At 35.3% G+C, this 72089-nt stretch overlaps 1 protein-coding gene and 1 long non-coding RNA gene across 3 annotated transcripts; one reads left to right on the forward strand and one right to left on the reverse strand.

Annotated features, from left to right (window-relative positions):
- Positions 1 to 28991: 28991 nt before the first annotated feature.
- On the reverse strand, positions 28992 to 38764 carry RRM2 (ribonucleotide reductase regulatory subunit M2). Of its 2 annotated transcripts, none has more exons than XM_012540723.2 (10): positions 38529 to 38764; positions 38126 to 38200; positions 37627 to 37779; positions 36862 to 36978; positions 36137 to 36270; positions 33924 to 34018; positions 33239 to 33372; positions 30019 to 30123; positions 29804 to 29917; positions 28992 to 29709 (listed from the first exon to the last, which is right to left on the reverse strand). In XM_012540723.2, exons 1-10 carry the CDS (start codon positions 38658 to 38660, stop codon positions 29557 to 29559), a joined length of 1212 nt encoding a protein of 403 aa, XP_012396177.1. In that variant the 5' UTR covers positions 38661 to 38764; the 3' UTR covers positions 28992 to 29556. The 2 variants fall into 2 exon arrangements, with proteins under 2 accessions (XP_012396177.1, XP_012396178.1); XM_012540724.2 differs by having other exon boundaries at positions 38553 to 38763.
- A 91-nt stretch (positions 38765 to 38855) lies between these two features.
- Positions 38856 to 40016, forward strand: LOC111718814. The gene is made up of 2 exons (XR_002769246.2): positions 38856 to 39445; positions 39631 to 40016. It is a non-coding gene; the product is annotated as an uncharacterized LOC111718814 (long non-coding RNA).
- Positions 40017 to 72089: the final 32073 nt, after the last annotated feature.

A 72089-nucleotide genomic window follows, 5' to 3' on the forward strand; every position in this document is an offset into this window, starting at 1 on the left:
CTATTCCCCAGAGGTAAATGATTAAAGAATATGAGCAAATGATTTTCAAAAGGTGAAATGTAAGCTATTGCAATCACATGAAAAATGTGCTTTAAATCACTAATAGTTAAAAAAATGCAAATTAAAGCAATTTGGAAGCTTCTTATTTAAAAAAAGACATTTTTTTTTTTTTTTAAAACTAAGTCCCCCTAACTCCTCAGGCTGAAAGAATAGCAGTCATTCACAGGGTCAGAAACTTTGACCTTGCTTCACTTATGACTTGGGTTGGTTTAGTTCATTGCAGCTCAAAACTTCCAAGTGTAAATGACTCACCAGCCTCAGCCTCTCCAATAGCAGGGATTAGAGTCCTGGACCACCATGCTCCTCTGAGGGTATTGAGATTCTGTATCATACTTGGTCCTATTATTTCAATGGTGTAATAGATGATAGGCAGCTAGGTGGCACTGGGGATAGAGTATCAGACTAAGAGTCAGGAAGACTCCTCTTGCTGAGTTCAAATATGGCATCAGATACTAGCTAGGTGACTCTGGGCAAGATACTTCACCCTGTTGGCCTCAGTTTTCTCATTTGTAGAATGAGTTGGAGAAGAAAATGGTAAACCATTTGAATATCTTTACCAGGAAAAACCAAATGAGACATGAAGAGTTGGACATGCTTGAAAAGTGATTGAACAACAAAAACTTTTAAAAGTGCTAGTCTATAGGAAAAGGGAAAATAGCCTTTCTCTAAAAGCCTTCCAGGAAGCTTTTCCTGATGTTCCCAGTAGTTAATGATCTTTACCATTGGACCTCCCATAGCATTTTGGTTTGTATTTCTCTAATGTACTTATCATATAGTATAAGTTACTTGTGTTTGTGTTATATCCCCCACTAAACAGGGAACTTTACATGAGAAGGAGCTGTGTCTTATCTAAATTTTGTATTTCTCCCTAGTGCCTAACATAGTGCTTTTCATGAAGTTGTTTAATAAATGTTTGTTGTTGGTGATTAGATATAGGCTATTAGATACACATTCAATCAATGAATATCAAATGCCTATTATAGCAAGGCTCTGTGGATAGAAAAACAAAAATGAAATAGTCCTTGACCTCAAGGTGCTTAAATTCTATTTGGAGGATACATACACAAATAAGTAAATGAAAAGCAATTTGAGGGGGATAGTAGTACAAATTAGAGCAGGAAAGGTTTCAAGTAGCAGGTGAAAGGTAAGTAGAACTCTAGACGATTCTACAAAGATACAGGTGAAAGTGGAGTTATCTAGTGAACTGTTGGTAATGCTAATTTGGAGTTCAATAGAAAAGGGCTGTATGGACACATATAAATGTACGCATGTATGTTTGATTGGGATCTATATTTTATTAGGGCTGAGGAACTCCCAGTAAGCTTTCTCCATGAATGTTAGTAATTTATCTGTAATTCCTAGTCTGAGACGGTTCTCTGTGACAAGCACCAAGAGAGCAAGTGACTGTTCCTTGGTCATATGTGATTCTGCTCCATTTCTATTCACTTGGATTCAAGCTCTTGGGTTTAAGTTCTCTCCCTTCCAACATATACTGACTCTATGTCCTTATTAGACAAAGTATTTTAACTTGTTGATATTATGAAAAATTCTCTGTGACTATTGAAAAATAATTTCTGGTCTGCACTAATGGGGATGGATTTTCTCCACTTGGGAATTTACTGTGCTAATGAAATCATAGGAATGGACAGGTGAATAGATGTATAGATGAATGGATGGATGGATGGATGATAGAGATAGAGGAAAAGCAAAAGGATATAGAAGTAATAGAAATAGATGATGGGCAGAGAAGTGGATAGTAGATGACAGTGATGAAGGAATAGAAAAAGATAGAAAGATAGATAGGTAGGTAGATAAACAGATAGATAGATAGCAATGATAAATGGACAAATTCCCCTTTACTTTATCTTCTCAAAGTTCAGCTACCCAGCTAGGGATAAATCCTCCTCTCCCAGTCAGCCTTGATGCAATCTTAAGTAAAGTTCACTAATGAACAGCCTCTGATTGCTTTCTTGCTTGCCTGCCTGCCTGCCTCCCTTCTTCATCTCAAGTGGAATAACTCAAACAGCAGGTTCCTGGATGATTTCCAAATAAGAGATTTTCATCTTCTAAACTGACAAAAAAAAAGAAACAATACATATTTGAGGTGAAGATGCAATTAGAGGAAGCTTTTCTTAACTTGTTAAATCATCCAAACTAAAATCTCAACTAACTTTCCCTACCCTAAACCCCTGACACTTCCAACTTTCTTTTTCTAAAGTTGTCTCCTTAGGGTGTTAGCAAAAATTAACATCTCATTGTTTGGTTCACTCTCTTCTTTGGCTGGTATATCAGTAATAGAGAAATATCAAAAGGGATAGAAAAAAAAGAAAATTAAGTACTCTTCTCCCTTTATTTCTATCTTATGTTCCCGAAGTTGGAAACTTTAGGTTTCCAGGAAAGCTTGACATGGAGAGAACAGAGATAGATTTAGGTTTAGATTTAGGAGAAAAATCTTAGCATAGCAAGTCTTTTTGTTCCTTTAAGTACAAAATTCAGTCCAAGGAAAGTAATCTCACCATTGATAGAACTTTGTACTTCTCCTCTGTACCACCTTCAGTCAAATGTAAGTTTTTTGGTTTTTCCTCTTTATAAAGGTTTGTGCCAACTGATTACTTCTGTTCTCTTTGGAACTAAAACCCTAGATAGATATAGATATCCCCCATATCCTTGTTTGTCAAGTTATTTAACTTATCCGTGCTCTATGAAACTTTCTGAGACTCCATAACTGCTGATCTCCACTGATGGAAGGAATTTCTTCTTTTGGGAGCTCTCTGTACTAATGAAATCACAAAGATGGAGGGAGAAAGAGACAGAGAAAGAAAGAAAGAAAGAAAGAAACTGGTCAAGATGATAGAGATAGAGGGAGAAAACCATGTGTGATTTTGAAATGTGAATCACTTTTAAGCATGGGAAGTATTGAAAAGCATTGAAAGTCCAATATATACAAAAATATACATAGTAGATATTTTTGTGATAGCAAATAACTAGAAAATAAGGAAGTACACATCAGTTGGGGAATGGCTGAATAAATTATGGTTAAAGATTATAATGGAATACTACTGTGCTATATAAGAAATGATGAAGGAGATTTGATACTGAGTAAAGTGAGCCAAACCAGGAGATCAATTTGTCTCCATTGCAAAAAAAACAACAACATTGACATACTTAAGAACTCTGATCTTACACAATGATCAACTGGAATACCAGAAGAATGCTAACCACCTCTTGGCAAAGAAGTAATGAAGTAAATATAGAGAATAAGACTCATTTTGGGCCTTGGCAAATATGGAAATTTATTTTACTTAGCTATGTATATTTGTTATAAGGATTTTGGCTGGTAGTTGTTGATTTTTCCTCAATAGAAGAAGGTAGGAAGAAAAGAAAATCAATTCTAATTAATTTTTTTAAAAGAAAGTACTGAAGAAAATCTCATGAAGGATTGTACTTGAGAAGAACAGAACTCTTTCTTTACTCCAGTGTATTCTATATTCATTTATCGATTATTCTAAAGTTTAACTCTCACCATGTTACTCTCTTTTCAATGAATTCCTATAATTCTCTTGTGCCTTTAGAATCAAAATTAATTCTCCATAGCTTTTAAAGTTTTTCATAACCAGTCCCCTTTCTACTTGTCTTTTTTTTTTTTAATGCATCAGTACTATGATTCAATGATTCTGACAACCTTATACAAAATATTCCATCTCTCTACTTTTTCTCTGGCTGTCCTCATGACTGGAATTCTCTTCTTTCTTGTCTTTACCTTCTGGTTTTCTCAACTTTCTTTGAGGCTCAGTTAAAATCTTACTTTCTTCAATAAGACTTTCCCAGGCTTCCTTAATTGTGGTTCCTTCCTTCTGAAATTACCTCCATTTTATCCTGTATATATCTCATTGGTGCATAGTTGTATACAAATTGTCTTTTTCTATTAAACTGTAGTTCCCTGAGAGCAACTGTGTTTGTTTCTGTATCCTCAGTGTTTAGTACAATGTCTGGCACATAGTAAATACTTAATAAATTCTTATTTAGCTTGCTTTGATTTGAAAACTATGTTCTTGGCCTTCATGTTTCCTTTGGAACTTGATCTGAAGATGATAATGATGGCATGGAACTTTATCAGTCATTTGGTTCCTGTGCTAAGAAATCAACATTCTCCAGTTAAGGTTTTAGGGCTGAGAAGCCTAATAGTCCCTACAACTGTAGCAACTTTCCCTAGCAACTTTCTGTGAATGAATGGTGTTTTTTCTTTTTGCCAGATGGGAGAGACAAAATGATTAATTGGGAGCTAAGACTAGGGCTTCCAAGGAGATGGTGGGGCAGCAGCTACTTGGGAAAGGGTAATAAGAGCATTTAATGCCTGATTCAGTTCCCTGTTATTGCCCTGTTCTGTTTTTATGTTAGAACTAAGAAACTTGGGTTCTAATTAAATTGAATTGAATTTGTTTAAGAGATTATTGTACTACATATATGTCAGTCATATTAATCAATATTATTTTAGACTATTTAAAATAAGTAGGCAATATGAGGTTGGAATATTACTGTGGTATAGGAAATAATAAATGGATGGAGTTAGAAAAATATGGAAAGACTTAAACCTAAGAAAAATGATGTTATCTACCTTCAGAAAAACAGAGGACAAACAAGCATAGTACAGTCTTAGATGTATATGAATGTACATGTGTATATATGTTTATGATTATAGATATCTGTATATATGTGTGAAAATATATATGCATACATATCTATACAAATATTACACTCATGTTTATGTATGTATGTATATATACACATCTACATTATATATATATATACATACATATATACGTATGTGTCTATGTGTTTTGTATGTGTTTGTGTGTGTATCCACAATTAATTATAGCTTTCTTGATGGGGAAAAGGGGAGGGGAAAAATAAAGAATAAAGTAAAACAATATACAGCAGAGAACAAAAGAAAGCCTATAAAGAAGCAAAAAAAAAAAAAAAAAAGATAGTTCTTAGCACAATGTGTAGTATTTTTATATAGGCTTTCTTGAAATAGAAATTTTTTGTTTTAAATTTCAAGTCCTCTTTTATGTTCTACAATGTTTTTTTTTCTTTCTCTATTTTGTCTTAAATAAAATTTTAGATAAGTATATATATTTTTAAAAATAAAATTATGGAAAATATGGGGGGAAAGAAATTATTGTGACAGACCCAGTGGATGCAATAGTCAAAGAGATGTTAGTCTAAATCATGTAATTTAAAGTGATTGAAGACTGTATATATGAAGTGTTATGGAAAGAGCATTGAATTAGAACCTAACTTTGAATATTGACTTTCTTATTTATTACCTGTATCCTTGGAAAAATCACTTCTCCAGACAATTACTTATCCTGATTACCCTCTCTAGGGCTCAGTTTCTTTATTTATAAAGAGAGTAATCCTCTTTTTTAGAGAAGATTATTTCCAAAATCTATCCCAGCTGAAATCTTATGATCACAGGAAAGAAGGTTCATCACTCGAATTCAAACCTCAGAACCACTACTACCTATTGTTCAGTTCTCTTTACCGGTTCTCTAATGGCTCTCCATCTCAGAGTTGTGGGAGACTCTTCCCCCACCTCTCTTTCTCTCCTCCTTCTTCCCTCCCTTCCTCCTCTTTCTCCCCCCTTTCTCTTTCTTTCTCTCACCTTCTGATCCCCACATGTAAAGGAACTTACCTAGAGACAAACCAAGAGCTGTAGCTGTTCCCTTTAATCCCTGTCATTCAGAGTTGTAGTTTGTTGAGGTGAAAATCCTTTCTCCTTGATAATTTTTCCTGATTTCTTTATCCCCCATTCACCTCATCCCTGTCCCTCTCATTCATATAGTCTTCTATTCTAGTACAGTGGAAATATAGTACAGTAGAAAGATTATGGATTTGGAGTTTGAATTCCTAGTTTTAAAATGCCAGCTCTGCAATTTAAAACTTATGTGATTTTGGTGAGATCATTTAATCACTCTCGGCTTCAGTTTCCAAATTTATAAAATTAGGGGATTGGTCTAGATGAGTTCTAAAGTCCTTTCCAGTTCCAAATCTTTGATCCATTGGTTCTTTTTGAATCCCTGTTCTATGAGTAACAGATTCCTTTTCATCATACAGTCTTGCTATCTTTTGGTACTTATGAAAACTTGTTTGTTTGTTTTTAATAGGCATCCCTCTTTTAACACCTCACATCTATCAGGTTGATTAATATGATGGAAAAGGAAAATGTCAAATTTTGAAGAGGATGTAGAACAATTGGGACACTAATGAACTGTTGTTGATGGCGTTCTGAACTGATCCAACCATTGTAAAGAGCAATTTGGAATTATGGCCAAAAGACAATCAAATTGTGCATGCCCTTAATCCAGCAATACCATTACTAGGTTTGAAATCTAAAGAGATCATAAAAAAGGGGAAAGGACCTACATATACAAAAATATAGCAGCTCTTTTTGTGGTGCAAATTGATGGTATGCCCATCAATTGAGAAATCACTGAAGTTGTGGTATATGGATGTAATGAATACTATTATTCTATAAGAAATGATGGATGAGCACATAGATTTCAGAAAAACCTGAACTTACACAAATTGATATAAAGTAAAGTAAGAAGAACCAGGAGAACATTGTACATAATAATAGCAACACTGTGTGATGATCAACTATAATTAACTTAGCTCTTCCAGAAATATAATGTTCCAAGATAATTCCAAAAGACACATGATGGGAAATGCTACCCACATTCAAAGAAAGAACTAATGGAATCTGAATGCAGATTGAAGATTATTATTTTCACTTCATTTTTTTCCTTTTGTACTGTTTCTTTTTTTACAACATAACAAATATGGAAATATATTTTACATGATTGCACATGTATAAAGTATCAAATTACTTATCATCTTAAGAAGATGATGAGAGGGAAGGAAAATTTTTATAACCTAAAATTTTATTTAAAAATAAATGTTAAAAATTTACATGTAATTGGAAAAAAAAAAACACTAAGTTTTAAAAAAAAAAATGTTATCTTCTCAGTATCCCAAAGAGATCATAAAAGAAAGGAAAGGACCCACATATTGCAAAAATGTTTATAGCAGCTCTTTTTGGAAATTGAATGGATGATTATCAGTTGGGAAATGGCTAAATGAGTTATGGTATATGAATGTAATGGAATATTGTGGTTCTATAAGAAATGATGAGCAGGCTGATTTCTGAAAAGTCTGAAAAGATTTATATGAACCGACGTTGAGTGAATAAAGCAGAATCAAGAGAACATTTTACACAGTAACAAGATTATATGATGGACTTGGGTCTTCCCAACAGGTGGTAGTTTAATACAATTCCAATAGATTTGGGATGTAAAATGCCAGTTGCATCCAGAGAAAAAAACTATGGACACTGAATGTAGATCAAAGCATAATATTTTCATTTTTTATTGTTTGTTTGTTTTTTTTTGGTCATGGTTTTTCTTTCCCTTTTGGTCTAATTTTTCTTGCACAATATGACAAATATGGAAATTTGTTTAAAAGGACTGCACATATTTAACCTATATCAGATAGCTTGCTATCCTGGGAAGGGGGGAAGGTAAGGGATAGAGGGAGAAAAATTTGAAACACAAAGTCTTTCAAAAAATGAAGGCTGTATACTATATTTACATGTGTTTGGAAAAATAAAATGCAATTGAGGGGGGGAAATGGTATCTTTTCTAGTGTAGGTTGTAACTTTTTTCTTGCTCCTTTCAACTTCATCTCTACACAAATAAGATCAAGAGGAGATCTTTACTTCCATATCTAGACCTCTCTCTCTTCCTCTCTTCCCCCTCCTTTTGTTCTCCCTTTTCCCCTTTTTCTTCTTCTCTCTCCCCCCTCTCTTTGTCTATCTCTCTATCTCTGTCTCTTTCCCTTGCTCTCTGTCTCTATCTCTTTTTACCTTTATCTCTTTGCCTCTGTCTCTACATCTGTTTCTCACTGTCTCAAACTCTCTCTTTCCCTCCTCTCTGTCTCTGTAGTATCTGTCCCTATCTCTTTCTATTGCTACATCTCTGTTTTGCTCCTGCTATCACTATGCAATCTCTCTTCCTTTTAAGATTCACTCTATTGAGAGTCTTGTCTACTTCTCATCCCTCTGCTTCTTTCCCAAAGGAGTTTAATACTTACTTGGCTCATGATATTCTTTTCAATCCTGCATCTGCTTCACTTCCAGATATGAGGGCAACTGATAGTCATTTGTTGAAGTTAGAACTGGTCTAATCATTCTGCAAAAAACAAAATAAGTTTCTATATATGATGAAGTTCAAGAAAGTAACTGAGTAGAAAATGTCTTTCTGTCTATAAAAATGGAGATAATAATAGCTGTCCTACTCATAGTGTTGTTGTGAGGTTCAATGAGGAAATGTACATGAAAACTGTTAAATACTACATAGATATGTTATTATTATTTGGCTATTCAGTTTTTTTTTTTCCTATGGAACTACAGAAACTCAAGGGTCAATCTCCTATAAATTCTAGATACCAAGGACCAAAGGTTTTTCATCAAGTAAAGAAACAGCACTATCCAGGATTTTAATACATTGAAAAGAAAATACATTTTCCTTCTCTACATTGCAGAATCCCAAGATATCAAACCCCAGAAAACACCAAATATCCAGATTGTGATTCCAACTATAGTACAATGAATCATTCAGGGCCTTAGAGTTCTGAGAAATAATTTCTTTAATAAAAACATTCAATAGTCTCAGTTTAAGGAAATCCCCCAAAGTGATTAAAAAGTGATCAGGAAAGTAAAAACGGTGAAGAGGATAAGGATTTATATTCCAGGTACTTGCTAAATGCTTTAACAAAGATCTCATTTGATCTTCACAACTATCCTGAGAGATATTGTTATGATCCCTATTTTACAATTGAGGAAACTGAAGCAGAGCTTGTGGCTTGCTCAGAATCAAACACTTAGATTTGAATTCAGGTCTTCCTGATTTCAGGCCCGGTGTCATATCCACTGTATCAACTAGGTGTCTTGATAAAATACCAAAAATGGTCAGGAGATGAAGGTTATTGACCAGGGAGATCTCTAGGGGTCATCTGCCTAAGTCCTAAAACTTTGACCCTCCCAAAGCTGCATCCAATATCAATCTACCTCCAGACAAAATGAACTCAACCTGCCTCAGATCAGTTTCAAAAAACCTTGACTTCCAATGGTCTAGACCAGTGGTTCTCAAACTTTTGTTATCAGTGTCTATATATTATTAAAAATGACTGAGGATCTGTCCAAAAAGTTTTTGTTTATGTAGATTATATTTACTACATTAGAAATAAAAACTAATTTTGAATTTGTAGATCCTCCAAAAGGATTTCAGAGATTCCCAGAATTCTTTGAATCACATTTTGAGAACCACTGGTCTAGACAATCTCACTCTCCTTATTGCTCTGGTGCTCTGGTTCACACTACCACTCAGGGAAGGAGACAAGTGGCACTGTTGTGATAATGGGATGGTGAAAGGATACTAGGATCTTTCAAGTATGAAGACTGTCATTTGTCATCAGCATCATTATCAATCGCTGATTTTTTTGAGAGGAGAATCTATGATTAATAAGAATTGAGTTTGTCAAAGAGAAAGTCTTCCCAAATCATCTATTTTTATTCCCTGTGGTATTTGCTCCTTTTATGCCACCCCTCGAGAGGCAGTACAATGGAAAGGGAGTGAGGATTACAAAGTTTTAGTCTCAGTTCAAATACTAATTTACTATGCAACTTTAAGTAACTCACTTCACTTGATGGGGGAAGGGGAAGATCTCATATATTGTCTTAATGTATTTGAAGCTTTATAATATTAAAGAGGGATAAAAACTGTTCTGCTTGGCCACAAAGGAACATACTAGAAGCAATGGGAGATTAGGAAAGAAATTATTACATAATGAAAAGAGACCTAAATTGTAGTCAAGAGACTTTGGAGACTGGTTACAATTCAGGCTGTAGCACTTATTAAGTTTATGACCTCAGAGGAACTTTTGAACCTCTCTGGACCTTAGTTTCATAATCTGTAAAATGGGAATAATAATACTTGAACTCTCTGTTTCACAGGGTTGTTTGGGGGGAAAGTGCTTGTTTTATAAGCCTCAGAGAAATGTAAGTTATTATAGAAATTCAGGGAAGGGAGAGATCAGTGGGGACTGAATGAGTCAGCAAAAGCTTCACAGAGGAAATGAATATTGAGGCTGATGTTGAAGCAGCATTAAGTTCTCTTTTTAGGGTCATGAGTCACCATACTAATCAGGGAGGATCCACAACCTTCCACAGAAATCTTTAGACATTGATGTTTCATCAAGGATGGCGTAGGAGCTATTAGCCATGGAGGCAAAGGAATGAATAAGCTGACCTAAGGAGCTTTCTCCCAAATTCAATATTTGGGTTCCAGATAAGTCACTTAGCAAATGAGAGGTAAAGCTGGCTAGAATGCTAAATTGATAGCTTGGGTTCAAATTCTACCTTTTACCATCAGTGTGACTATATCTAAGGCATTTAACCTCTCTGAGCCTCAGTTTCCCTATGTGTAAAATGGCAATCATAACATTCATGACACCAACCTCTCAGTGTTGTAAAAGGTTTAATCATTTTGTCAACAAACTTTTACTAAGTGCCTAAGAACCAGATATTATGTTAGAAGGTGGAGACACAAATACAAAAATGTCTCATGGAACTTACATTTTATGGGAGAAGGGGAAGAGATGAGGAGTACAAAATGTACACATATATGTACAAAAACTATTCAAAAGAAAATGAACAAATGTATTCTTCAAAGAAAGTGTTCTCTCTGTATATCTACACACACACACACACACACACACACACACACACACATACACACAAGCAACTATTATGATTGCTGGCTCTCATTTCCTCCTCTATGAAAAGATGTTAATAGCCCTACCTGGCAGGAATGCTAGGCAGATATGTAACTGTTACAGGCTTTGAAAGAAATGTCAAGGAATGAAGGGAATTATCACAATGATCATCCTCTCTTTCCTAGGGCTGCCTTTGATGCCCTGTGACTGGTCTGGCTTCCAGGACAATGCAGGCCATTTTGAATAATGACAACATGGAGTCTAGTCCAAAGAATTCAGACCCTAACCTGGCAAGGAAAAATTGTCAAGATCACTGCCATTATTCAGGGTGAAGTCCTCTGTCAAAACCCAACTTGGAGTTTACCTTAAAAGGCTTTTCTGGCCAGCAATTTCCTTTTACCTTATATGATGCTATTCTTATTCAGAAGGCTTTCTCCAAGTTCAGTGCTAGATTTGGAGGGGTGGGCAGGGAAAGGAAGGTTATAGTTGTTATTGCTGTTGTTTTACCCATAGATTCTTTATTGTTGTTGCACAAAACATTTAATTAAATAACTCAGATCCTCTAGCAACAGGATGGCAGTCGAGTTGCAAAACCACAGTGCTTGAACCCAGAAACCACAATCACTGCTAAAAAGTAAAAAACAACAACAAAAAAAGAAATTTAAAAAAAATAAAAAAGGACCATCTTCGAAGCAAATGAGATCTGAATGACATTTGAAAAGGAAATGCCAAATCGGCATAATCTCTGGGGTTATGGATACAGCATAAGGAGCTGATTCACTTTTATAATTAAACTTCCTCTCAGAAATACTGAAGACCTCTTCCTGATGACGCTAAGAATGGTCCCTGGCTCCCAAGGAACAGAGGTGAATTCTTCCTTAGTCCTCCAGTTGACCCATCATCAACCTCCCAAGATGACTGCTTGGTTGCTCAAGAGACAAAGCTATAAATATTTAAAGAAACCTTTCATTTGGAAGGAAGTACTGGCCCTAATATTTCCAAGCTATTCTGCTGTAACTAAAATAGAATGATTTTGTAAGAAAAAAAAAGAATGATTTGTTTGTTATGGGCAACTTGGGGGCCAGCATCTTAAAAGGATTTGCATTTTTGTAAGATAAGAAGCATGCAGAGCTGGGGGTTTGAGGTCATGAAGAAGAAAAAAGAAACATTACCTAGGGGAGAATCTCAAAATGTTTTGGAGAATAGGATATACTAAATTTGACTTCTGACAACAGCTGCCTCAAACCTTATTTCACCATAACACCATGTGAACATCTGGACTCAAACAGGTTCCAGAAAGTAAATCAAATAAAAACATCCTCTCTGGCAAAGAGAATTGGAACTTGATCTCTGGTCTTGTCATGCCAAGGAAATGACACCAAGTTTTCAGTAGGTTCAGAGTGTCCCTTCCTCACCTCAGATCAAAGTCAGAGTTTGTTCCTACCTGCTAGTCACAGTGAGCTCCCACTGGCAACTTTCAAGAGAGAAACCTACCATTCCCTTGGGAAGCCTGTAAGGACACCTACACTTCTAACATTGGGTAATGGAGGAGAGTGTGACTAGAAAAATGTAGTTTTACCATTGAATACTTAAGTGACTGTAATCATAACGTCTGAAATTAACACAGTCACTCCTATGGAGTGAAATATTGTCTTTTAAAGATTCCTAATCCCTGTTAAGATATGAATATCTTGCCTGAGAACATAACCTATTATTCTATTATTAATGAACTGACATATTAGCAAAGTGAGAGGTAGAGGAGAGAAGAGGGAGTGCTAGAAAGAGGAGAAAGCAGGTAAAAAGAGAAATTTTAAACGAGAGAGTCTTATAGGGACTAACAAAGGAAAAAAGAGAGAAATGCAGAGGAAGAATCAGTAGAAAATGGAAATGAAGAGGGAGGGAAAGTGGAGGAAACAGAAGAGAAAAGCAAAGAGACAGAATGGCAGAAACAGAGACAAAAAGAGAAACAGAAACAGAGAGAGAGAGAAAGGGAAGGGGAGGGAGAGAAAGAAAGAGGGAGAGATGAAAAAGAAAGGAAAAGGGGAAAGGAAAAGGAAGAAGCAGAGGCATGCAAGCAATCAGACATGTAAGTAGGTAATGAGTTAAGCATAGGACGTGAGCATATACCACAGAAATCAATGGAAACGTGTCAAATCTCTCTGAATGTGAGAGATTCAAAGATTTTAAACATACTCTTGAGGAGGGTAGGCCACTGATAGTCTTTCTCAGAGTCCCAAATGCAAATCACTGCCAAATGTTCTTGCAAAGCAGAAGACAAATAATATGGATTTCTAATCCCTGCTCTTTCAGACGCAAAAAGACTTCTCATTCTGATCATAAAAAAGGTATTGGGAGAAAAAAGAAAATTAAACAGGGATCTTTAAAAGAGACTTTTCAGAGATGAACAGAATTCCTAAGTTGACTCTGTACCCAAAAATATGGTGACCAAAAAAATGCTAAGTTCATGACTAGATATGTGACCATGGATGGATACAGAGGAATGGAGATGTGAAGTTGTCATTTCTACATACACAATTCTCTGTAGGAGGTAAAGTTGCATCACAGTCCCCCTCTCTGGGACCCCATACTTTCTTAGGGCTATTGGGGCGAGGTGAGTATAATTTCCCCAAAGGATCTTCTTGTTGGTAAAGAGATGAGGGCTTTTCAAGTGATTCTGTCCTATTGTTTTTACCCATGTAGGTTATATATGTTCACATGGGTTTGTCTAGATGGGTTCATAGAGAGGCAAGAAGAGAAATCTTCTCTTCTACTGAAGGGAAGCAGGAGATTGGGACCAAAGATTGGCCACATTCTGCTTTCCTGGGGTAGAATGAAATCAACTTGCCCTCTAAAATATTATTAGATTAGGGGAAATAGTTTTAAGTCCAAGCTCTATGCTGATAAGTGTTCCTTAATGGAAAAGGAGGGCACCAAGCTTTATATTTAAGACTTGAATCCCTTCCCACCCAGCAGTTCCACAATGAACACACATAACAAAGAGCAAACAAACTTATTTATCTAAGTCGATAGAAAAACAGAAATCAGGGAAAGTATATATGTGTAAATAGGTACATACAAGTACCTATATAAATAGGTACACATGTATATTTGTGTATATATGGGTATACCTATACATATACACATGCATACATACACTCATACATACATAAAGATATACATACTAATTAAAGTAGGTCTTCCTTTGGGCATTGTGTAATCAAACTCTACTAATGAGGAAAGTGTTCCATGCAAATGACTTTTTGGACCAAGGATTACACTAGAGTTGGCTGCTCCTTGGATATGAGGTAACAAGCTAGTTCAAATTTTACTTCTACCACTGACTAGCTTCATGATCTTGGTCAAGCCCTTTCCCTTCCTCTGAGCCTCAGTTTCCTCATTTGTAAAATAAGGGGGTTGAATTAGGTAATCCCTAAGGTCTCCTACAGCTCTAAATCTCTTGACATCACAGTAAACTCATTGTTTGTCCTTTGTTATCAAAGAGGACTGTGACATGCAAGTGAATTAGATTTAAGTAAGAGAAGATTGTGCAAGGTCACCTGCCTCACTTTCCCCTCCAGAGCTTTCTGAATCTGGTAGCAAGATATAAATCAAGATAACTGGATATGGAGCTAGATGAAATGGGAGAACTTGCACCAGACAATGATGGGCTTGGGTTTTCTCATCTGTAAAATGGGAATAAAAATAATATCTATTGTTGTGAAGATCAACTATGATAATGCTTGAAAAGTGCTTTGCAGAATTTAAAGGGCTATATATAAATGCTGGTTATCATTATCAGCATCATAATTTATTATTGTTACCACCCTCTTTTCTATTCAGTAGATATCCTCACTCTACTCAAATCTGCATTGATGTCCCTCCATTTCCTCACAGGATAGCAGAAAAAGAGGCTTGATTTCTATCTGAGATACCTGGACTGGTTGTCTCTCCAATCCTTTATTTCTCAACCAAAAATAACCTCAATTTGCCTTCATCTCAAAAATCTCCCCTTGCCTGTATCCCAAAGCAATCACAATAAAGGGAAAAGGATCAACATTTGCAAAAATGTTGTAGCAGCCCTTTTTTGTAGTATGAAGGAACTGGAAACTGAGTGGATGCCCATCAGTTGGAGAATGGCTGATAAGTTATGTTATATGAATGTAATGAAATATTATTGTTTTATAAGAAATGATTGGCAGGATGATTTCAGAAAGGCCTGGAGGGACTCAGATGAACTTATGCTAAGTGAAGTGAGTAGGAACAAGAGAACATTGCACAGCAACAATAAGATTATATGATGATCAGTTCTGATGGATGTGACTCTTTTCAACAATGAGGTGATTTGGGCCAATTACAATAGACATGATGGAGAGAGCCATGTGCATTCAGAGAGAGGACTGTTTGGACTGAATGTGGATCAGAAAATAGTATTTTCATCTTTTTTGTTGTTTGCTTGTTTTTTTCCTCATTTTTTTCCCTTTTTGATCTGATTTTTCTTGTGCAGCATAATTGTGAAAATATGTATAGAAGAATTGCACATGTTTAACATATATTTCATTGCTTGCCTTTGGGCATAGTTCCAAATTGTTCTCCAGAATGATTGGATCATTTCACAACTCTACCAATAATGCATTAGTATCCCAGTTTTCCCCACATCTTCTCCAACATTTGTTATTATCTTTTTCTGTCATCTTAGGCAATCTGAGAAGTGTGAGGTGGCACCTCAGAGTTGTTTTAATTTGCATTTCTTTAATCAATAATGATTTAGAGCATTTTTTCATATGACTATAGACGACTTTAATTTCATCATTTGAAAATTGTCTGTTCATATCCTTTGACAATCAATTAGGGAATGACTTGTAGTCTTATAAATTTGTCACAGTTATCTATATATTTTAGAAATAAGACCTTTAACAGAAACACTGGCTATAAAAAGTTCCCCCCCCCCAGCTTTGTACTTCTCTTTTAATCTTGTTTATGTTGGTTTTGTTTGTGCAAAACATTTTTAATTTAATGCAATCAAAGTTGTCCCTTTTGCCTTTCATAATGTTCTTTAGTTGTTCCTTGGTCATAAATTTCTCCCTTCTCCAAAGATCTGGTAGGTAAATTATCCCTTGCTCTACTAATTTGCTTATGATATTGCCCTTTATGCCCAAATCATGTATCCATTTTGACTTTATTTTGGGGTGAGATGTGAGATGTAGGCCCATGCCTATTTTCTGACACATTATTTTCCAGTTTTCCCAGCAATTTTCTTAAGTAGTGACTTTTTAGCCCAGAAGCTGAAATTTGAGTTTATAAAATACTAGATTACTATAGACCTTCATTATTATGCTGTGTGTATCTAACCTATTCTATTGATTCACCACTCCATTTCTTAGTCAATACCAACTGATTTTGATGACTACTGCTTTATAATATAGTTTTAGGTCTGTTGCTACTAAACTACCATCCTTTGTATTTTTTTTTTCATTAATTCCTTTGATTTTCTTGATCTTTTGTTCTTCCAGATTAATTTTGTTATTATTGTTTCTAATTCTATAAAATATTTTTGGCAGTATGATTGGTATGACACTGAACAAGTAGAACAATTTAGGCAGGATTGTCTACCCATGAGCAATTCATATTTTACCAGTTGTTTTCATCTGACTTTATTTGTGTGAAAAGTTTTTTGTAATGGTGTTCATATAGTTCTTGAGTTTTTCTTGGCAGATAGACCCCCAAATATTTTATTTTGTCTATAGTATTTAAAATGGAAATTTTCTTTCTATCTCTTGCTGATGAGCTTTGTCAATAATATATAGAAATGTTTTCTGTGCATTTATTTTATATCCTGAAACTTTGTTAAAGCTGTTAATTGTTTCCAGTCATAGAAAATCCAACATGATTTTCTTTTGCTTTTCTTATTGCTAAAGACAACATTTCTATTACAATGTGGAATGATAGTAGTGATAATGGGCATTCTTGTTTCACCTCTGATTTTATTGGGAATGCATCTAGTTTCTCTCCATTACAAATAATGCTTGTTGTTGGTTTTATATAGACACTGCTTTTTATTTTAAAGAAAGCTCCCTTTATCCCCATATTCTCTAGCATTTTTTATAGGAACAGATACTATATTTTGTCAAAAGCTTTTTATGCATCTATTGAGATTAACATATGATTTCTGTTGGTTCTGTTATTGATGTGGTCAATTATGGTAATAGTTTTCCTGTTATTGAATCAGTCTTGAATTCCTGGTATAAATCCCACTTGGTCATAGTGTATTATCCTACTGATAAGTGGCATAATATTTTTGCTCATATTTTATTTAAAAATTTTGCTTCAATATCCATTAGGGAGATTCATCTATAATTTTCTTTCTCTGTTTTGGTGCTTCCTGGTTTAGGTATCAGTACCATACTTATGTCTTTGAAGGAATTTGGCAGGACTCCTTCTTTACCTATTTTTTCTAAATAGTTTACGTAGTATTGGAATTAATTATTCTTTAAATGTTTGGTAGCATTCACTTGTGAATCCATCTGGCCCTGGAGATTTTTCCTTAGGGAGTTCATTAATGGTTTGTTCAATTTCTTTTTCTAAAATAGGACTATTTCAATAATTTATTTCCTCTTCTGATAATCTGGGAAATTTATATTTTTATAAATATTGATCCATTTAGGTAAGAATGTCAGATTGGTGCATACAGTTGGGCAAAATAACTCTTAATTATTGTTTTAATTTCTTTTTCATTGATGGTAAATTCACCTTTTTTTTTTTTTTTATGCTGGTGATTTGTTTTTTTCCTTTCCTTTTTTAAATCAAATTAATCAAAGGTTTATCTATTTTGTTGTTGTTGTTGTTGTTGTTTTTTCATAAAAGCAACTCTTAGTTTTATGAATTAGTTCCATAGTTTATTTTTTTAATTTCCATTTTATTAATCTCTCCTTTGAATTTCAGAATTTTTAATTTGGTTTTTAATTGAGTTTTTTAAATTTTTTCTTTTTCTAGCCATTTTAGTTGCATACCCAAATCATTTATCTCCTTTTTCCATTCATTTAGCTATTTAGAGATATAAAATTTCCCATAAGAACTGCTTTGGTCCCATCCCATAAGTTTTGATAGGTTGTCTCATTACTGTCATTTTCTTGAAATTATAGGGTTGTTGGGGCAGCTAGATGGCTAGATGGCACAGTGGATAGAGGACTGGCCTTGAAGTCAGGAGGAACTGAGTTCAAATCTGGCCTCAGACACTTACTACTTCCTAGATGTGTGACCTAGGCAAGTCACATAACCCCAATTGCCTCAGCAAAAAAAAAAAAAAAAAAAGTAAAAAAGAAAGAAAGAAATTAGGGTTCTTTCACTGATTTGTTGTTTTACCCACTCATTTTAAAGAATTAGATTATTTAATTTCCATTTGGTTTTTAGTCTATCTTTCCCTGGCCCTTTATTAAATTTAATTTTTTTTTGCATTGTGGTCTGAAAAGGAAGCATTTACTATTTCTGCCTTTCTGCATATGTGAGGTTTTTATGCCTAATACATGGTCAGTTTTTGTGTAGGTGCCATGTACTGCCAAGAAAATGATATATTCCTTTTTGTCCCTCTTCAATTTTCTCCAGAAATCCATCCCATTTAGGTTTTCTAAGATCCTATTAACCTCCTTAGTTTCTTTCTTGTTTAATTTGTGGTTAAATTTGTCTGATTCTGAGAGGGGAAGGTTGAGGTCCCCTGCCAGAATAGTTTTGCTGCCTATTTCTTCCTATAATTGGCTTACTATCTTCTCTAGAAATTTGTATGCCCTACCACTTGGTATATATACATTTAATATAGTTGTTTAAAGTACCTTTTATCAAGATGTACTTTCCTTATCTCTTTTAATTATATTTTATTTTTTACTTTTGCTTTATCTGAGATCAGAATTGCTAACCCCCCCCTTTTTTTTTTTACTTCATCTGATACATAATAAATTCTGCTCCAGCCTTTTACCTTTACTCTGTATGTGTCTCTCTGTGTCAAATGTGTTTCTTGTAAATAACATATTGTAGGATTCTGTTTTTAATTCCCTCTGCTATTCACTTTCTTTTTATCAGAAAGTTCTTTCCATTCATATTCATAATTATGATTATCAGTTCTGTATTTCCCTCCATCCTATTTTCTTCCCTGTATATACTTTTGTTCAGTCTTTCTACCCTGTCCTTAGTAGTGTTTTGGTTTTGTTTTGTTTTTTTTACCCACCCCCTCCCACTACCTTATCTTCTATCACCCTCTTTCCTTCTCTTACCTTTTTTTCCCTAGTGTTTCTATTTTCCTTTCTATCCAGTCTCTCCCTTTTCTTTCTTCTTTCTCGTCTTACTTCTTTTAGTGGATTCTTTCAATGAATATTTGCCCCTCTGTTTCTAGAATATCAGATTAGTTTTCCTTGATGATCTCTTGAAATATGCAATCCACGCTTTTTTTTTTTTTTTGGCCATGGCCTTCATGTGGATCAATCATGTTTAAATTGTCTCTTCTGGATCTATTTTCCAGGTCAGTTGTTTTTCTAATGACAAATTTCACATTTTCTCCCATTTTTTTTTTTTCATTCTTTTTAGTTTCTTTGATTCTTCATGTCTCATAGAGTCATTAGTTTCCATTTGCCCCATTCTAGTTTTTAATGTATGATTTTCTTCAGTTAGCTTTTGTATCTCTTTTTCCAGTTGAGTAATTCTACTTTTAAATGTGTAGTTTTCTTCAGTGGATTTTTTTTTTTGGGGGGGGGGGGGCATTTGATCACTTGTATTTTTTAAGGAATTGCCTTCCTTTTCCAAACTGTTAATTCTTTCTTGCATACCTCTCATTTACTTTCTCATTTTTTCTACCTTTTTTATTTGCATTTTAAAATCTTTTATGATTATTTCTAAGAAGTCTCTTTGGGCTTGAGACAAATTCATATGACTTTTAAAGATTCCTCTGTGAACATTTCGTCCTCATCTGAGTTGGCAATTTGGTCTTCCCTGTCACTATAGTAGCTTGCTATGGACAAGGTTCTTTTCTGTTTCTTGCTCCTTTTCTTTCCTTTTCTTTTAGTATTTCCTCTTTTTTTTTTTTACTTTTAGGGTTGAGCTCTGCTTCTGGGATAAAAGGGGGTGTTGACCCAAGCTTCCTGTGCAACTCTGAGCCCTGGCTTTGAGCACAGGGGCACCTTGTGTTCGCAGCAGGTAGCTTTGGCCTGCTCTTTCCAGAAAAGAGCCTGCTTTTCCAGAGTTTGTCTTCTGAGCTGGGACTAGAGCCTGCACCAGTGATCTGCTACACTACCAAGCCAGGACTAAGGGTCTCAGTTGCTGATTTGCTGTGATTGCGATCTTCTCACCAGTTTTCCTAGACTCTATCTATATGAACATCCTTTTCACCCCAATGAGACTGACCTTTCTTGAAGTTTTTCCAATCTTGGAGAGTAGCTTCATTCTGTCAGACTTTGTTCAGAGGCTTGTTTTCATGTGGTTTTTGAGGGAATTTGGGAGACCTCAAGCAGCTTCCTGGTTTCACTTTGCCATCTTGGCTCCACCCCCAGAACTTTTTCACAGATGCCATTTTTCCTCCTAAGTCTATTGGAATTGTTTTGAATCATCACACTGCTAAGAAGAACCAAGTCTATCACAAGTTAATCATCACATAATGTTGCTGTTACTGTGTACAATATTCTCCTCATTTTGCTCACGTCACTCAGCATCAGTTCATTAGCCCATAAATATCAAGAAGGCAGGGCTCATGGTTTGTGTTCCTTTCAGGACTTAATAGGCCAGGCTCATAGTTACTCTTAGCAAATGTGTGCACTGAATTGTCACTAAAGGAGCACCAGGCCTAGATAGGAAGATCTGAGTTCAAATGTGACCTAAGACACTTATTAGCTGTATGACCTTGGGCAAGTCACTTAATTGAAATTGTCTCAAAAAAAAAAAAATACAGAGTTGACACTCTATTAAACTAATTAAATTTTCCCGATATCATAATATCTCACACAAATCTATTGTCTCACTTTCTCTGAATGCAGCAGGAAAAATCAATAATTTTTCTGGGTTTTGAATCTAGATCACCTCAATCATAAAAGGAAGATTTTGGAGAGGGGCACTGGAGGAACTGAAAATAAAAGCTTGACTTTGTCTTTTGACATGTTTAACATGCCTAAAAGTCTTCCATTTCCATAACAGTTCCCTTAACAACTGGCCAAGAAGGTGGAAATAGATGTGACTACATACATGGCAACAAAACCAAAGGTGTAATTTTCAATAACAGCAATTGAAACCGAAAATAATGATTAGTTCCCCGGCTAGCCTGCTGACTGCTTTGCTTCACTCCCAGTGCTTGGCATAATATATCAGTGCCCTTCCAAAGGGAAATTACCTTTTGTTTTGATTCTGGCTGAGAATTTCTTTAATAGAATTGCAGGGATCCCTGTTGAGAGAGAGAGGCAGAATAGACATTTAGAAGAAGAGCATCCTTCCCAATACACTGCTGTCCTGGTATAAGGCTAGTGATGAAAGGAGACCTTAGCAGCAGCAGCTTGTTGGGAGCTCAGTTTTATTATAACATCAGTGACTGCTTGTTTCAATTCAATTAAGGGAAGACTCACTTTCTTGGCCAATGTCTACAAATCAATTCCTGTTTACTCATTTCTGGGTTGTTTTGGGCACATTGTTTTTCTAATTTCTTTAAATCAAAGCCCTTGAATTAATGAGACAAAGCAAACACCAGCCTTAGATTTTCTCCCACATATCATAAATCCTGTGGTTTAGGGTGGAATTGGGTTGAATGGGGAAAAGGTTGTTGATTTTTTTCATTTATTCTAGGTGGTTTTTGAAGTGACTTTTCAGCTTACCCATCTAGCCTCAATATATCAACACAAACAGAGACTTTCTAACTAGAGTCCTGGGCAGTAGAAAGTACACTTAGAATCAGAAGTCCTGATGAAGTCCCAGCTCCAGGACTTACTCGCTGCTGGACCTGGTCCAGTTAAATATCCTGAAGAAGTCTCTAGTAAAAGAACTATTTCCAGTTAGTTGTCTCTACAAAAAAGGGCTAGTTTCTGCCATGCTAATTTCCCAGCAGTTTTTGTCAAATAGTGAGTTCTTTTCCCAAAAGCTGAGGTCTTTGGGTTTGTCAAACACTAGATTACTATAATATTTGACTATTTTGTCCTGTGACTCTTACCTATTGCATTATCAACTATTCTATTTCTCAGCCAGTACCAAATGGTTTCAATGACTGTTGCTTTATTATGGTTTTGGGTCTGGCACAGCTAAGCTACCTTCATTGGCCTTTTTTTTTTTTTCATCAATTCCCTTGAAATTCTTGATCTTTTGTTCTTCCAGATGAGCTGTTATTTTTTCTAGATCTGTAAAATAATTTCTTGAGAGTTTGATTGGTATGGCACTAAGTAGACGAATTAAGGTAGTGTCATCATATTTATTATATTCGTTCGGCCTACCCATGAGCACTTGATATTTTTCCAACTGATTAGATCTGATTTTATTTGTGTGGAAAGTGTTTTGTAGTTGTGTTCATATAGTTCCTGACTTTCCCTTGGCAGATAGATTCCTAGATATTTTATACTATCGACAGTTTTTTGAATGGAATTTCTTTTTATATCTCTAACTGCTGGACTTTGTTGGTAATATATAAAAATGCTGATGATTTATATTGATTTATTTTGTATCCTGCAACTTTGCTAATGTTGTGAATTATTTCTAGTAGTTTTTAGTTGATTCCCTAGGATTCTCTAAGAATACCATCATATTATCTGCAAAGAGTGATTATTTGGTTTCCTCATTACCTACTCAAATTCCTTGAATCTCCTTTTCTCATTTTCACTCATGCTACCTATCCAAATAATTGCCAAATCTTATTGCTTTAATCTCTACAAAATCTTTTGCATGTCCCTTTCTCCCTACTCACATACTACCCTTGCTCAAATCCTTTTTTCACTTCTTAGGCTATTGTGAAATTGTAATTGGTGTGCCTGACTCAAGTCTTTCCCCAGTTCAATGGGATGGTTTCTACACAGTTACCAAAGTGATTTTCCTAAAGTGGAGGTTAATCATATCACCCTCCACTGTTTTTCATCTTAAAATCTAATGGTTCCTTATTACTTATAGGATCAAATATAAAGTCCTCTGTGTGTCATTTAAAGCTCTTCACAATCTGACCCCTTCCTATTTTTCCAGTTTTCTTGCCCATTATTTCCATCCAGATATTTAAAGATATTTGTTTCTCATACACATTCTCCTTGCCTTTGTATTGACTGCCCCCATAACTTGGAAAGCTCTCCCTCCCTTACCTCTGCCTCTTAGAACTCCAGGCTTCCTCAAGACTCAACTCAAGGGGCAGCTAGGTGATGCATGATCCCTGAAGTCAGGAGTAATCGAGTTCAAATTCTATTTCAGACAATTACTAGATGTGTGATTCTGAGCAAGTCACTTTACTCCAATTGACTCCCCCTAAAAAGTCAAATCAAACATTCCCTTTCACAGGAAGTCTTTCCTGGTAGTGTTTTACACACTTTAAACTACTTTGCATCTATCTTGCATATCCCTACCCCATCCCCATTAAAATATAAGATTCTTGAAGAAAGAGCCTCTTTTCACATTAGTCTTTGTATCTCCCACACTTATCCCAGTTCCTGGCATATGTGAAAACTCCTGAGTACAAATTACAACATTGACTTTGTTTCCTCATTGGTAAAAATGGAATAAAAATTCCTGTCCTAACTACTGCACAAGACAGATTCTTGTGAGGATCAAAACTGACAGTGAATATAATTTATTAGGTATTGGCTATATCAACTGGATAGAAGTCAACAAACAGAACAGTCCATACAGTGGCCAAAGTATTGACCTGTAATCCAAGGAGGGGGAAAAAAGGCTTCCCCCGGGGAGCCCTTTGGCAAAAGCAAATAACAAGAATTCTAAAGCCTGGTGCCATGGAATATTTTATCCAGTTTGAAGATGACAAAGAAAGCAAATATGAATGCTCCAGAGTTAGACTTGTATAGAATTCAGTTTTTCAAGGTGGCTTGCATAGGGGCCATGTCACTGGGGAATCAAAAACAGCCCCCTGCTTTGGGAATCAGACAGGATGAGCAGCCAACACTACCCAACTTTGGTGTCAAAACTTTGTGAGTCCTGCCAGAATAGTCAGGCAACCCAGGATACTTTATAAAAAAGAAAAAAAGACTACAAGGCTTCGTGACCCTCTGAACTGACACTGTACATTATTCATACTCCCCAGCGAGGAGGTAGCCAATAACAAGACACACAATTTCTTGACAGGCCCCACTGACAGAGCAAAGAGGCTATATTAGCAACTAGAATTCAGGTTGGGTCAACAGAAATGTTAGCAAAGAACTCGGTTTTTAAGGATAAGTCTACAAATTGTGGGGAAAAAAATACAGCAATTACTCACATTTCTAAAGTGATTTCAAGTTTATAAAGCATCTTATTAAACCATGGTGCATGTAGTAAACTACATCGATTATCAGCTCCATTTTGGTGAGATCTTTTGATCCCAATTTCTCATTAATTTAGGGAGTTGTGATGGCCCATAAAATCCCAATCCTTAGACATTCACAATTATCTAGCTAGTAAGTGATTTTTGCTAATACTAGAACTCAGCCCTTCTGAAAACTAACTTAGGAACTTTTGTACCTTCCAGACACTTAACAGCCTCTTTTTTCACCAATAAAAACTAAATAAACTAAATAAAGTTCTCTATTCCTCAATTCTTGGCCCTGAAGGTTTATATATATTTAACAAATAATACTTTTTTTAAAATTAGGATAATCAAGTTCATTAATTTGGCAACCTATTATCATACAACCCAAATAATATTGCTAAGGGAACAGAAATCAATTACCACTCACTACTTAATATTCTAAAGATTCTCTTCATAAACATGTTAACATTAAAAATTGTGTTGATAGGTAACAGCAGCCTAAACAGCAGCCAGAAGGCTTTGATTAAAAAGCCAGGCTCCTCTAGATACTGATTGAAGATTTGGAGAGAATGTGACTTAGTGAAGAGTGTGTTAGAATAAGACTTCCATCTTTGATATTACCTATGTGTCCACAGGAAAGTCAGTGTTTCATTTGTAAAATAGATGAGCCGGACTACATGGCCTTTAAGGTCCCTTCAGTTCTAAATCTATTATCCTAAACTATGTACAATTAATCATTACTTCAGGAATCTTGAGCAAACCCCAAGGATCCTGAAAAAAAATTGTTTTTCCTTTTCTACTTTTTGATTTTGTGATACTGAAGGGGGAGGGAAACTGTTCCCTTTAAATCTCTTGATCTCGGGCCCTCCTGGGAAAGCATATCTTCCCAGATAAGTTATCTTTGGGGGATACCAGACTTTTTGATTCAATTAGAAATCTTGGTCAAAAAGCACTCCTTTGAAATGTCATTAATTCCAATTGGAAATCTGGGCCAGATACTGATAAGCATCTAAGCCTGGGAACTTTGGCTTTCTTCACAACCTGAAATCTGAAGCCTCAAGACTCCTTTTTAAAGGACAATTTCTGAACTCGCTCTTTGCAGAAGGTCCAAAGCAGCTTGCTAGGACCCTGCTTGCTGAGAAGGTATTCTCTTCTCAACGTCAGCCTCCATTTCCCTAATAGGACTTTGCTACTAAAGAAGTCTCTTAGCAAAACTGGCTTCCTTTCCAACAATAAACAATATCCAAAACTAAAATAAAATGTTGCCAATTAATATTTCGTGTTCATGAATTCTTTTATGAAGAACCTGTGTGCTGATCATAAGGGAATTTTAACAACTTTCTCACTAACCTCATCACCACAAATCTCATCAATACCAACTGCTAATAATCAAAAAACAGGCTCCCTTTTTTCTTCATGAGGCAAAATACTCAAAAGATTTTTAAAAGCCTGGAAGTAATTACATTGTTTCTACCTAGGGCTTCTCTTCCAACAGGCTTCTTTGTCCCTCCAATTGAATCTAGTGCAAGACCTCATTTCAAATCAGGAATGTTCTCCCCCACAGCCACAGGGATCTGGATCTTTTGCTTTCCAATTTGTATGCTAAAAAAGTTCAAATATAGTGAAATCTCATAGCTGAATTGACTTTTCAAGGTGTCTTCAATCTTCAGGAAGAGAATCGCTTTTTGCTCTGACCCCATTCCTTTAGAGAACTCTTCACAAAATGACCTAACTTCAGGGCCTATGCAAAGTTGGAAACACCAATCTACCTTCAAGGAATAATTTGCTGCCTTAATGTTGGAATCTTTACAAAGTGTAAAGTCATTAGAAATTGATAGAGACAATAAATTACCTAATTTAGCATGGTTCAGTATGATTGATCTGATCCAAGATGTTATGGACCAAAACTTGAAACAAGGTACTAAGTGGAATTGAGGAGACGATGTTTAAATCTAGTTTAGCATTGACTTAATCCTACAATAATGGTTTCCCAGGGATATGATTGGTGTGTATTTGGTGAACAGCATATAAGCAAGAAGCTCTTGGGGCCAGACACAGAGCACTCTTGGGAGATTTGAGAGCCAGAAGCCCTCTCTCAGAGGCAAGACAGATTCATTCCAGCTTTCACCTTGGTGCTGGCTGGAGACATTCGGACTTGAGCTAGAGGCAAAAGACTAGCAAGGAGAGCTCTCGGAACCAAGGAAAGCTGAGGCCTCTAAGAAAGCTACCCGGGCCCAAGGAAAGGAGAAAATAAACATTTGGATTTTATCAGCTGGCTGCATTTGGGATTATTATTACTTTGAACTGAAACTAAGGCTGCCTCCAGGAAACCTGCTCCCAGAGAGAACTATTATATTATAGGAAAAGAAGAACACCACACCTTAACTTTGTAAACAGTTAAAAATTCTATAGAAATGGAACTTTGCACTAAAATGAAAAGCCCAGGACTCCAATCAAGGAAGCACCCTAAATTTTTCAGGGTTACAGGCTTGGGGTATACAACAGGAATAAGATAATTCCAGCTTTCCAGGGACTTTTCCAAGCACAAAAACAAATGTGTAGAATACTGAATTTGGAGGCAAAAGATCTGGGTTCTAATTCTAGTTGTAACATACTATGTGACCTTGGAACAAATTACTTTTCCTTCTCTGGGGTTGCTTTTAGCTTGTGATTGTTCTAAGGTCCTTTACAATTCCAAATCCAATGGATGGTAATTTAAACTTAGTGGGATAGAATGAAAGTACCAGGTTTGTGTACAAGCGCTATAGGTTCGCAAGTTTTAAATGTAGATTTTTGTTTAGTTGTCTCCAACTGTTCATGATCCCATTTTCTTGTCAAAGATACTCAAATAATTTGCTATTTTCTTCTCCAGCTCATTTTATCAATTGAGAAACTGAGGCAGACTGGGTTAAGCAATTCACCTAGCTACTAAGAGTCTTAAGGCCAAATTTGAACTCTTATTTTTCTGACTCTGGGGCTAGTGGTATACCCACTTCCACCAGCTGGCTACCCCATTAAATGTTGACAGGGCTCAAACTATTTTCATTTACAGGTATTTCTGATGGAATAAGACACAGCATGTTTAAGGTTTGAAGAGGACCAAATTAGGAAATAGTATTTGAGCTCAGAAGCATTAAAACATATCCAGGACCACATAAAGGCTGATTCCTAGCACAGTATATCTGGCATGAAATTGGGAAACACAGAATTTCCAACCTGTCTTCATGCTTTCATTTGTTTGCATCACTGTTTCCTCCCTCCTTACCTTACCTAAAACAACTCAAGTACCAGTGCAAATACTGGAAGAATTTGAAGACTAGGAATGTCTAGAAGCTAAAAAGGATGGCCAAGGCTCTAGCATTTCAGATTTAATCAAGTTAACTAGCATTTTATTAGCCAGGTTTCAGTACCTATAAAGGTTTCTTCAAAAATAGAGAAAACCAATATAGATTACTGATATACCTAGATGTTATTTCCTTAAATCTTGCATCTTTTGTACAAACCATGCAAATATTCTTACTAATTACTACTTATGTTTATAGATGTGACTAGTCAACATTGCCAAGACCTGGGCAGGATCATTTGATAAAGAATATTGGTTTTAAGGCAAAATCTCTTAATGTAAAATAGGGATAACAGTATTTACTTTTCAGGATAGACAATGTAAAACAAAGAAATGCCAGTTATTGCTATTACTCTAGCTATTTCCAATAAATATGTAGCTCAACAGTGGTTAGCATTTGGGGAGGATTCTAATCCAGGTTCCCTTTGTTCTCGGGATAGTTGCTCAGTTCTCATCACTTGCAAGGTTACTGCCCTCTCCTTGAAGATGAGGGGGGAGATACTGTTCTTTCAGACCATTACAACCCTTTTATCCTTGGCAGAGTACACTAAGGATTTCTTCTCTGATCAACAGACTTTTATCTCCAATGTCCACTCCAATTACTTGGCCAAAGGAATGATTTACTAGAAACATTGATATAATTCATCTGCTTGAGGCTGACATTGCCAGACACTTTATCATACCATCTCTTAATCATTCCTTATATAACACTTATCCTTCTCATTCCCTGGAAAACACTTAGAAGAGCAGTCATCTACTATTCAGTCCTGTGCATTAAATACATTTAAAAATGTTACAAAGACCCTAATTTTTTCATCCCCACAAATTTAATACTACTGAAATTCTTAGTGTGTATAACTGGTCCAATTTAGCTACAAGATTTTAGCTTCCTGAAATCTTAGTTACACAACACCTCTTTAGTCTAAAACTGACTTTTCTGCATCTTACATAATTGATAACTAACTAGGCAATTCTAACATTAAAATAAAGAGAAAGTGTCAGGACATGCATCAGTTTCCAGGAGAGAATTTCCTTATTTTCACCAACAAAATTACAGATCTCCTTCTATTTTTCTCCTATTAGGAGTGACATCCTCTAATAAAGTCCTCTTCAGATGCCTAATATAGTAGCAGAATTGTAGCATAATGCTACAAAGTTAGGAAGACATACAAATAATCATCTATTTCCCAAGAACCTGGATAAGTTCTGAAAGGTCCTTCATTTCATTGACCATAGGGCAATGATTTCTATAGCCAGAGTGACTCCCATAGAGAGGCTACAATCTTGCATTATGGAGAACAGCACAAGTAAAATCACAATCCTTTATGTAGAAGTAGCATGAAACAATGACAATCTAGTAACTCAGATTTTCACCTTTCAATAGTACAATTTTTTAATTTTTATGTAAAGTGCCAGCTTTATGTACAAACTATTTAAAAAATAATAAAGTAAACTTTTAAAACCTGCTTTGTAGCAAGCAGTGAGGCTGCCATTTTTCCAACTATGGATGTATCTGCCTAGAAACCAAGGGTTTTATCTGTTGCATTAAACTAGCTTAAAGGATCTCCCCATTCTAAAGGCCAAAATGGCTAAGACATTTGAGCTACAGAAAACCATCTAAGATCAGTCTTCTTGCAAAAGCATTAATACTTTCATTTTCATCTTCAGATCTTTTACAAAAATCTGAGTAGCTTGTGTCAAGAACCACCACACCACACCCTGAAAATGTTAATTTCCGAGGTAGCTACACAACAGTCTCAAAGGCCAATAATGGCTATTTTTCTTAGTACAGTCATTTCACTGTGTAGCATTAAAAGCAACTGATTTTCCTGGTGGGGGGAAAAAACCAGCTAATAGCATGTTTTCAATTCATCTAGAAGTCTGCATCCAAGGTAAAAGAATTCCCAGTTGAACTTGACATCACTCCCATTCTCTGGTATTCTCCTACTCTCTTCTCAAAGAAGTTAGTTTTTCCTTCCAATGAGATATTCTCCATAAAATCAAATGGATTTTCTGCCCTAAAAATCTGAAAGACAAAGTTCAAATCAATACGAATTTAAACCAACCTTTTTTGTATACCATATTTAACACTACAACAAAAACTATTTAAAATATCTTACCTTGCTAAAACCTAGTTCCAACATGAGTCTGTCTGCTACAAATTCAATATACTGTTTCATTAAAGTGCAATTCATTCCAATCAATTTTACAGGCAAAGCTTCAGTCAAGAACTCCTATAAAGAAAAAAGAAAAAATACATATTGTTTTAAAAAGTTATAACCTAAAAATGATTTACATTTTGAAAGAAAAGTGAGAAAATGGTTAGATTACCTACCTGTTCTATCCTAACAGCATTGATGATAATTTCTTTTACTCTTTCTTCTGAAGGCTTATGTACCAGGTGTTTGAACATTAAGCAAGCAAAATCACAGTGTAAACCCTAAAAGAATATTTAAAGAGATATTCATAAAATAATCATCAAGTCAATAAATGTTCTGTCAAATACTTAAAACCTATTTTGCTATCTCTCCAAAGTTTGGACTTGCCTGTGTGGATTCTCTGATAATGTCAGTATAGTAAATGTTTTAGAAAAACTACACTGGAAAAGTTGAGTACAGATCTTGTGGCAGACTGTCTACTTTCTGATAATTTGACTCAATATCCCCATGATCCCCCTTCCACTTTTGCAAAAGCTATAGTAAAATGGAAAAATAGAGCAGAGGTTGCCAAGAACCAGCTTTTAGGGTATGTATAAATATCAACTATAAACAAAAAATAAATATATAATTATAAATTTATAAATAATAAATATTAAATAAGGTAGACACCCTTACGTGGACTTCTAGTTTACTGAGCAGTTAGACATACCATAGGGAGAAATGAATTAGTCTCACTTTAAGTGAATTAAGATAGGGAATTGCAATTTATTAAAAGTATTCCTTTTGGAGAGACAAAGGAGTTGATGGAATTGATTTCATGGACTATTTGGTCAACTAATTACAATACTCAGGATGCCCCTAAAAAAATCTCCATGGAAATAACTGCTTATGTACCCATAATTCGGTACAACTTTATTAAAAGTCACTATAAAACAATAGTGCAAGAGAATGGTGAAAGTTGGCTCAGGATCAAGATACCAAGACATGATAGGACCATCAAACCTATATTTACTTTAGGAAAATTAGCAAACACTCACTGGACATGTCCACATTCAAATTTATTCTTTCACTAACAATGAAATTTTTCTTTATAGAAAAGAACTAGCTACTAATTTTAAATTGCCTTTTCTTTTTCCAATTTACTATTTGGATTAAAAATTTAAAAAAAAATCAATATCAAATTAGTATACAATTTGTAATCAAAATAAGTTTAAATTGACTTTGAACTTTTAAACTTTAAACAGAGAAAGGAAATGGATAAAGGAAATTATCATTTCCTAAGATTTAACCAGTGTAAATAACATTTTTATAAAGCCTAAAGAAAACTAGAAATTACCTCAATCAACAAATACTTCATCTTTTCAAACAGAGCATTAGCAGTTAAGGGGAACACAAATTAAAAACAGTAGTTTAAAACTGATTTTCAGTTTATGTGTATAAAGAATGATTGTCACCTAATGACATATATTTGAATAGACAGGCTATAGGGTTAGAGCATAATAAGCACATATCCTGGACAAAGGTTTAAAGATAATAAACTAAATCAAGAACTGAAGAAAAACCTGCATTTAGGAAATTGTGATGACCTCAATTTTTTTCTGGAAATAGAATCTCACTTTTTGGTCTTTCAGCTATGGAGATGCAGATCTTAAAATACCATAATTTCAGAATAATAAAAATTACAGGTCACAGGTTTATAGAATCATGTCATAAATTTAAAAGGTTTAGAGAACATAATAAGCCAATTCTCTCTTAGACTGTAAGCTCCTTAATAATAATAAATAACATCCTTTGTGCACTTCTATGTGCACAAAATAGGTACTTGTTTTCTATTAGGGGACTGAGGCAGAGGGGTGAAATAATTTATTTGAGGTCCTAAGTTACAAGTTTTTCCACTTTTACCTGTTGCCTCTAGTTTAAGAGGAAAATGATTGTAATTTGCTGAAGATAATTTTTGTGGCAGATTTGGGATGGGCCCAGGCCCTCTGATTTCAAATTGTTGCTTTCACTAAAACATTAAATTGATGACTATAAAATGAAGGGGGAAGAGTCTTATACTTGGAATAAAATAGAGGAATAGTGTGTGCATGTACATGTACATGCGCTATCACTTTTTATTTTGGACCCAAATTTATTAGTACAGAAAACTCCCTCTACTATTGCAGAACTGTAATTCTCCTAGTTTTTGTGGTTGTCTAGGGACATTGAGAAATTTGATTTTCCCAGTAATAACATGGTATCTATCTTATTACAGATCCTCCAATGATAAGAAATATTCTGTGGTTATTAATAAATATCAATTCCAGAAATGTTATTTTAACTGCCCATAGTAGGTGAACAACTATCACTAAGAAGCTTAAATTGATCTTCAAAGTCTAGATCTAAAAGGCTTCATGACTTAATGCTTCACTTAATTACCAATTATGAAGATTGCACTTTTAAGGAGAGTAAGGTTTGCCACATTTCTTACATACTAATCAAGATGAAAACCTATCAGTTCCAGAGCTCTATCCATGACTGTCTGAACTATCCAATTTTAAGAGCTGTTTCAAAACACACCTTGACCTTACTCAAAGTTTATATAGAGAATCAATTTCTCATGGACTTAGCTCAGTTAGGTTGCCATAGAAAAACTACTCAAAACATATAATCTTATTTCATATTCTATCATTCAATTCAAGCATCCTACCACTATCAAATCAACCTAAATGCACTCACTAGAGACACCAGAACCAATCAAAGGCTCTTTAAAAATTTCAAAGACACTGAATATCAGGAATTTATAGAATATTAGGAATTAAGTTTAAATGCCTATTATGTGTACAGCATTTTTTATTGTGCATTATAACTAATATGAATTTAAGCAGCTGCATTATTCAGGCCAATGGCTTCTAACCTTTAATAATGATGTCTGCTTTATAATGTAACAACCAATAAAACACCTAACCTTTTCTCTTTTCCCACCAACAATATATATTATACTATTAGTGTCAGTATAGAACAATGAATGTTTCTGTATAGATTCTATGATCCACCAGATTGGGTAGTTATTTTAAAAAGTCTGAACTTATATATTACATTAACATTCACTCACACAGAGTAAAGGAATCAAAATATTTCTGAAGGGAGACAGTGGTGTAGTAGAAAAAGAATTGACTATAGAAATTCGAGAATCTGCCTTCAAATTCCACATCTAATGCTTTCTACTTATATGATCTTGAGCAAGCCACAATCTGTTAGCCTTACAGAATGAGCGGAGTTGGAGTGGACAGTTCCTTGAAGCTCTAACTCTATGACCCTTCCAAAATAAGTTACATGAATAATTTTCATTTGGTTAACTCCAAAACAATTATAGAGATACATGTTGTAACGCCCACAATTTGTTCATATATTTACCTCATCTCTACTAATTAGTTCATTAGAAAAAGTTAATCCAGGCATTAAACCTCGTTTCTTGAGCCAGAATATGGATGCAAAAGAACCAGAAAAGAAGATTCCTTCAACAGCTGCAAAAGCTACAACACGTTCACCTGTTGACCAAAAAGACCCATTTGTTCATTTTATGCAAGATTTTAAGAATCACAAGAAATCTCTATGTCATTTAAATAGGAAGCACTACCTTGTCAAGATAACCATTCAACATAAACTAGCACTTTAAAATTAGTATCAATAAAAGCTTTCTTGTAAACCTAGAGTGATAACTAACAGAGGCCTCCTTTCATTTCCCATAGCTATAAACATGTCATATTTTCATGCAGCTAAGAATGGGAAGTCTAGCCTCCAAAGGATAAGACACCTGCTACAACAATGGCTGTTTCATCTCTGGAGACAAACCACTAACATGACTTTGCATAGTAAAATGGGCACTGTGCTTGATAGTTAAGAAATGCTAGTTCAAAATGTTGTTCAGTATGACCTGCTAAATCATTTTGTGTCTTTAATATTTTACTTGTAAGAAGGTATTAGAATTATGACAAATATTGAGTAAGAGTATTGTTTAAAGAAAAAGTTTGCTTTGATGTAATTCCTGTTATTATCTTAGCAATATATTATACTTAGCGAGTTCCCCAAATATATTTACCATATGTTGCTTCTTTGTCCCCAATCCATCTCAAGGCCCAGTCAGCTTTCTTTTTAACACAAGGTAGTGTTTCAATGGCATTGAAGAGAAATTCCCTAGGAAATTTGCATAACATTAGGAACCAGTCACTTATCCTTCAATGAAGGATAACAAATGATATCAATCTCAGAAATGATAATGTAGAACCTTAATATGCAGCATTTATAATCTTTAAAGCTTGCAAAGGCTCACAAATACTTTATTTTGTCCTTCCAACAATCCTCTAATATTTATAAAATGCTTAGCAGCTTGTCATAATAGTACCTATTATATAGAAGGAAACTGATATAAACAGAGGTTAAGTGACTTGCCTATACAGTCATATAGCTAGTCTCTGAAGATGGATTTGAATTCTAGCCTTCCTGATTCCAGTCTAGTTGTCTCCAACTATAATTGAGAGACAAGAGAAAAGTATATTATAGTGGGTGATGAGCTATCTACTTGAGGCACAAGGCCTGCCTACATGACCCTAAGTAAAGTTACTTAATAGGCTCCAGGCAACTCTCTTAATCTGAATTGATAAGCTTATCTTCACAAATGGAATTCCAGGTCTAGTCTTAGCCCTAATGAAAAGCAGTATGAGCTGATCTGAGAGTTTAGAAGAGCCCCAGCACAAATACAAGGGGGGTTGTGTGAACCTCTTCTTACCAAAGTCTATTTTATATCTTATTTAAAAAGCCAATTCACATTTTAAGAGCAGAACATTAAAACTTCAAAGCTTTCATAGGTCCTTGCTTCTTAGCTCTCTGGAAAGCAATTTAATCACAAATTGTATCTTGTACAGAATTTTCAAACTAGCAATAAATACAAGACACATATCTAAAATCATAACTTAGAAATAACAAAGTTTATTCTTGCCCTGTGTATTTCTGGTTCCTTAGAATTTTAACAGTGAAAAGCTTTAACTTATTCTGGTATTTATACAATATTTTGCACATACATCATAGGATATTTAGAGGTGGAAGGGACTTTTAGAGCCTATCATAGTTCAAACCCATCATTTTACAGATGAAGAAAATGGAAGAGATTAAATATGTCCAGGATTACACAGCAGTATGTGAACATATATACATTGAAATACACACAGCAATATTTGAACTTAAATCTGGACCAGTGCCCTATCCACTACTAGGTTGTGGGAAACTGATAGAGAGAAAACCAATATCCAACCCTGGTTAAACTTTATTGTAGCTCATCTACTCCAACTGAGGTCCAGTAATTTCCTTATTTTTATAAAGAGAGAATGCCATTCACTCAGGCTCCCAAATAACACTTCAGCTTTAAAACTAGATCTGTCTTTTTCTTCCTTTGTAACCTTCTTCTCAATTGTTCCTTTCCATTCTCCACTCTACCACCTTAGTTCAGACTTTCACATGAAACAGAATATCGAACTACAAAGACACCTTTCCCCTTTATTAGCTGTTTACCCCAATAAAATAAGTTTTTATGAGAATAGTACCTACCTTCCAGATTGTAAACAGCTTGCCAACCAAAAAAACAGAGATAACTTGAACTGCTACCTTACTAGCCTTCTCTTATCTTGCCTAGGCCTCATTCAATTTACTCCCCCCACCCAAGTCCCTAAGGTTTTTGTACTCTTTTGGCAAGATCTAAGCACATTTTATTGCCTTTATTTTTCTTTTACATCCACATACTCTACCTTTAAAACTCAGCTTAATATGAACTTCTCTGCTTGCTCATCAGAAGTAACTTTTATTTTTTAGTTCCTACGAGCACTTTACTGTACAATTTTAAGTCAGTATATATATACCTGATCTTCCCTAATGATTATAAACCCCTTGAGGACAGAAATCACATACTATTCATTATCTCCCTTACAGTACCTAGTCCTAAATGTAATATTCCTATTTTTTTTTAAAGAAATGATTGAATCTGTAGTCAAGAAACTTCACCTCTGTTTTGCCATTAGCTATGTTATACCTATTAGCTATTTTTAAACAGAAATCTAACAAAAGCAAATACATAATAATTGGATTTTTGTTCAATCTCTCATAATCTGGAAGCAATTATGAAATCTTACATATATTATGGATTTATAGACATTCATTTAATATTAAATGAATTTCTCAAATCCAACCAGTAATTTATATACAGCTAATATTATCAAGTCCTAAAAGAAAATCAAATACAAATATAAAGCTAGCAATACCAACCTTTCTTTGGAGTCCTTAATATAAGTGTCAATAAGTAGACTATACATTTCAGAATGTATGTTTTCCATAGCAATTTGGAAGCCATAGAAACAACGGGCTTCAGTTATCTGTACTTCTTGGCTAAACCGCTCCACCTAGTGGACAAACATCAAAATTAAAACACCAAGTAAGATGCAGCTCTCCAGATACTAACTTGAAAGTTTGATTTCTTGGCTAATTAGGGATCAATTAATAATGAAACTCTAGGGTTTTTAAGTCAGGGTAAAAGCCTAAAACATACCTAAACCAGCTGACAAAAATGCTTACAGACTATATGAAAAATTTTTTTGAGTAGAGACACTACCTAATTTCACACTACTTTCCATTTTATTAAAGACATTAGGACAATAAGCTGAAAGGTGAAAAGGCCTTTCTTCTATGGCAATTTTTTTTTACTCTAAGAGATTAGATGCTTCTCAACGAGATCAACCAAATCATTTCTAATGGAGCAGTAATGAACTGAACCAGCTACGCCCAGAGAAAGAACTCTGGGAGATGACTAAAAACCATTACATTGAATTCCCACTCCCTATATTTATGCCCACCTGCATTTTTGATTTCCTTCACAAGCTAATTGTACAATATTTCAGAGTCTGATTCTTTTTGTACAGCAAAATAACGTTTTGGTCATGTAAAAAAAAAAAAAAAAAAAAAAGAGAGAGATTAGATAATTCTCATAAACTTACCAAATTTTCATTTACTATGCCATCACTTGCTGCAAAGAAAGCTAACACGTGAGAAATAAAGTATTTTTCCTCAGGCTTCAGTGCTTCCCAGTGCTGAATGTCCTTAGAGAGATCCACCTGAAGATTAAAAGTTTAGTTTCAGTACAAAAGTAATTTAAGCTTTCCTTAGAGAAATGTATAAGATGATGCACCCATCAATTGTAATACCTACTCCCATTCACATGAGAATAAGCCTAATCTCCCACTGGTTGGCAAACTAAGGACCAGACTAAACCAAAATTTAATATTTGTATCTTCAATCCCTAAGACAGAACATTATAATAGAAGACAGGGAGCAAGTCCAGATTTGCAATTTCGTCAATCTAGGGGCCTGTCAGTAAGGAAACTCCCTCCAAAAATCCGAGCATTTCCCTGGTCTTCTATATAGAACGGACTGATGGGTTCTTACAGGACTTGTTGCAGACAGTTTTTTAGAGGCAGGTCTGAAATCCCAGTCTTTCTGGTTCAATTCTAGCCCTTTACTGTGTCAACACCAGGTTTTCAGTTACATGGGCAAAAGTGTAAATAAGACCATGCCTGGCCTAAAGAAATCTACAGCACTTAAGAGGGAAGAATCTCAATAGTTTTAATGGAACAAAAAGAATGCAATTCTCCACCACCCAAAATGAGGTGGGAAAGGTTCCTTTTTCCAATAAAAGGTGATGGGAATGTAAATCGAGGTTTCAAAGGCATTTCCCAAGTAATCCGGTCAAGAGGACGCCTCACCTCCTCAGCTGTCCAGAAGGAAGCTTCTGCTTTCTTATACATGTGCCAAATGTCCTGGTACTCAATGGGGAAGATGACAAAGCGCCTGGGATTCTCCCTTAGGAGCGGTTCATCTTCACTGCTGGAGGGAGCAGGCTCACTGGGGGCTTTTACCTACACAAAAAGGGTCAAAAAAAATCAACAAACCCCAAAAACGTTCCATGAGAAGGAAGCCTTCTATGGGAAGGGGAGAAGGAAAAGATGAATGTGAATGGGAGAAGGGGGGCGACAAGGCGGGAAAAGGAGAGGAAGGAGAAAAGGGGCGGGGAAAGGAAGGGGGTGGGCCCAGAGGGGAGCACCGATTGGGTAATCGGCGAACAGCTGCTCGGAGACAAAGAGGCATTTGGCGCCAAGACCGAATTCCGCCGGCTTCGGTTTCAGCTTCCCCCCGCCCCCATTTCCAGACAGAGCTGCCCCTCCCGGCCTGGACTCCCCTTCCCCGCCGCCAAGGGCAACTCACCGGCTCTGAGGGCTCCTGGAAAATCTTTCTCGCCGTCTTAGTGGCCAGAATGCGGGTGCTGTTCGTGGAGGGGGGCTGGAAAAGAAGCGAGCGCAGGCGCGCGTGAGGCCGAGGGTGGGGGCCCGCCCTGCCCCCACCGCGGGGCTGCCCAGCCCAGCACCGGCTCCCCCCGGCACGCCTGCCTTATCTCGGCGGTCCGCGCACACAGGCACACACGCCGGCGCGCTCTGCCGGGCGCACGCAGCGTCCAGTGATCACCGAGCACCCGGGTGCCAGGCGGAAAAATGGAGATGGACAAAGTCGGGAGTTTCGGGCTTTTCCAGAAGCTTACACCGCGCGCGCGCGCGCACACACAGCAAACAAACAAACAAACAAACAAACAAACAAACAACCCCCCACGGACCGTGTTCTCCGACCCCCCACGGACCGTGTTCTCCTTGTCTGTAAGCTTGAGCGCCTTGAGAGGCGAAAGACGAAGCTGCTGCTGCTGCTGCTGGTCGGGGACCGTGGAGAGCGGAGAGCGGGAGGACAGCATGGCGGCAGCTGGAGAGGTGAAGTGCGAACAAGCAGCAGAAAGCAAGTGGGTCCGGAGCAGGTGGGACGACGCTCCTAGACAGGACAGAGGTAAAGCATTCAAAGCGACCGGCGCGCTTCTCGGTTCGGCCTTATATCCTATTCGAAGTTGGCGCCATATTCCCTTACAGACCAATCAACGATGGAGGGCGAACCCATTCGCCGCCCTCTCATTGGCCGTGGTTTTGGGGTCAAATCACTCCTCCCGTTGCCATTGGTTGGAAGGGTCGCGCGGGAGATTCGAGAGAATCTCGGGGCGGGGGCGCGCGCGCTTTCCCGGGCCCTAAAACTGCCGGGACGGACTTCGCCTGGAGATCCGGGCACCCGTGTGAGTCAGAGATGCCGGGGCATTTAATCGTGTCTCAGAACTGCCGGACTGCAAAGGGCCCTGACCCAGAAAACCGCTGCCTTTTGCGGGGCGGAAATCAGCGACCCGTGTCCCCTTTCACGCCCGTTCTTGGCAGCAAAAGCCCAAACTATCTTAAGATTCCCGGTAAATGAGGACGGGAGGAAAAAAGAACGAAAAATGAGTGTTTTTTGTTTTCTCTCCAAAAATACAGTATAATTCTACAAGTAGCCTCGGCCTGGGTCTGGGGAAACTTCCGTTTCCGATTGGGGAATTTTCCGTGGATTGCAGCGCGGCCATCAGTTAGGAAATAGCTTTCTGAGACACTAATGAATTAGAATGAAGTCCGAAGTTAGAAACCTCACTTTGCAGCCTCACTTTCTGCGTGGGCCCGGAACAAGGTACCCCCTTTTTTCGAGCATAATCGTGTTTTCTGGGTCTCGGGAACTGGTGAAGTGGAAGGAGGCTGAGGTTAAGGAGTCTGTGAATTCCCGCCAGGTTCTAAATCCTCCTAATTCGCGCGACCCCCGATCTCCCCTCCCCCCAATCCTCTTTACTAATCTTTTTTTCCCTTATATCTCACCAGAATGGCGAAAGATTTCACAATAGAACTTCTGGAAATGCCAGTAAACTGTGCCGAGGGATTTTGTAATTATTTTACAATCAACTTTATGTGGCACAGTGACCTTGAGATAGCATCGAATCCGGTACAGTCATAAAATCAAATATCTTGGAAATCTAGAGTGACTATATTGGAGTTCTACTTTTTCTTCTTAGAATAATAGATTGAGAATTGGAAAGGAATGACTTCTTTTCTTCCATTCCACGCCTTTACTAGTACTCCTATGTTTCTCTGAAATAAATCAGTAGGTGCAGTTTGGAAATTGAATATCTATTAGTATTTGTCAGACTAACAGTGCTACTTCCTGAACTGTACACTTCAATCTCCATTCATAATAAAACAAACAAAAATAATTATGCTAATTGCATTATTCGAACCCAGAAAAAAAACTCCTGAAAATAATTCCCGAGGATTGCTAATTTGTTATTGTTAATGTATTTAATATAGAGTTCCAATTCAAGAAGCTGTACAAAACAGATTTCAATTTGTAATTTCTTTGCCCTACTGAGGACAAAGGGTGTGGTAGGCAAGGAAGGAAGGACATACCTTGGTTTTTTTTTTGTGGGTGTGGTTTTTATGATTCATAGAGTAGTTAGGACATTTTCATCTTGCAAACTAAAAAAATCCAGGCAGGAGATAAAGAAAATAGAAGTCAAAGAGAAACTCCATACACACATATGTGTATAAAATCTAATTTAATTTAAAGGCCTCATGTAGTCAAACATTCTTAAAATTGTTTAAATTTTCAACCCTTGGTCTAGAAATATCCTTTAGAAAAAACTCCTTAGATAACATCTTTTTTTTTTTTTTTTTTTATAACTTTTTATTGACAGAACATATGCATGGGTAATTTTTTTACAATATCATCCCTTGCACTCCCTTCTGTTCCAGCTTTTCCTTTTCCTCCCTCCACCCCCTCCCCTAGATGGCAAGCAGTCCTGTACATGTTAAATAGGTTGTAGTATATCCTAGATACAATATATGTGTGCAGAACCATACAATTCTCTTGTTGCACAAGAAGAGTTGGATTCAGAAGGTAAAAATAACCTGGAAAGGAAAACAAAAATGCAAGTGGTCTACATTCATTTCTTCTTTCTCTGGATGTAGCTGATACTGTCCATCATTGATCAATTGGAACTGAATTAGATCTTCTCTTTGTTGAAAATATCCACTGAAAATATCCAGAATACATCCTCATACAGTATTGTTGTTGAAGTGTATACTGATCTCCTGGTCCTGCTCATTTCATTCAGCATCAGTTCATGTAAGTTTTTCCAAACCTCTCTGTATTCAAACTGCTGGTCATTTCTTACAGAACAATAATATTCCATAACATTCATGTACCACAGTTTACCCAACCATTCTCCAATTGAGGGACATCCATTCATTTTCCAGCTTCTAGCCGCTACAAACAGGGCTGCCACAAACATTTTGGCACAAACAGGTCCCTTTCCCTTCTTTAGTATCTCTTTGGGATATAAGCCCAGTAGTAGCACTGCTGGGTCAAAGGGTATGCACAGTTTGCTAACTTTTGGGGCATAATTCCAGATTGCTCTCCAGAATGGTTGGCTTCGTTCACAACTCTACCAACGATATATCAATGTCCCAGTTTTCTCGCATCCCCTCCAACATTCATCATTATTTTTTCCTGTCATCTTAGCCAATGTGACAGGTGTGTCTTAATCTGCATTTCTCTGATTAATAGTGATTTGGAACACTCTTTCATATGAGTAGAAATAGTTTCAGTTTCATCATCTGAAAATTGTCTGTTCATATCCTTTGACCATTTATCAACTGGAGAATGGCTTGATTTCTTATAAATTAGAGTCAATTCTGTATATATTTTGGAAATGAGGCCCTTATCAGAATCTTTAACTGTAAAAATGTTTTCCTGGTTTGTTGCTTCCCTTCTAATCTTGTTTGCATTAGTTTTGTTTGTACAAAGGCTTTTTAATTTGATATAATCAAAATTTTCTATTTTGTGATCAATAATGATCTCTAGTTCTTTGGTCACAAATTCCTTCCTCTTCCACAAGTCTGAGAAGTAAACTATCCTATGTTCCTCTAATTTATTTATAATCTCGTTCTTTATGCCTAAATCATGGACCCATTTTGATCCTATCGTGGTGTACAGTGTAAGTGTGGGTCCATGCCTAATTTCTGACATACTAATTTTCAGCTTTCCCAGCAGTTTTTCTCAAATAGTGAATTCTTATCCCAAAAGTTGGGATCTTTGGGTTTGTCAAACACTAGATTGCTATAGTTATTGACTATTTTGTCCTGAAACCTAACCTGTTCCATTGGTCAACTAATCTGTTTGTTAGCCAATACCAAATGGTTTTAGTGACTGCTGCTTTATAATATAGTTTTAGATCAGGTACAGCTAGGCCACCTTCATTTGATTTTTTTTTCCTTAATTCCCTTGAAATTCTTGACCTTTTGTTCCTCCATATGAATTTTGTTGTTATTTTTTCTAGATCATTAAAATAGTTTCTTGGGAGTCTGATTGGTATAGTACTAAATAAATAGATTAGTTTAGGGAGTATTGTCATCTTTATTATATTTGCTAGGCCTATCCAAGAGCACTTAATATTTTTCCAATTATTTAAATCTAACTTTATTTGTGTGGAAAGTGTTTTGTAATTTTCCTCATATAATTCCTGACTTTCCTCTGGTAGATAGATTCCCAAATATTTTATGCTATTGACAGTTATTTTGAATGGAATTTCTCTTTGTATCTCTTGCTGTTGGATTTTGTTGGTGATGGATAAAAATGCTGAGGATTTATGTGGATTTATTTTGTATCCTGAAACTTTGCTAAAGTTATGAATTATTTCTAATAGCTTTTTCACTCCTGTAGATTACATCTTTTAAAAAATCACCTTCTTCCAGTCCTATCAGTTGTCCTAACTATAAACATATAAAGCTATGAAGACTTTCCTCTTGTCTTTTGATTCTGAAAAGGAGAATGTCATTATGATAAATCAAAGAATTTAATGAGAGTGAAGTAATCAGAGAAAAGAAACTGGAAAGAATGCTAAAACACCAAAGCTACCTTCTCCCATTTAAAAAAAAAACAAACAACCTCCATTTAAGACATGTTATATATATATATATATATATATATATATATATATATATATATATATAATTTCATATAATCAATGTACCCCAAACTACTTTCTCTGTAGAAACACCTGATTTTATTTTAACATGTATTGTGTATATATGCATGTTAAAATGAAAATGGCACACTAGATATATATATGTATATGATGTGTCATAGTTTACAAAGCCATTTGTATGTATTATCATATTTTGCATTCACAATAGACTTATTATCTTTGTGTCAGATTAAGAAACTGAAATCCAGAGAAATTGAATGATTTTTTTCAAAGTCACTAAAATCACTAAATAGCAAAGATAGATGTAGAGTTTATATCATATAACTATAGACAGTGTTCTTTCCATTAAAACATAGTAGCTCCCTCAATCTTCCTTTCTGGTCTCATTCCATTTTCCTAATAGTTCAACATTCTGTCTCAATTCCCTACTTCCTAAACCTAGCTTTGCTAGGCTTTGCACTTACGTAATATACTTTTGGTGTAAAACTTTTCTACAATCTATGCTGACATCATCATCATCAGTTCCCTCTAGCTAATAGGTAATAATAATAGCTAACATTTACATAATATTCTGTGCCAGGTACTATATTAAGTGCTTTTATAATAATTATCTCATTTGATAACAAAACTTCTGGGAGGTATGTATTACTATTATCTCCATTTTATAGATGAAGCAACTAAGACAGGAAGAAATTAAGTGTTTTGCTCTGAGTTGCACAACCAAAAAGAGTCTGGCTCAGATTTGAATTCAGATCTTCTAGACTCCAGGCTTAGTATTGTATTAACTATACCATCTAGGGATCTATACACTCCAAATCCCTCTTCCAACATTTCACACACATTACCCAATTATAACCTTAGCATATCCCTCTCAAGACATTGTTTCTTTCTTTCATTCTTTTCTCTTTTCCTTTTTTTTTTTTTAATCAACAGACAGATTGTACCCTTCTCCCCCCATTGAATATAAGTTTCTTGAGGGCAGAAACTTTTTGTTTTGGTAGCATAGTACCTGACTCATGGTAGGCACTCTATTCAATATTCATTAGACAACTCAAAGATGAAATGACTACAACTGCGCTCAAATTTACAGTCTTTCCCTTACAAGACTGATTTCAGAGTATACACAATAACCATTTCAGTCAAACAGAAGACAAATTTTAGAAAAATTTCTCTCTTAAGCTCCAGATGTCCATTACCAGCTGTCTTTTGAACATCTCTACCTTTATGAGTCATGAAAATTTTGGACTCAGTTTGGAGAATATAGAATTCCTTATCTTATCCCTTTCCTAAATGTGCTCTTTTTAACTTCCAGATTTCTGTTAAAGGTGCCACAATGTTTTCAGTCACCCAACTTCACAACCACCAAATCATCCTCAACTCTTCCCTTTTCCTCATCCTTTATATCTAATTATTTCTCAAAGCTCCTGGATTCTACTTCTTCAACATCTCTCACATTCTTCCACCCCCAACTCTCCAATTCACACAGCAACCATCCTACATGGTTTGGGTCTTCTTCATTACATCTGGACTTCCACAGGCAAACTTGCCCCAAGTATCCAGAAGAAATCACTTTCTGGAAAGAGATGTTGTTGAGTACTTTTTCATTGGTATCTGATTCTTTGTTACTCTTTTTGGGGTTTTCTTGGCAAAGATAGTGGAATGGTTGCCATTTCTTCTCTAGTTCATTTTACAGATGAGGAAACTGAGGCAAACAGGATTAAATGAATTGCCCAGGATCACATAGCTAATGAATGTCTGAGGCTGGTATGGTTTTGAAATCTAGAAGCTAGAGTTAGCACCAAAAGGAGCTAGCTTTGGCCCCTCCCCAAAATGGAAACTCCAGGATAAGCTCACCATCTTCTCATTTTTTTACATATGAGGAAACAGGCTTGGAGAGGTGGCTTGCCCAAGGTCACCCATGTATTAATCCAGAGAGGTTGGATTTTAATACAACTCCTTTGACTCAGCATTCAGTGTTCTTTATAGAGGCAGCTGAGGGGTATAGTGATTAGAATCCTGGCTAAGAAGTCAGGAAGATAAATCCAAATTTGGCCTTAGAGATTTACTATCTGTGTGTCCCTTAACAAGACAGCCACTTAACTGCTGTCTGCTTCAGTTTCCTTACTTGTAAAATAAGGGTAACAAATAACGCCCACTCTTCAGGGTTGTTGTGAGGATCATATATTTAAAGGGTTTTAATAAATGTTTCCTTCTTTTATACTCTTTTGTGGGTAAAGAACACAAGTCAGGGTCTGGAAGAGGTACAAAATTTAGATAAGATATAGTCCCTGTCTTCAAAAAAATTTGTATTTATTTAGGTAACTATTTAATTCAATTCACCAAGCATTTATTAATCTCCAGACAAAATCTTCCAAAACAATTTCTGCCCTTAAAGGAACTTATTGCATTATATTGGCAGGGAAATAGGTAAAAAGATGAGTAAATACAAAGTAATTGTATAGGAGTAAGAAAATAGGAACAATTATGGGAATAGAGAAAGTACACCAGTAAGAAAAGACATTTGAGGTGAGCCTTAAAGGGAACCAGAGACTGAAAGATGGTTGGCCCGGCTGTCCCTCATGATCTGCCATTTAGTCCCTGTTTTTTTGCTATTTCCTTCTCTAATTCATTTTTACAGATGAGGAAACAGGCAAACAGGGTTAAGTGACTTGCCCAGGCTCATATAGTAGTAAGGATCTGAGGCTACATTTTAACTAGAATGTTCTTAAATCCAGGCCCAGCACTCTGTCTGCTATTTTACCTAGTTTTTCCTCCAAAAATAGCTTGCTTTTATTTTATATGTGTTTGTATATACTTATATGTGTAAATATTATTTCCTCCCAATAGAATATAATCTTCTTAAGAGGAGGTTGTTTAATTTTTTTTTTTTTGTATTTATATCTCCAGCATTTAGGGATATACTCATATCTCAAAAGTATGAGTCATATAGTAGGAACTTAATAAATATTTGTTAACTTCTTAATTGGTTGTGACAGAAGATAAAATATTATATGAAACTGAATAGGTCATAAAACTAGCTCTTGAGTATGTGAGGGAAAGAGAAATGTAAAATTAGTCTAGAAAAAGAGGTTGGAATCTGGCTATTAAGTGCTTCGTATACAAAACAAGAGCTAATAGGGAGTCCATAAAAATTCTTAAGCAGGGAATCATGTGGGCAGACCTGTCCTTTGGAAATATCAATGGAATAGTGATGTGATAAGAACAAAATCCTCCCTCATCCCCATCTCCATCCTTCATTTATTAAGCTAGTTTTCCTTAAAACATTTTGAAATATTCTTCCAGGTCTGATGAGCTCAGGGGAATAAATGCTCAGATTTTTGATAGCTCTTCCTATCAATTGAGTACAAAGCAGTCATGAGTAGCTCCAAGGATTCTGGAAATCTTGTTTGGTGGATCATGATACATACAAAAGAGCCTGACTTTATCTGAGTCAAGGTATCTTTATTGCCTATTCTTATTGAAAATCCTTTTTCTATATTTAAGTAAATTCTTTTTGTTAATTGTTTAATGTCTTATGAGTATTGTGTTCCATTATTAAACCTAGATGGCCAAAGGATTGGTATGAGTAATACCCAGCTCAGAACAAGTGGTATGGTGATGAAAAGAGAAAAGACTGAAAAGAAGTCCAATAAACCAAATAAAAGATAATAATGATCGGACCTAGAGTGACAATTATATAAATAGAGAAATGGTGAGATAAGGGGGAAATGCTACAAAAGTAGAATGAAGAAAACCAAGAATTGACAACTGATAATATTGAGGAGGAGGAGGAGGAGAAGGAGGAAGAGGAGAAGAAGAAAGTAAAGAGAAAAGTTGTGGATGGATTTGAGATTGTGGACCTGGATGAGTGCAAGGGTACCCTAGATAGAAACAGGAAAGTTAGGAAGAGAAGGGGAAAAATGAGTTTTACTTTGGATATGTTAAGTTTGAAATTTTTAATTCATCAAAGACTGTTTTATTCCATATTGCATTTTCATTTAGTGTCATTGATGTATGTTGATATTGAAAAGATGAACCTCTGTTTTCATGGTGGCATAAGGTCATTAAAGTCGATTTTTTTTTTTCATTTCCTGAAGGTAATCCTGGCTATTTTCCTCCTTGTTTGCCTCTAGCACCAATTCATTATCCATTTGTGTTGTCTGCTCCAGTACACGTAATGATGAATAAACTATAAACTTTCCTACTCAAATGAGAATACTTATCTAAGTAATACACACTTTTTTTTTATCTACTTGGCCTTTCCTTTGCAGAAATTTTGAGACCAAACAAAATATATGATTGGTCACATATCCAGAAAGCTCTGTGAAGAATCACAAATCACAAAATTTCCCACAGAAAGCAATAGAATTGTGGGTGAAAACAGGCTGCAACATATACCAATGAGAAATCTTTAATAATAATAATAATATAGATGTTCTTTTGTGGTGGCAAAGAATTGGAATTTTTAAAAGTATTCATTAGTTGGGGAAGGATTAAACTAATTGAGGTACATGATTGGGTTGGATATTATGGTACAATAAGAAATTACAAGCAAGATGTTTTCAGAAAAACTTGGGAAAACTATGTGAACTGATACAAAATAGTGTGAGCAAAGCCAGGAGATCATTGTACACAGTAACAGGTATATTGTACAATGATCCACTGTGAAGGACATAGCTATTCTTAGCAATAGAAGGATACAAGGAAGTTCCAAAGTTCCTAATTTTGATATTGTTGTCTCAGAAAGTATGGAGACCTAATGAGAGGAAGAGAGACAGTTAATGGCCTATTGCTAGAGCAGTCAGATCAGAACACATACAGCTTTTATCGTGTAAATTCACTGTGTTATGTAAATGAGATTTGTGGCACCCCTCTTCCCCCAAATTATAATAGTAAGGTCAAAAATCATTGATTGTAATAGTTATAAAAATAAAAAAATATTGCAAGAATTACCAAAATTGTGATAGACATGATATGAGCATATGCTGTTGGAAAAAAAATGATATTGATAAACTTGTTCAAAGCAGAGTTGCCTCAGACTTTAAGTTCATAAAAACAAATAAAAAAACAAACAAAAAAACCCCCCCAATATCTGTGAAGTACAATAAAATGAACTATGCCTTTAATTGGGTTAGGTTAATGCAAATCAAGTGCTAAGTGAAATGTCTAACAGGAAAGGTTAGAGCAAGAAGAGATATAAGAGATTATTTTTCAATAATTTTCAAGATTCTTAACTTTTTCTGTGTTATGGATCCTTGGCAGTCTAAGTCTAAAGACCTCTCAGAATAATTTTTAGATGCATAAAATAAAATATAATTATAAAGAAAATTAAATATGTTGAAATGTAATTGTTGGTGTTTGATATGAAAAAAAAAAAAAAGTCTTGTGGGTGAAATGGTTGTTCTGAGGAGTTTTAAAAGATAAGGTAAAAGCAAGGAGAACATGACATGTATAAACAGAGACAGAATGAAGTAAGTCCAACCTAGAAAACAATATTTATGCAAATAGCAATATTATAGAGTAAAACAATTTTGAAAGACTTACAAACTTGGATCACCATACTGACTAAGCCTTGCCTTCAGAGATATAAGATGCAGACACACACACACACACACACACACACACATACATAGCCATTCTGCTTGACTGTGCTTATTCTTATAATCCTAGCTTTTCTCTCTGTCAATCAGGGTTAGATAAGAAGGAACTATTAAGGATGGGCAAAGGAAGAGGGTTACTCAATATTTTTTAATGCATAGAAATGAAGGAAGTTCTGAGGGAAGCAGACAATAATGTTAAGTAATGTGCAGAATATACTATATCCTTTTTAAAAATGGAGATTCATCATTTCATATAGAACTCTCTTATGTTTTGCCTTATTTATAGAAATACTTTTTTTGCGTTAAGTTCAGAATAAAAAAAGTGGGTTTTTTTAAAGTACTGTTATCTATTTTTTAAAAAAGTTGATACACATTAAATTAAAAACATGTGATCTAAACTAAATCTTCCACTTTATAGGCAGAATAACCAAGGCCCAGAAAACAGAAGTAGCTTGCCTAATAATACTAACTCACATGATAAAGGACTTTAAAATGTATAGGATGCTTTGCCTAAAGTCACTCAAATTAAATTCCTATTCAGTTATGAGTTGGATTAGATAAACTCTGGGTTCCCTTTCAGTTCTCAGATTCCATGACTTTATTAGGGTAGAGTTTAGATCAGCACTGTCCCTCAGACTGTTGGAGGTCCAGACCATAGTAAAAACAAAAATTTTGTTTTGTGGGCCTTTAAAGAAACTTCATAGCCCTGGGTGAGGGGGATAAACCTCCTCAGCTCCTGCATCTGGCCCACGGGCCATAGTTTGAGGACCCCCTGGAAGAAGTTCTGCTATCCTTTATACCATGATTTTCCTGAGAGAGAAATCCTAATATAAGGACTCTCAATTAAATTGATTTTGGTCTTATTGATTGGATGGATATTCTCCTTGGAATATCTATCAACCAATCAAAGCATTTATATTAAGAAAAAAAGTTTGTCATTCGTAGCCATTCTCTCAGAGAGTAGACCTGGACATTCTATAAAAGAAAAATAGTAATGAGCTCTTTTGAGAGTGAGAAGGTCAGTAGAGCCCCCATGAAGCGGCTGAACAGGGAATGAACAGGACTATGGACTGAGTGAAATACATACAGGGAGATGATGAAAGCATCTATGTTAATCTCTACATATTTTAGGTAATAATCACTAGGAAGCAGAGAAGTCCCAGCTGCATAAATTAACCTCACAAAGATATAATGATAAAAATCTTTTAAAACTGAGACACTTTAAGCTGACTTCATTTTCACCATCTTTTGATATGGTCTGTCTTTTAGCTCAGAAAATATTTGTACTCTTAGCTTATCTAAATGTATTCATTTTAAGTGAATTAGTTTTTTAGGTTTCTAATTCCAGCTCTTTTCCATCTCTTCATTTCATTTCATTTGACTTTTTGACTTGTCTGGTAGAACCTGTTTCAGAAAGATAACTTAGTAAAGTAAACTAATTAAAGTAAAATATTGTAAAATAGCTTAGACCCAAATAAGCCCAGGCAGGAAGTTAATTGGCTCCTAAAGTCATATCCTCAACCTACATCAACAAGAGGATTTGATTTACTTGCTTTCTAATAGGTTAGACTTAGAGCTGTTGGTTGCTGGACTTTCTACTCCAATTAATTATAATTATAAAAACTTGTATTTCTGTAACACCACTATTTACAAAATACTTTCTTTGCAACTATCCTATGAAATAGTATGACTATATTCATCCTCATTTTATTAATGCCAAATCTGTTGTGGCAAAAGGTGTACTCCTGGGTACCAGAATAGCTCAAGAAGATTCTACTTCTCAGAATGGACCTAGCAATAGCTTGTGTCCCTGACATCAAAGGACCACCCTAAATCTTTAGAGAAATTCATCAGCAGATGAAGTCATCACCAGAACCAATATGGGTTGAACTGGTTTTGACCACAGCAACTCATTGTCATTTTCTAAAGATGTATTATTAGCCTGGAGTCTATGAGTTTGTTTGTTTTTTTAGAAATATGTATTTGATAATTCTATTAAATACAATTGGTTTTCTTTGTAATTTTACATTTCATTTTATGTATTTTAAAACTTTTTTTTTTTTTTTTTTGCTGAGGCAATTGGGGTTAAGTACCTTCTTGCCCAGGGTCACACAGCCAGGAAGTGTTAAGTGTCTGAGGCCAATTTGAACTCAGGTCCTCCTGACTTAAGACTGGTACTCTATCCATTACACGAACTACCTGTCCCTAAAAACATTATTCTGAGAAAGGTTTTATCAGTTGCCCAAAAGTTCCATGACACAATCAAGGTTAAGAACTCCTCTTCCAAAGAGTAGAGTAACTGTGGCCTGCTATACTACTACTACTCACATGATTGAAGCCATAGGTCTTTAAGGTAGAATAAAAGAATCTGCATTTCTAAATATGAATAAGGAAACTGAGGCTCAAAAAGATTAAGTGATCTTCCCAGTTACTCAGATCATCAGAGATAGGATAGGAATCTGAACCTAGTTTTCCAACATATCTAGTTTGTATTGCTTGTTCCTCAGAGCTGGATAGTGCTTACAGTCTAGACCTCTGAGGCACAGCAGTATCAATACTTTCATGTTTATCTTAGAATGATTGTAGATTATTCCACTTGTTAAAAAAAAAAAAAAGAAAGAAAAATCAGGTAGAACTGGAATTGGAGCAAAATTGATTTGCTGATCCAGAATCATTTTTTCATACTGCCATACATTAGCTGGAGATCTGCTACAATGGAGATCCCAAAATTAGGGATTAGAAGGAAAAAAAGTTCCCTTGGTAAATTAAGGGATGATTAAATAGCTTGGTTCAAAAAGGCCTCCTGATACTTTTCTGCCTAATTACATGTTATGCTGAAGCTTTTTCTTGTCTGACAGTTGTATTTTGGGTTTATCTGAAGTCTTAACTAATGAACTTAATTTGAAATCAATTTTTTCCCCTCCTGATATTGATGACTACCAGGCACCCCATGGTGAAAATGACTTACTAAGAAACATAATCATGGAAAAAAGTAAGGATTCACATTTGCCCAGAAGATACTAGGAAGCCAAATAAAAACATATCTGGGAGATTTATATCTTACTCATTTAATTGTTAAATTCACCAAGTCTTACTCATTTAACTTAAAGCTAGATATATTGGCTTGTTCATCAAGATTAGCAGGGTAGCCTCGTTACATGAGATCAAGTTTAGAGGTGTCTTGCACTGATGAATACAGCCGTCATAGTTTTTTTGAAAATCAAGACTAGACCCAAAGGATAAGAAGGGCATATAGAACTCTTATGTGCTCAAAGAGGGCCATTATAGCATTTATTGTTGTCCAGTTCATATGACTCTTTGTGACTCTATTTGGGGTTTTCTTGACAAAGATACTGTAATGATTTGCCATTTCCTTTTCCAATTCATTTTGTAGATGAAGAAACAAGTCAAAAGAGTTAAATGACTTGCCTAGGGTCACACAACTAGTAAGTGTCTGGGCAAATGAGTGAGTGTAGCTTAGAGAAGAATATTTAAACTAGGTTTTCTGAAATTCAGTGATTCAGGGTCTTGCATGTGGCATAGACTTACTGTGTGACCTTGGACAGATCACTTAAATTCACCAAGTCTTTGTTTCTTATCTACAAAATATAGGTGAAGAGGTATTTATTTTATGTTTTTTACTTAATTCATCTTTAATTCCATTGCTGTGGGTACTCTCTCTGCTGCTGCAGATGTCAACTGCTCCACATCTTAGCAGACAGCTTAATTAGTTGTTATGATCCCCAAATTCAGGAACCAATCTTCAGCTAGACTTTTCAACTTAGCTAGACTGGTCCTCAGAAAATGGGCACATTTTGTCCATATGTGATCATGACCTTTCCACAAGGATCTCCAAATTCATCCTAGGGAGGCCTGATTCCAAAGAAGTGATCAAACTTTTCTCTCTCAGGTTTACTGAATCCCCCATGGAGTAAAAGTCTAAGGAAATTCTAAAAACAAAGCTTAGGTATAAACCATGTCTAGGAACTCCCCCCAAATACAAGTAAATTAGTATCTTCTATAAGAGGTGTAATGTGTGAGTATTAGGTAAAGAAAATTGCTTATTTTAACCTCCGACATCCACCTTCTGAATAACTTCTAGGGCTCTAATGTCCAGCCATTGAGGACATTGTTCTCTTTAGTCTTTCAGTCTCAGAACAATCCTGGCAGTGGTCATCTTCTCTGACAAGCAATGTTTGCACACACACACACACACACACACACACACACACAAAGTTTGTTGACTATATAGCAGTGAGCAGATAAATGATCTTAAGGGGCATTCCCTGAAACACTATCCTTAACCCCAAAACTGAAAGGAATTTTTCTCACAAAGAGGGTAATTAGAGCACCATCCTTGGCATCAAAAAGTCTTGGGTTTAAGTTCTGCCTCTGACACTTAATAGCTGTGTGATCCTGGGCAAATTACTTAACCTTGACAAGCATCAATCTCTTCAATGTAACATGTAACAATTTCTTCTTGTAACATGGAAATAATAAACTTGCCTCATATGCTTGTAGTGTATATTAAGTGAGATTTAAAATACTTTCTGAAAACTTAAAGATTATATGTCATTGTGAGCTATTATTATCTTGTTCCCCTCAAAAGATTTCAGGACACATTATCTAGATCTCTCTTCAGAACTTACTTTATAATTATTTGTATATGCATTATTTCTCCCTCATTTGTTTGTAAGCTCAGAGAAAACAGTGAATTTTTAAAATGTCTTTGTATCTCTGGTATCCACCATGCTATCTCATACATAGTTAGATATTAATAGCAATAATAGTTACATTTAATAACAATAACAACAATAGTCATAAAATAGCTAACAGTAACTTAGAACTTACCATGTTCCTGGCACTGTTCTAGATGGGAGATCTAGGTTTGAGTTCCAGCTCTGCTGAGTGTCCTTATGTGAATCATTAAACTCTAGGAGATTCAGTTTCCTTAACCAAAATTAGTGGAGGATAAAGGAGATGGGACTAGATGATATATAAAGTTCTAGAAATTCAAGAATCTTTCTCCCATTTAATGAAGAGAGAAAAACTCTTTGATGCCATTTGTTCTTTGACACATTTATTGCTCTATGTGTATTATTAAGCTTCTTAAGAAAAATGTGTTTTTCTTAATGGGTTAAACATGTGCCATAAACCTTGCTATCCTATTAAGAATAAAATAAATCAGGCCTCAAGGAAATTTCATAGGATGAAAACAGGATAACTCCTTGAGCTGGACAGAAAAGAGGATATCAACTTTGATATACTCTCTGATCATCAATCAACACAAGGACTGAGATATGAAGAAAAGAATAGAACATTTGATGGAATGTAGTAGAGAAATGACTATGCATCAGGGAAGACAAATAAGGCTTAATTAAATAAGGCTCCAGATCAGGGATGGATTCAACATTTTTTGTATCATGAATCCCTTTGGCTCTCTGGGGAAACTTATGAACTCTTCTTATGGATTCCTTCTCATAATAGTTTTAAAAGAAAAAAATAAAATGCATAACATGACAAAGGAAATCAATCATCGAAATATAAGTGAGTGTATGTGTGTGTGTGTTGTTGTTGTTGTTGTTGTTGTTGTTGTTGTTCAATAGTTCAGCCATGTCTGGTTCTTCATGACCATGGGGTCATGGTCTTCATGACCTGGGGACCATTTTGTTCATGGAGTTGTCCTAGTAAAAATATTAGTATACTTTACCGTTTCCTTCTCCAGAGGATTAATGCAAATTGAAATTAAGTAACTTATCTAGAGTTACACAGCTAGTTGAGTGTCTGAGCCTGAATTTAAATTCATGCCTTCTTGACTCCCGGCCACTGAGACACTCAGCTGCCATCTATAGCTAATATATTGTGTGTGTGTGTATGCATGTACACACAAGTGTGTATATGTCTTTATACATATATATAAAGATATAAAATAAAAATATTTTCATATCTTTAACATTTACAAAGCATTTTCCTCATAACCTTTCCATGAAATAGTTTGAGTATTCTAATCCCCATTTTTATGGAGAAGAAAGCTGAGTAAGTGATTTATTCCTTGTCACAATGCCAGCAAATAAGTCTGGACACAAATATGTCCAACCATAATTATCTATGTTTGATCTCTCAAGTTATTAAGTAGCTATTAAATTTAGTTATTAAAATAGTTATTTTAGTTATTAAATTTACTTGGTTAAGTTTTAATACTTTAATAATATACCTTATTTTTATAATTTTTATAAATTTAATACTTTAATAATATAAACTAAAAACTTAGTTATTAAAATTACTATCCAATCAATTTGCCAATGAATATTATTAATAAGTGCCTTATATGTGTCAGGAACTATGGTAGATAGTACTAGAGATACAAATACAAAATAAGACAGTTTCTTTCCTCCAGAAGCATATATTGTACTGGGATTTAAACAAGCAAGACAATGAGAGCATTTAGAGTTATATAACTTCTTGTACTTGGTTGGCAGTATTTAACGGTTGATGAGTTATTTATATTGGAATACACACGAGCTGTTAGAATACACAGGAGCCACCTGACAGTGGTTGCTGGAGATCCAACCCAGACCTGCAGAATGGATCTCCTCTGGTGAGGATGATACAAGGGGATTGAGAGACAGGTTGCTGTTTTCTGACCTCTCCTCTTCTCTCTGCCTCCAATTTATTTCATTCCCAGTCTGCAACACCTGTGTTAGTGGAAGGCTGCCCTGCAACTCCTTCAGATGTTATGATCCACAGCTTTGGAAGTTCTTCAGTGTGCTAGAATGAGCAGAAAATTTGTAGTAGTTGGGGCTCAAAGATTTTGGGTGTTTTTTCTTCAGTGGTATTTTATTTTTTCCAAATACATGTAAAAATAATTTATTTTTGTAAGACTTTGTGTCCCAATTTCTTCCTTGCCAACAGGCAATTTGATATAGGTTGAACATGTACAATCCTTTTAAAAATAGTTCCATATTTTTCATGTTGTGCAAGAAAAGTCACACCCAATAGGAAAAAAAATACAAGAAAGAAAAAACAAGGAAACAAAAAAAATTAAAAATATTAAATACTTCAATCTACATTCAGTCTCCATAGTTCTCACTCTATATGCCAGTGGCATTTTCCATCCCAAGTCTATTGGAATTATCTTGGATCACCACGTTGCTGTGAAAAGCCAAGTCCATAAGAGTTGATTATCACATAATCTTGTGGCATGCTCATCATTTCTTATAGAACAATAATATTCCATTATATTCATATACCATAACTTATTCAGCCATTCCCCCAAATAATGGGCATCCTCTCAATTTTCTAATTCCTTGACACTACAAAAAGAGCTAACATTAGACTTTCTACCAAGAAAGTGTTTAGTAAAAAAGTTCACTGAATGAATAAGCCAATTGCTCTTTACTCAAGTATAGTTCTTTAACATGCTATTTCACTTGCTCTGTCCCCCATGATGTGATATTTCCCCAAATAAATAGAGAATAAGTATCTTGGGCAAGCAAATAGAAGCTCCATGTGCTCATCCATATTTACAGCCCAAGAAATGAGTTCCTGAGAGAAGAATTTACTCTTTCAAGAGAAGATAACAGTTGGGGAAGTAGATACCACTTACAAGGGTGAATAGGGAATTTATGGGCAATGTTCCTAGATTCTAATCTTCTTTAGAGGGGAGATCTTTTTTTAAATAGTATTTTCCCCCAGTATTCATTTTCATAAGATTTTGAATTGCATATTTTTCTCCTTTTCCCACCCCTTTTCTCTTCTGAAGATGGTAGGCATTTTGATGTAGTTATATATGTGCTATCATTTAAAACATTTCCATATTGTTCACAGTTGTGAAAAAAAGAAACAGATCAAAAGAAAAAACCCACAAGAAAAAAATCAAGTAGAAGATAATATGCTTTGATTTGCATTCTATATCCATCAATTCTTATACAGATAGCATTTTTTTGAGTCCTCTGTACTTGTTTTAGATCATTGTGCTGCTGAGAAGAACTGAGTCAATCATTGATCATCACACAATGTTGCTGATACTGTGTATTGTTTTCCTGGTTCTGCTCATTTGCATTAGTTCATACAATCTTTCTGAGATCTGCCTGTTCATAATTCCTCATTGTATAATAATATTCCATTATATTCATATATCACAACTTGTTCAGCTATTCCCCAATTGATGGATATCCCCTCAATTTCCAAAAGATGGTATCCTGGTGTAATATTAGGAAAACTACTAGCAGAAGTCATATGATTGTATCAATAGATGCAGAAAAAGCATTTGACAAAATCCAACATCCATTCCTATTAAAAACACTAGAGAGCATAGGAATAAATGGAGTTTTGATTTTCCTTAAAATGATAAGTAGCATCTATCTAAAACCATCAGCAAACATATATAATGGGAATAAATTAGAAGCTTTCCCAGTTAGATCAGAGATGAAACAAGGTTGCCCACTATCACCCTTGCTATTTAATATTGTATTAGAAATGCTCGCCTTGGCAATAAGAAAAGAAAAAGATTTTAAAAATTAGATTAGGTTATGAGGAAACCAAATTATCACTCTTTGCAGATGATATGATGGTATACTTAGAGAACCCCAGAGAATCAACTAAAAGGCTATTATTAGAAATAATCCACAACTTTAGCAAAGTTGCAGGATACAAAATAAATCCACATAAATCACCAGCATTTCTATATATTACCAACAAAGTTCAGCAGCAAAAGATAGAGAAATTCCATTTAAAATAACTGTAGATAATATAAAATATTTGGGAGTTTATCTACCAAGGAAAAGCCAGGAATTATATAAACCCAACTACAAAATACTTTCCACATAAATAAAAATAGATTTAAACAATTGGAAGAATATCAAGTACTCGTGGGTAGGCTGAGTTAATATAATAAAAATGACAATTCTACCAATATTTGTCACATGAAAAGGACTGCTATAAATACTTTTGCACATGTAGGTCCTCCCTCCTCCCCCCTTTAAAAAAAAAAAAAAACCTCTTTGGTAGTGTAGTTGTAGTAGTTGTATTACTGAATCAAAAGGTATACAGTTTTGTTGCCCTTTGGGCATAGTTCCAAATTGCTCTCTAGAATGGTCATGCAGTTCACAAATCCACCAACAATGCCTTAATGTCTCAATTTTCCTACAATTTTCCTCTCCAGCATTTATCATTTTTTGTCATTAGTGTGAAGTATAAGGTGGTTTCTCAGAATTGTTTTAATTTGTATTTCTCCAATCAAAAGTGATTTAGAGCACTTCTTCATATGCGTATAGATACCTTTGATTTCATCTAAAAACTGCCTGTTCATCTCCTTTGACCATTTATGAATTAGTAATGGCTTGTATTCTTATAAATTTGACTCACTTCTCTGTGCATTTGAGAAATGGGGTCTTTATCAGGAACACTTTTTTGTAAAGAGTATTTCCCAGCTCTTTGCTTTCTTCCTAGTCTTGGTTGCATTGGTTTCATTTGTACAAAAGTTTTTAAATTTAATATAATCAAAATGATCTATTATGCATTTTGTAATGCTCTCTATTTCTTGTTTGTAATCATTTTTTCCTAGAGGAGAAAAGATCTTGAGGAGGCAGCATGAAATAGTTGATAGATTGTTGGATGAATCCTAGAAGCATTCCTGGAATACTAGCTAGTGGACAATAGCAGCATCTGTGTCTGGAGTTATGAACAAAGACACACTAAAGAAAGGCAGCTTCAGTATGACACAAAATGTACAGCAGAATACCTAAGGGGTGCTTCATGAAGACCACTGGAAATGAAAAAATAGACTTATAGAAATTAAAAGTTGGGAATGAGATTTTTGTCACTATGATTTCTAAATGGAGCCCACTTTTAAAAATTAATTAACATTTGCTGGCTAATTTATATCAACTCATAATTAAAAGGAGAAGCACATTGGTGGGGGTTCATGAGCTATAGTGCTAGAGAAACCACTGCCAAGTCCCTCAAAATTACTCCTAGAGTCCTTAGATAAAAAGTAACCACAAATTTCTAAAGACATATAGTAACTGTCCAAAGTAAAAGAGAAAAAGACATAGGGAGAGTGAGAGAGAGGTGGGGGGGGGGGGAGAGAAGAAAGAGGGAAGGAGGGAGGGAGAGAGGAAGGAGAAGAAAGAGGGACACAGAGAGAGTGCAAGAGAAAGAGGGGGGGAGGGAAAGGGAGAGAGGGAGAGGAAGGAGAGGAAAGGGGGGGGAGAGAGAGAGAAGGGAGAGAGACAGAGAGTGGGGGAGAGGGAGAGAGAGATAGGGACAGGGAGAGAGACAGGAATAGGGAGGGAAGGAAGAAAGGAAGAATTTGTTAAGTAATTAACAAATTTTAAGCACTGAGGACTACAAGTAGAAAAAAAAAGAGAGAGAGAGAGATAGTTCCTGATCTCAAGGAACTGTTCCCGTAATCAGAGACAACAAATGAAAAGTGTGACTGCAAGGCAGATACAAAAGACCCCCAAAGACCTGTATGTACCAAAATGTTTGTGGCAGCCCTTTTTGTAGTGTCTAGAAACTGGAAAATGAATGGATGCCCATCAATTGAAGAATGGTTGGGTAAATTGTGGTATATGAATGTTATGGAATATTATTGTTCTGTAAGAAACGGCCAGCAGGATGAATACAAAGAGGCCTGAAGAGACTTACATGAATTGATGCTAAGTGAAATAAGCAGAACTAGGAGATCATTATATACTTCAACAACAATACTGTATGAGGATGTATTCTGATGGCAATGGATTTCTTCGACAATGAGAAGATCCAATTCAGTTCTCACTGATCAATGATAGAATCAGCTACACCCAGAGAAAGAACACTGGGAAATGAATGTGGACTACTTGCATCTTTGTTTTTCTTCCCAGGTTACTGTACACATATATTATATTTAAGACATACTTTAACATGTTTAGCAAGTATGAAACTGCCTACCATCTAGGGGAGGGGGTGGAGGGAGAGAAGGGAAAAGATGGAACAGAAGTGAGTGCAAGGGACAGTGTTGAAAAATTACCCACATATATGTTCTGTCAATAAAAAGCTATAATAAAAAAAAGCCCCCAAATCCTAATTCATGGACAGGGCAAGTGGGGAGTACTTTGGATAAATCAACAAGCCAGATGACAATGCTCAATAGGTCTCAAAGTTGTAGAGACAGATCAAGTGGTAAAACTTGGTGGTCTTCCATTTCACCAGAAGCATTAGAGTTCAGATTTCCCAGGTCATCCAAGCAGTGTAAGCAGCCATTTTACTCTTCCCAACTGACCTGGGGCAGAGAAGGGAAAGCAAAGGAGAAAAACAGCTCAAGTGTTCATCATTTAGTGGGATCAATAGAAAACTAGAAATATGAGACTTTTTTTTTCTATTCAACAGTAAATTTTCTCTTTTTTAACCTCTTCTTGGGAACAAAAAAAATGTGTTTTTTTTTTTTTAAAAGGATCTGGATTCATTAAAAAACCTTTATGGTTACCCCTGAGAGTCTGAAAGGCCATGATTTCAAAGCCATCATTTTTTCATTTAGTCCCCCAAAAAATATTGCTGTTTAGAATGTCATAGATAGATTCTTCCCAAAAGGCTTATCTCAGCTCCCCTCTGACACTGGTGGCAGAAGGTCTGGACAGATTAAGCACTTTAGAAAGAGGTCCTGCAATGCTCATCTTAGTTACTTAATATTTTTTTAAATGAAAGAATCTTCCTTCCTTTCGTCCTTCCTTCCCTTCTCCCCTTTCTCTCTATCTTTGTCTCTCTGTCTCTCTCTGTGTGTCTCTCTATGCCTCTCTGTTTTGTTCTCTTTGTGTCTGTGTCTATCTGTCTCTCTCTTACCCACCTTGAGGCTACTATTAAAAAAACAAACAAACAAGCATCTTTTACTCTGGAAAGATACTTTATGTCCTTAGAATTTGTGGTTACTTTTCCTCTAAAGACTCTAGGAGTAACTTTGAGGGACTTGGCAGTGGTTTCTTTAGCACTAAGATTCATGAACCCCCACCAATGTGCTTCTGCCTTTAATTATCGATTGATATCAGTTAGCCAGCCAGCATTAATTAGTTTTTAAAAGTGGACTCAGCTTAGAAATCATATGTAACAAAGATCTTATTCATCCTTAAAATAAAATAAAACAAAATAAAAACCCCTCATTTAATCCTGACAAGCCCAAACTACCATCCTACTATGTATTTTTTTCTCCCTCTCACTATCCAACTCCTATTTTTAAAAAATCTCCAATTCCTGATTCTACCTTCTCATCACTCACTTATTTCTTAAGCCTTATAATCTGCCTTCTGATACCACCATTTTACTGAAACTGTTCTAAGGTTACCAGATGACCTTTTCTTAGTCCTCCATCCCCTTCTCTCTTTCTGTCATTTTTGATACTGATTAGCCCTGTGTTGGGACCTATTCTAACACTCCAGTCTTTTATTGAATATTGGTTCATTTTATAGATATAAAACATTCCAGTATGTTAAGAATTGAACAATGGGCCCTGGATAGATATTGATCACTATTTCTAAAGCCTATTTTAGAGAGTAATTCAGGAGAGTTGAGTTATCATCAGACCATAAATACACAGCACCTTTTTTCTGTTTTACTATTCCCTCCCCTACCTCATTCCTCACACCTTAAGAGTTCATGTTCACCTGTGTGAAGGATAAGCTCCTATGCATTGAAAAAGATTTTCAGAATCTAGCCAAACATAAAGAGCAGGTTCCTATCTCTTATGAGAAAAGGCTTGAAGGCAGCTAGCTATAAAATGAGTCAGATAGGTAGTGATGTTAAACATAAGTGAATAGTTAAACAAAATATGAGGGATTTTTTTCCTCCTCTTCTGTCAAGTAATTATGCCCAAAGATTCAAATGAATATATCTGGGAGCAGAGACAGTAGATAACATGATGCTTTTTCAGAATTTACTGACTGACCTAGAATTCTGGAAAAGCCTGAAAAGCTTGCTAGAGCATACTAGTTATGGAATCTTTCCTGTCCAGTAGAGGAAAGCTGGAAAGACCTATCTGTGAACTGCTGTCCAGGTTGACCTTCATCCCCTCCAATAATCACATTGGAAATTACCAACACTCCTATCGCTAGCTATTGGAGACCTCAATTAGATATCAAACATCCTTCAATAAATCTCATTTGGTTTTATAAGTTTTGTTAAAAGTTCCCTCTTATACACTGTGACATATTTAACTTGTATAGGACTGCTCGCCATCTAGGGGAGGGGGTGAAGGGAAGGAGGGGAAAAGTTGGAACAGGAGTGCAAGGGATAATGTTGTAAAAAAAAAAAAAAAAATTACCCAGGCATGGGCTCTGTCAATAAAAAGTTATAATTAAAAAAAAAAAAGTAAATACAACATTTTATGGATTAACATAAAAAAAAAAGGTTCCCTCCTAAATGTGAATGCCATTTTATTTTAAAATCACTCATTTGCAGAGGCTGTTACCAGCCTCATACCAGGGTATGAGAAAGTAATCAATTCTCTATCTCATTTTAAGGAAGCATCCTACAAATCTAGAGAAATAGTACTAATTCAAATTGTTGCCATGAATGAGACTAATTCAATGCATACTGTTCTAAACATTCTTTTACCCTTGGTTTCCATGGCGCTGTTCTTTCTTGATTCTATTTTCCTATCTTTCTAACTGCTCCTTCTCATTCTTCTTTGCTTAATTATCATCTGTCATTTCCTATAGTGTGGTTCTCCTCTGAGCTTAGTCTTAGGGTTTTTCCTTTCTTGACACTTTTTCAGAGATTTCACCAGTTCTGATGAGCTCAAGTATTGCCTCTAACAGCCATTATCTTTTTCTTGAACTCAGTCTAGTTTTATTGCTTAGTTATGACTCTTTGTGACCACATTTGGGATTTTCTTGGCAAAGATACTAGGAATAATTTGGCATTTCCTTTTCTAGCTCCTTTTACACATGAAAGAAATTGAGGCAAACTAGGTTAAGTGACTTGTCAAGGGTCACACAGCTAGTAAATTTCTGAGGCCAGATTTAAACTCAAAAAGATGAGTCTTTCTGATTTCAGGCCCAACACACTATGCACTAGGCCACAAGTGGCAGAGTGGACTTACCAACAACTTCATGAGGAATCCCTTCCTTGATATCTTATGTACATCTTAAACTCAAAATGCCCAAGAAAGCCATGTCATTTTCTCCCAATCCTCTTCCTCCAAACTTCTGTTGAGATCACCATCTTTATAGTTATTCATGTTCATTACCTATATGTCATTCTCTCTTCCCTTCCTTGTATCCAAGCTGTTGCCAGATCTCATCAGTTTTATCTCCATAATATCTTTTCTATCTGTATTCTTTTCTTTCAAATAGCCATTATCCGTACAGATATTATCATTTCTTACCTAGACTATAATAGCCTCCTACTTAGATTTTGTTTCCAGTCTCTTTCTCTTTATTCTTTATGCAACCTATGCCCCCTTCTCAAAAACCTTCAATTCTTAGCAATAATAAACTGTTCTTAAGCTTTTCATTTAAAGCTTTCAGTCTCCCATCTATATTTCCAGAATGATTTCAAACCCATTATCTTTCATGAATTCTACAATTCTTCCAAAATAGACTACTAACCACCTCTTGAATTTGATGGTACCTTTCTAGTCTTCACATATTCACCCAGGGTATTGATCTCTCATACCTGGAATTCACTTCTTCATCTCAGTCTGTTCTTCAAAACTTAGATCATGTGCCAACATCTAAAGCTAATCTTTAAATTTTACTATTTGTTAGTACCCTTATCCTTCTCTATTTGCAAGGAAATTATAAGGAAAATAGAGGATGAAAGTACTATAGGGTATACTATACTATGACATACAAATAGTCCTATTCTAATGACTTATAATGTAAAAGGAACTCAAGAGTCTCAAAGGTTATAACAGCTAACATAACTTTGTCAGATTCTACCATGGTAGAAATATCTTGGCTGTCATCCCAGCAATTGATTGAATCTGCCTTCTAAGAATCTAAACGTGTGGAGGCCCACTATCAGATAGGTTAATTTTATAAAACTATTTTCTTTCTTTTTCCTCCCTTTTTTTTTTTTTTTTTTTTTTTGTTGCAAGGATGGTTTAATGGACAGAAGGGAAGGATAGGATCTAAGAAATAAAAGTGATACAAAACAAAAGATATCAATAAGATATTATTTTTAAAATTTTAATAGTATTTTATTTTATTTTTTCTAATTACAGGTGAAATACAATTTTAGAAATCATTTTTCTCACTTTGGGGAAATTATAGAGTTTTTATTTTTAATACACATTGTTTTAGAATTATGTTGGGAGAGAAAAATCAGAGCAAATGGGAAAAACTATGAGAGAGATAAAAAAACAGAAAAAAGAAGTGAACATAGCATGTGTTGATTTATATTCAGTCTCCATAGTCTTTTTCTGGTTGCAGATGGCATTTTCTGTTCAAAGTCTATTGAGATTCCTTTGGATTACTGAACTACTGAGAAGAACCAAGTCTTTCATAGTTGATCATCGCACATTCTTGCTGTTGTTGTGTGCAATGTATTCCTGGTGCTACTTGTTCAATAAGATATTATTAAAAGAAGAAATATTAAATTCAATTAAACTAAGATGGTTCAAGTCCCATCTCTGATATTTGCTATTATCACTCACCCTTTGAGTTCCCACCTTTCTGAGACTCACTTTTTTAAAATCTGTTCAACAAGAATAATATTATTGACTTATCTTGTAGGGAAGCACTTTGTAAACCTTATAGAAATGATCTGTCATTATTTTATTATATTACAAATACAGGATAAATAGGCCTATGTTTCTGACACTTGCATGCCCTCTACAGCACAAATTAATAGCTCAAAATATAACATTTTCTCTTTTTAAAAAAATTTTTATTATATTTTTTGCGTACTTTTTAAATTTTATTTTCCTCTCCCCCCCTTTCATTTCCCCCTCTCCAATCCAAGCAGGCTATAGTTAAGAAAAGCTATTTATGTGTATATATATGTAAATATACATACATACACATACATACACACACACCTTGCCCTGTCTACACACATATATCTTTCCCATCCTGCTGACTCTTTGCTTTAATTCTCCTTTATAATTTGCCTTGCTATAACTTAGTCTTCTTCCCCTCATGGATCCCCCCCACCTTGTTTTCTTCCCATACTTTTTACTTCCCTGCCCACCTATCACTCTTCCCTTATTTCTTTATGGATTTTGGAGAGTGCTGTACCCTTCATAGTATATATGTAGTGTTGCCTTTTTAATCCATTCCTGATGTGAGTTTTCAGAACTATGAAAACTCTTCCCTCCCTCTAATGTTTTTTGTGTCTATTCTTTCTCTGTACCTCAAAATATATTTTCTTACAAGTTACTTAGATATTGAGAGGAAATATGATATCATGTTTTTTATTTTTTTATTAAAGCTTTTTATTTTTCAAAACATATGTGTGGACAATTCTTTAACATTAGTCCTTGCAAAATCTTGTTCTAATTTTCCTTCCCTTCCCCCATGCCCTCCCCTAGATGGTAAGTAGTCCAATATATATTAAACCTGGTAGAAATATATATTAAATCCAATATATGCATATATGTTTATACAATTATTGTGCTGCACAAGAAAAATCAAAGTTAAAAAAAAGTAGAATAAAATGCAAGCAAGCAACTTTTATTGTGTGAAAGAGTGAAAATGTTATGTTGTGAACTATGTTCAATTCCCACAATCCTCTCTCTGAGTATAGATGATTCTCTTCCTCATTGAACAATTGGAACTGGTTTGAATCATCTCATTGTTGAAGAGAGCCACATATATCAGAATTGATTATTGTATAATCTTGTTGTTGCTATATATAATGATCTCCTGGTTCTGCTTATTTCACTTAGTATCAGTTCATGTAAGTCTCTCCAGGCCTCTTTGAAATCATCCTGATGTTATGATGTTTAAAGAATATACATGAAGTCAAGAATACATGGGTTCTTACCTAACCAGGGTGTTCCTTAAAATGAAAGGTGGGTTAGTAAATGTTTAACAATTGACCCCCCCCCCCCAAAAAAAAAATTCTGCGTCATATTTATAAGCTTAATCTCTATGAGTTACATTGATCCATCACTTTATTAAGTTTAGATAATTAAGAAAGCACTAAACCAAGTCCTGATTTGTAATGCCTGCTGATTTTCGTTTAAATGTTTACACTGAAAATTTAACAATTTAACAATCAGTATTTAGGTGCTCTAAGAAGACAACTCTAGCATTTCCCAGGCCTATACTAGTGAAATCAAAAGTTCAGTCCCTATTCTCCATTTTCAATTGTTAAAAGATCTTTTTTTTTTTTTCAGTGAAGAATAGTATAGTGTAGATGGGCAATATACAACAGTTATAGCTGGATTCAAATCCTAGCTCTCATAGCTTTTCTATCTGAGTGACCTTGAGCAATTAAATCTCTTCCCAATGCTGAGCCTGAGTTTCTTCATCTATCAAATGAAGGGACTGAACTAAAATGGCTTCTAAAGTCATTCTGAGAAGCTGTGATTGTGCATTGCTAGTGCTATTGCCACTGAGAGCAAGCTTTCAGCTCTGGCCCTAGTTATTTCTGAGTTTGAGATAATAAAAGTACTTTTAGCAGGACACCAACATTCTACATTCTTTGTGCAAACTGAAATTGCTCAAAATCTCTTTTCCTGGAGAAATTCAGACCTTCTGCTTTTTGGCTTCTCATTGGGAAAGAGAAGAAGAAAAAAAAAAAAAAAGAAAGAAGAGGAGGAGGAGCAGGAGGAGGAGGAGAAGAAGAACCTCAAAAATGTTTTTTTTAAAGACTATGATTTGAAGGTGATTACTCTAAAACATGATGTTACCTCAAGTCAAAGTTACTAGCTACAACTTTAGGATGACCCAAATAGACTCTCTCCTAGAAAGGCTTATCTTAGCTCTTCCCCAACACTGATCATATAAGGGCTAGAGAGATTAGGTACATTTAGTAAGAGTTCCAGTAATATTTATCTTAATCACTTTTTTAAAAATGAAAGAATCATGTTCTTTGGGCTGAGTGCACAAGATACATAGAAGAACTTATAAATCATGGAATTTGGGGTTAGTAAATACATAAGAGATTATCTGTTTTGACTGCCCATTTCACAGAAGAGGAAAATTAAAATTCAAGGAAAGAAAGTGACATGTTTAAGATTATACATTTAGGAAATGGAAGACCCAGGACTAGATCTTTAATATATTGACTACTAGTAGATAATCTTTTCTGTCCATTTCTGTTAGATAGAATGCTAGACCTGGAATCAGGAAGACCTGAGTTCAAACATGGCCTCAAATATTTATTATATCACTATAGGAAAGTCACTTATCCTCTGTTTGCCTCAGTTTACTCATTTATTAAAAAAAAGAGGATAATTAATCACACCTATCTCATAAGATTGTTAAGAAGAACAGTGACATAACAATTACAAAGCACTAGTATAATGCCTGACATAAAATGCTTTAGAAACATTAACTACCTAGCTTCTTCTCTATTTCTAATGAAGTTCTTTCCAACTATTAAGGGCAAATAGAGTCTTTTTTTATATCATGACTTGTTCCAAGTCCCACTAATAAATGGCAAAGTCATATATTCCATCTCAGATCCTCCCACACACAAAGTTCAATGTTCTTGAATTCAGGTTAATTCAATAAGTATGTATAAAACATCTTATGTGTCAGAAATTGTGGTAGTTATTGGGGACATGTAGATAAAAACCAAACAGCCCCTGCCTTTACATAATTTATATTCTACCATAAGATAATATGTATCTTGAGATATAGGTACAAAATACGTGTAAAGTAATATAAGGTAATTTTAAGGAGAAAAATATATTAGGGATATCACAAGGGGCCTCACAAATGACCTGACAACTGAACTGTGCTTTGAAGTAGGTCAAGAATTTCAAAAGGCAGATATGATGAGAGATTATATTCTAGACCTGTCATAGAAATAGGACATAGAATGTTGTGTACAGAGCACAACCAGCAGTACAGTTTGACTTAAGTGAAGAGTATAAAAAGGAACACAATAAAAAACAAACTTTGCAGGGAAATGGGAATGAAGAGCTTCAAATTTCAGGCTGAGGATTTTGCATTTTATCTTAGAGGCAATAAAAATATTTTTTAGTAGATTGGAAGCATGATCAGACTTAAGTTTTAGAAAGATTACTTTGGCTACTCTATGAAGAATAGATTGGAGAAGAAAGAAGCTGGAAGCAGGTGAACCATTTATGAATCTCTTACAGATCCAGGTAAAAAGGCAGATGGCAAATAAAACTGTGGAGTCAATGAATGTTGTTATTGTTGTTCTGTTGTTTTCAGTAGTGCCTAACTCTTAGTTGAACCCATTTGAAGTTTTCTTGGCAAAGACACTGGAGTGCTTTGCCATTTCCTTCTCCAGCTCATTTTACAGATAAGGAAACTAAGGCAAACTCAATTAAATAACTTGTCAAGGATTACATATCTGGAAAATATCTAAGGCAAGATTTGAACTTAGGAAGATGAGTTTTCTTGACTTCAGGCCCTGTACTGAATCACCTAGTTGCAGTTCAATGAATATAGATGACTTTTTCTAGGAGTGTTATCATAAAAAAGACCAGAGCTATAGGCAGTAGCTTTAGGGGATTGCAGGGTCAAATAAAAGTTTCTTTTTATTTTTTTAAGAATAAGTAGGATAATATCTTATTTGTATGGAACTAGGAAGAAGTCAATGAATAAGGAGTGGTTAAAGATAAAAGAAAGAAAATAATAGAAGGGATAAGCTACTAGAGAAGGTGAAAGAAGTTGGCATAGGAACCCACGTGGAGGGGTTGGTCTTGGCCAGGAAATCTAATTCTTCATCAGAGACTAGAGCAAAAGAAGAGAGAATGTGGGCTAATGAAGAGGGGTTCTTGATATGTACAGTAGCAATAAGAGGGAGCTCCAAATGAATAGTCTAAGTTTTCTCAGTAAACTGGGAAGAAATGTCTTCCATATAGGAAATGGACAGTATTTGGTGGAGGAAATTGGGAAAGAGAGCAGAAGGTATGTAATAGCTATGATAGTGTGTGTGATAAGACCCACATTTTAAAAAAAAAAAAAAAAAAAGGATTGCAACCAGGCAATGATGGTCTAGTTTGGCTTAAATTAATTAAATGAATAAATTTGGTTTGAAAAAACAAACTTGACTTAATTAGATAAATTAATAGACAATGGGGTACATAGAAAGAAACTATAAGTGCTATATATTTGTTGGATGATTTTAGGAGTCATTAAGTTCTCAGTTTTTTCTTTTGTAAAAATGAACAGGGTTGGCTAGCTAATCCCTAAGACCCTTTTCCCACTCTTCAGATTGGAAAAATAAAGCTCCCCACTCTACCCCAATATAAAGAGAATTGTTTGGATTGCATTTGGAAGGTGTTCAATACTTTTAATAAACCCAAACTCTTAATTTTTAAAATTATTGCTATCATTCCCCAATGCCTATGACCCCTTCCACCCTCTCACATCCCAATTGCTGATAAAATCAGTCCTTGTCACCAAATTTAATTAGGCAAAACAAACCAACACAATGACCATGTATAACAACATGTACCTCATTCCCCACCTATTCCACCATTTCTCTTTTCCAAGAAGAAGTTATAGTTTAACTATTCAGTCCTCCAGAATCAAGAGAGGTCAGTATTCTGTTGTCTTTCAGGTTTTTTTTCCTCTCAACATCACTGTGATTATCAAGAAACTAATGATATCATTCTAATGATATAATATAGAAAGAAATTATGAAGCACCAGAACCACCAACATTGGAAGCAATGGAGATCTGGATGGTGAGCACAATCATGCCTTGTTGACCACAAGTGGCATCACAAAATACCAATGGTAATTAATGCAAGACCATCATCCAGTCCATGTAGAACACAATATTTCTTTTTTTGTTGTTAAAACATTTATTTTCAAAACATATGCATGGATAATTTTTCAACACTTATCCTTGCAAAACCTTGTGCTCCAAATTTTCCCCTCCTTCCCCCCTCCCCTTCCCTAGATGGCAAGTAATCCAAAATATGTTATATATGTTAAAATATATGTTGAATCCAATATATATAAATATATTTGTACAATTATCTTGGTGCACAAAAAAAAAATCTTATCAAGAACAAAAAAGGGAGAAAGAAAACAAAATGCAAGCAAACAACAATAAGAGTGAAAATGCTATGTTGTGATCCACACTCAGTTCCCACAGTCTTCTCTCTGAGTGTAGATAGCTTGTCTTCATTACAAGATCATTGAAACTGGCCTCAGTCATCTCATTGTTGGAAAGAGCTACTTCCATCAGAATTGATCCTGTTGTTGCCGTGCATAATGATCTGGTTCTGCTCATTTCACTTAATATCAGTTCATGTAAGTCTCCTCAGGCCTCTATGAAATCATCTTGCTGATCATTTCTTATAGAACAATAACATTCCATAACATTCACATACCATAACTTATTTAGCCATTCCCCAAGTGATGGGCATACATTCAGTTTCCAGTATCTAGCTAGTACTAAAAATAGTTTCAATTTCTTCATCTGAAAATTGTCTGTTCATATCCTTTGACCATTTATCAATTGGAGAGTGGCTTGAATTCTTATAAATTTGAGTCAATTCTCTATTTTAGAAATGAGGCCTTTATCACCTTAAATGTAAAAATGTTTTCCCAATTTATTGCTTCCCTTCTAATCTTGTCTGCATTAATTTTGTTGGTACAAAACCTTTTTAATGTAATATAATCAAAATTATGCATTTGGTATTCAATTCTTCCAGTTCTTCTTTGGTCACAAATTCCTTCCTTCTCCACAAGTCTGAGAGGTAAACTATCTTATTAGAACACAATATTTCATGGTAGTACTTTTTGTGGTACCAAAAAACCAGAAACAATGTGGGTGACCATCAATTGATAAATAGCTGTACAAATTATTCAAGTTTTATTGTGTTGTAAAGAATAATGAAAATGAGAAATTCAGATAAACATGGGTGAACTTGTATGAATTAATGTAAATAGAACCAGGAAAATAATATACATAGTGACTGCAAGAACATGGAATAGTACTTGTATTGTCAGATGTAACCAATGTGCCCATTGGCTTTACATAACTGCTTTTTACTTTGTGCAGTTTGGGGGGAAGAGGAAGAGTTGGAGAGCATGACCAGTGCACATCAATGATGCAATATCCACAAGGAAACTGGAGAAACAGCTTCCAGAAAGGCCGTATGATATGTGATAGAAGGACCCTGCTTCATGATCTCAAGTATGTGCAAGATATTCTGTAACTATTTCTGATCTACTCATTATATATATAATGAAGAAGAGTCATTTTGATTAACTGTAGAACCAAAATTTTGGTGCTTCTTCATTTTCTACCAACTTCTATCTTGTGAGAGAGACATGTCAGTGGGAAAAGAAACCTTAGGCTCTTATTCTCCCGCCAGGACCATGATGTTGCTATATTTGTTATGTCTGGTTTTTCATGTTTTTACATAAAGAAATACTAGAAATTACTACACCTTATTAACTTTGAAAGATCATAAAGAGGGAGCCACCAGTAGCAAAGAAGCTGGGCCCCATGTCAGAATTAGACAGGAGCCAGATAGTGAGTGGCAAAGTTTCAAACAACTTGTTTCCCAAAGTAGAGTGAAAGCAGTCAAAAGGGGAACCTACTGTTGTTCATTCATCCCCTGACTATGGCAAATTTATATATGAATTTGTTGGCATAAATGCTATGTAGAAGCTGTTTTAAGTTTGAGATGATTCTCCCCAGTGACCAACATGGTACAGGGAAGAATGTGTCCCTACATGTTAGGGAGAAATACTTAGTAATTTCTATTCTGGTTATATTATCAATCAATCAATAAGCATTTATTAAGTGTCTACTGTATACCAGGCATATATAAGCAATCCTTTATATAACAGCTAATTTGCATTAATTGATTAAATGCAACTGGGGCCTAATCACTGCTAGTTAATGTTGGAGAGAACATACCAGGATGCGCTCTACAAAGGATAGCTTTAGAGAAGGATCACTCCAATATGTAAAAACTTGAGGGGGAAATGTAGCCAGATTCTCTCTGGAAAAGTGAATTCTGAGTCTAATTCTGTTCTTTTAAATAAGTTTTTATTGGTTTCTTCTATTCTTACATTATCTTCATTATCCCCAGTATCTTTTTCTTATCTCCTCCCAGAGAACCATCCCATATAACAAATAACATTTTTCAAAGAAGAAGAAAAGACATTGAAGAAGTCTGAAAACACATGCAATATGTAATCTTTATACACTTCCCAACTCAACAAAGAGATGTGTTGTGGGTATCTTCTCATATCTTTTCATTCAAGTCATACTTGATCTATAATTTATAAAATTGATATATAATTTGACTATAATTATAATTATTCATTTAATGCTATAAATATTATAATTAATAATTATAATTTTATTTGTAATTTATAATATTGATTTATTTTATTAAATTTCCCTTTGATTTTTTTGGTGTATCATTGTTCCATTTACATTGTTGTAGTTACTGTGTATTTTTCCTTGACTCTAATTACTTACTATGTATCCAATGAACATGGATTTTCCATGCTTCTGTGTATTAAGCATATCCACCATTTCTTACAGCATAATAATATTCTATTACATTCACGTATTACAATTTATTTAGCCATTTCATAATTGAT

Source organism: Sarcophilus harrisii, chromosome 2, assembly GCF_902635505.1.
Source record: "Sarcophilus harrisii chromosome 2, mSarHar1.11, whole genome shotgun sequence".
Lineage (NCBI taxonomy): Eukaryota > Metazoa > Chordata > Mammalia > Dasyuromorphia > Dasyuridae > Sarcophilus > Sarcophilus harrisii.

What these genes read in the sequence shown, in the direction of transcription:
- RRM2 (XM_012540723.2), bottom strand. Translation starts at nt 38,660, where the DNA reads ATGCTGTCCTCCCGCTCTCCGCTCTCCACGGTCCCCGACCAGCAGCAG. An exon ending in GGACAAAGAAGCAACATATG is followed by an intron (nt 33,373 to 33,923) that starts GTAAATATATTT and finishes TTTGGTCAACAG; the next exon opens with GTGAACGTGTTGTAGCTTTT. An exon ending in ATGCTGTTAGGATAGAACAG is followed by an intron (nt 29,918 to 30,018) that starts GTAGGTAATCTA and finishes TTTTCTTTATAG; the next exon opens with GAGTTCTTGACTGAAGCTTT.